Source organism: Vipera ursinii (assembly GCF_947247035.1).
Source record: "Vipera ursinii genome assembly, chromosome: 6".
NCBI lineage: Eukaryota > Metazoa > Chordata > Lepidosauria > Squamata > Viperidae > Vipera > Vipera ursinii.
In genome coordinates this window covers 7,164,578-7,236,666 of record NC_139515.1, presented here as the reverse complement: position 1 = coordinate 7,236,666, position 72,089 = coordinate 7,164,578, and the positions used below count along the sequence as shown (strand labels likewise).

The 72,089-nt window shown below is 43.3% G+C and overlaps 1 protein-coding gene across 1 annotated transcript; it reads left to right on the top strand.

Moving 5' to 3' along the window:
* Window positions 1–17,062: 17,062 nt before the first annotated feature.
* On the top strand, window positions 17,063–71,542 carry LOC310642735 (voltage-dependent calcium channel subunit alpha-2/delta-1-like; the record flags this gene model as incomplete). The annotated part of the gene is made up of 4 exons (XM_083366624.1): window positions 17,063–17,493; window positions 63,524–63,605; window positions 70,640–70,756; window positions 71,435–71,542. The coding sequence occupies exons 1-4, from the start codon at window positions 17,399–17,401 to the stop codon at window positions 71,540–71,542; spliced, it is 402 nt and encodes a 133-aa protein (XP_083222750.1). The 5' UTR covers window positions 17,063–17,398.
* Window positions 71,543–72,089: the final 547 nt, after the last annotated feature.

Genomic DNA, 72,089 nt, shown 5'->3' with positions numbered 1-72,089 from the left:
TTAAGAATTTCTTCAATTAAATTGTGTTTTGGGCGGTTGCAAAGATCCATAGCAACAATTTTGCCCACTTCCTTGCAATGAGATCCTAACAGCAAACAACAGTGAAAAATATACGATAGCTCTCAGCAGATAAAGCAAAGGCTTTAAGGCAGACATGTCAAACACAAGGCCCGGGGGCCAGATCTGGCCCGGGAAGTGGTTTCATGTGGCCCACGAAGCCATCCTGGAAACAGTGAGGGAACGGCCCCCACTGCCTTGCCCATAGACCCTCCTCCTGCCAGAGACCCTCAGATCTGTCCCACCCCTGCCCGGGCCCCCATAGGCACCCTTGATGCGAACAATGTAGAGTTGGCCATGCCCACCCAGTAGGCCATACACACTCTAGCCACGCCCACCCAGTAGGCCATGCCCACCCTGGCCACACCCACCCGGCCCCCTGAGGGCAACTGCAATGCTGATGCGGCCCTCAATGAAATTGAGTTTGACACCCCTGCTTTAAGGTCTCTGCTTCTTCTTCTCCTCTCACTTTGCAAGGGTCAGCCAAGGCTGAGGTGGCGTCTGTAAACCAGAAACAATCAATAATTGCAAAAGCAATATTAGGGTTATGAGGCAACCACCTGAAGCCAATAATTACGTGCTCTGCCTTTTTGTTTTCTTTAATTATTGAGGTGTGCGTTATCTATAGAGCCTCGCTTAAGTTTTATGGGTTTCATTTTCTCTCTTGGTAAATAATAACCCTCTGCAAATTTCAGAGATTTACAGTGGTTGGCAAAAATAGTTCCCTGACAGATGCCCGAGCTATATTTGAAGTGAAATATTCCCCGCCCAACTCCCTCAAGCCATTCTGCCCTCTATTGTTGCTTTCGACTCTCTCCCACACATTTTGTAGTCTATGACTGATCTATTTTTTATGAAGTTATATTTTCCCCAGCTCACCTTTTGCTGCCCTAGCAGCCTAAGTTAGAGACTGTATAAATGGAGGGGTCCTTGGTGCTCTCCGAGCTCGCTTTTTTTCCTGCAGACGTTTCATTACCCAAACTAGGTAGCGTCATCAGTGCTAGGAAGGAGTGAGCTTTGCGGTCAGTTTATATTCTGGTGGCCTGTCCTGTCAGTATTGATGGGGGTGGACTTAGAGATCCTTTGGCTAATTCTCTCTCTCTCTTTTTCTCTCTCTCTCTACCTCTATCTCTCTGTCATCTATCACCTATAATTTCTCTATTATCACCTATCTATCATCTTTATCTATCATCCATCATCCATCATCTATCTATCTATCTATCTATCTATCTATCTATCTATCTATCTATCTATCATCTATCTATCATCTATCTATCTCTACCTCTAACATTATCCTTGTCTGTCTGTCTGTGTATGTATGTATGTATCTATCTATCTATCTATCTATCTATCTATCTATCTATCTATCTATCTATCATCTATCTCTACTTCTACCATTATCCTTGTCTGTCTGTCTGTGTATCTATCTATCTATCTATCTATCTATCTATCTATCTATCTATCTATCTATCTATCTATCTATCTATCTATCTATCTCTACCTCTAACATTATCCATATCTCTGTCTGTCTGTCTGTCTTTCTGTCTCTCTCTCTCTCTCTCTGTGTATGTATGTATGTATGTACTGTATCTATCTATCTATCTATCTATCTATCTATCTATCTATCTATCTATCTATCTATCTCTACCTGTAACATTATCCATATATGTCTGTCTGTCTGTCTGTGTATTATTATTATTATTATTATTATTATTATTATTATTGTTATTGTTATTGTTATTGTTATTGTTGTTGTTGTTGTTGTTGTTGTTGTTATTATTATTATTATTATTATTATTATTATTATTATTATTATTATTATTATTATTATTATTATTATTACCATAAGAGGAGTTGTTTTTATGGCTTTGGGGAACCACCAGTTACCTAGGCTCCATCCTTTCCTGGCTGCAGAAGTGATTGGCAGGTGTTCATGGACCACCAATTCAGATCATGACTTATTCAGAGGCATTGATTTAAAGTGCTGGAACTCAGCCAGTGACATTTCCTTAAAATGGGCCGGCAGGGGACTTTGATTACAGGGACATATGTCACCTGCGCGATGGGCTGGCTGCAGGTAAATGAGCCGGGAAGGAAACGTGGAAGAGGCTGAAGAAGTGACAGGTGGCACTCAAAATGGGTTGTGCACAGCGGTGGGGATTCAGCCGGTTCGCACCACTTCGGGCAGAAGCGGTAGGTTATGTTTTGTTGCCCAGGCCCAGAATTGGCATCCGGAAGTGGCATCCACACAGAGAACCGGTTGTTCACCTATTTGAATCCCACCCTTGGTTGTGTGGTGTGCTTCGTCATGGGCCTGCGATTCAAAATTAGACGTGCAACAGAGATTGGGGGGGAGGGGGTTGAGGTATTTGAAGGAGGTATTTGAAGGAGGAGGAGGAGGACGACGACGACGACGACTGTGGGGTCCTTGGAGCTCTCTGAGCTTGGTTGCTTTTTTGCAAATGTTTCATTACCCAACTAGGTAACATCATCAGTGCTAGATGGGAGAGGGATGTGTGGTGGTGGTGATGATGATGATGATGAGGAGGAGGAGGAGGATGACAACGATGACGACTGTGGGGTCCTTGGAGCTCTCTGAGCTTGGTTGCTTTTTTGCAGATGTTTCATTACCCAACTAGGTAACATCATCAGTGCTAGAAGGGAGTAGGGTTTGTGGAGAGGAGGAGGAGGAAGGTGGAAGAGAAAGTGGAGGAGGAAGGAGAAGAAGAAGAGAAGGAGGAAGAGGAGGAGGAGCACTGAGGAATCTTCTGTGCTCGTTGAGCTTTGTTGCATTTTTCATACATTACTTAGATCTATGTCATTGGAAGGGAGATCTATCCATCTGTTTTGTACTCATCAAGAAGCGCCAGGCTAAACTCTTGAACTCTCCCAAGAACAGAAACAGACTTTGGATATTCCCAACCAGTGGCTGGCCTGCAAAGAATTTGGAAAATCCAGCTCTCTGAAAAGGATATCGCTGGTGTGCGGTTTGCAGCTATCAAAAGCATCCGAGGCACGAAACAGCTCACTCAGTCCTCAGAAATAGCCTTGCTAGCTAGTTCATGCCTCCACGTGATATCCCATGTACAATTAATCTTCACAAGGAGACTACGTATTGTTTACTCAACACACATACATTGGCTGCATGTAGGCCAGGAATTAAGGAGAAACATCCTGACAGGGAGGACAATTAACCGGCGGAATGGCTTGCCACCAGAAATCCTGGGCGCTCCCTCACTGGAGGTTTTTAAGAAGAGACTGGACAGTCACTTGCCTGAGATGGTATATAGGTTCTCCTGCTCAAGCGGGGGCGGGGAGTGTGGGGGTGTGGGGGCTGGACTAGAAGACCTCCAAGGTCCCTTCCAGATTCTATTCTATTCTGTTCTGTTCTGTTCTATTTTCCAATATCTATTCTATTCCTAATCTCTATTCCATTCCATTCCATTCCATTCCATTCCATTCCATTCCATTCCATTCCATTCCATTCCATTCCATTCCATTCTATTCTATTCTATTCTATTCTATTCTATTCTATTCTATTCTATTCTATTCTATTCTATTCTATTCTATTCTATTCTATTCCATTCCATTCCATTCCATTCCATTCCATTCCATTCCATTCCATTCCATTCCATTCCATTCCTGCACTCTGGGCCCAGTGGGGTGGCTTTTCCTATTATCATATTTTTTTTTAAAGTTCAGCTGAGGAAGCTTTGCGTCGATTGCAAATGCTGAGCTGCCAATACTTTTTTTTTCTTTTCTTCCCAAACAGATATACATTTTTCTACGATTTTTCAGTTCTTTGATCAAGGGCACTGCTATTTACTTATTGATATACAGAAAATGTTTAATGTAGTCTGTTTGTTCTGCTTTATTTGAGAATTATCCAATATTATTAAGAAAAAACAATAGCAACGGAATTACAAAGCTGCACCAAATGCATAATAAACGGGGCATTCAGGATGGTTTGATGGAGGAAAATAAATCATACTTGAGCAAATAACAGCCGTAACCTCCATTAAACAATGAAAGTCTTTTTTAAGGCTTCCTCTTGCTAAACATTACTCTCATATTCATTGTTTCCACATTTTTCATTTTTCCCTCCTCTCTTCTCACAGAGGCCTTGAGCATTTGTTTAAGTAAAAGAAAGAAAGAAAGAAAGAAATAATAAAACAGAATTTCCTCCAACATTTTAATCCCCCACAATTCAATTTTGTATTATCACCACTAAATGTTGGATTGACTGAAGCTATTACCTCTCATGGTTTTATGAGTGGACCGTCTGACGGTTAAAATGTACTTGAGCGGTCCTTCGCGTTACTTTTTAAAATTTAAATGGTTAGGGTTCTTACTTTTGGCCAGTTACTCTTTCTTTTACTTTCTCCTTTATTTTCTTTCTTAATGTCGTTTCCTGTCTGCTTCATGCTCCTTCCTCTTTTTTTTCCTGCCAGTTTGTTCCTTTGTAATAATAATAATAATGTTGGAAGGGACCTTGGAGGTCATCTAGTCCAACCCCCTGCTCAGGCAGGAAACCCTATACCATTTCAGACAAATGGCTGTCCAGGCTCTTCTTGAAAACTTCCAGTGTTGGAGCATCCACCGCTTCTGGAGGCAGGTTGTTCCACTGGTTAATTGTTCTAACTGTCAGGAAGTTTCTCCTTAGTTCTAGGTTGCTTCTCTCCTTGACTAGTTTCCATCCGTTGTGTTGTGATTCAGGGTCAGCCTGTGGGTTCGGCAGTTGGGTCGGATGACTCAGAGGAGGAGGGGGGTGTTGAAGAGCTTGCTGAGGGGGTTGAAGATCTTGCTGATGAGAGCCCTCAGCCAGGCCCCTCCCACTTGGTCACGACGCAGACCCAGCTGTGTGAGCCTGACAGCATGGATGAAGATGACCCACAGCTGGCCCTGTTCAAGGACGCCCGACGAAGGAGGCAGTCAATCAGGAGTAAACAGAGGAAGGCAATGGGGCACCTCGGAAGGAGGCAGAGAGAAGCCACGTCCTGAACAGTATAAAAGGGGAATGCGTGGGAGGGCTGGTTTGCTGAAGGCAACCGCTTGATTAGTTCCTGTTTCATAGCTCCTGTTTCATGGTTGGTGTCTTGTTTTGCTCTGTTTTATCTTAATAAATTTGGCAGGCTTAATTCCAGCCTCTTGCTGTTTGTAAAGGGGTTGTCCCTGCCTTTTCTGCAGGGCTGGTAGCAGGCTGGTACAGAACACGCTGCTCTTGTCCTGCCTTCAGGGTCTTTGGAGAATAGCTTGACTCCCTCTTCTTTGTTCACGTGACCCTGGGGTCGTGTGTTAATGAGTGGACATGGAAGCGTTTTAAAACTGAATCACAGAAAAAAGGCCAGAAGGCCAGAAGAAGGCAGAGAAGACACAAATGGGAAGGACGGGAAAACAAACCGCTGGAAAATTATGGCCGTGCCCTCGGACACAATTTATTGACGCCACCCCAGAAGCTAATTTGCACCACAGGGACAGAACAGCAGAGCATTGTAAAGGGTGACGTGTCCCCTGCCCCTCCGATCAGACCTGATGAAAAGAGGGGAGAAATGAACAGAGACAACACTGTCCTTAAAAGGAAGAATCCAACTTGAAAACTTCTGCTCGACGGCAGCCTGTTAGAAAACAGAGATAAAGCCAAGAAAAGGATCACCAGTATTATATGTCCGTCAACAACTGAAGTGGTCAAAGAGAAAGGAAGGAAGGAAGGAAGGAAGGAAGGAAGGAAGGAAGGAAGGAAGGAAAGAAGAAGAAGAAGAAGAAGAAGAAGAAGAAGAAGAAGAGGAGGAGGAGGAGGAGGAGGAGGAGGAGGAGGGGAGGAGGAGGAGGAGAAGAAGAAGAAGAAAAAGAAGAAGAAGAAGAAGAAGAAGAAGAAGAAGAAGAAGAAGAAGAGGAGGAGGAGGAGGAGGAGGAGGGAGGAGGAGGAGGAGAAGAAGAAGAAGAAAAAGAAGAAGAAGAAGAAGAAGAAGAAGAAGAAGAAGAAGAAGAAGAAGAAGAAGAGGAGGAGGAGGAGGAGAAAGAAGAAGAAGAAGAAGAAGAAGAAGAAGAAGAAGAAGAAGAAGAAGAAGAAGAAGAAGAAGAAGAAGAGGAAGAAGAAGAAGAAGAAGAAGGAAGAAGAAGAAGAGGAGGAGGAGGAAGAGGAGGAGGAGGAGGAGGAGGGGAGGAGGAGGAGAAGAAGAAGAAGAAGAAGAAAAAGAAGAAGAAGAAGAAGAGGAGGAGGAGGAGGAGAAAGAAGAAGAAGAAGAAGAAGAAGAAGAAGAGGAGGAGGAGGAGGAGGAGGAGAAGGAGGAGGAGAAAGAAGAAGAAGAAGGAGGAGGAGGAGGAGGAGGAGGAGGAGGAGAGGAGGAGGAGGAGGAGGAGAAAGAGGAGGACAAGAAGAAGAAGAAGGAGGAGAAGGAGAAAAGAGGAAGAGGAGAAGAAGAATAAGAAGAGGAAGAGGAGGAAGAGAAGAAGAAGAGGAAGAGAGGAGGAGAAGGAGAAGGAAATAAGATGTCCAGATGACCAATTGTGCTTATTGAATTTGAAAAAAAATGGTGAGTTTTAGAGAGAAAGTTTTCAGAGGGAGAAAATTACTCTTAGACAAAAGAATATTGCAGGAAAGAGGGTAACCTCGCTTTACAACAGTTCATTTAGTGACTGTTTGAAGTTACAACGGCACTGAAAAAAACTGACACGACCATTTTTCACACTTACAACCGTTGCAGCCTCCCCGCAGTCACATGATCAAAATTTGGATGCTTTGCAACCGACTCAGTTTTATGACGGTCAGGGTGTCGGAGGGTCACGTGATCCCCCTTTGCAACCTTCTTCGGGCAAGCAAAATCAATGGGGAAGCCAGGTTCACTTAACGACCAGCTTACTAACTTATCCACTGCAGGGATTCACTTAGCACCCGTGGCAAGGAAAAACGTAAAATGGAGCCAAAGTCACTTCCCAACCGTCTCGCTTAGCAACGGAAATTTTGCAGCTCAATTGCGGTCGTACGTCGAGGACAACCTGCAAGGCCATAAAACACTTCTGAAACATAACGGTCGTAGACAGAGAGGAATATTATTATTATTTTTCTCACATAGTTTATTTTTGAGAATTGGAATGCAGCTCAACATGCTTTGCAATGAGAAACTGATTTCTTTTATTTATTTTTTCCTAAAAAATTAATGCCTTATGGCTTTTTCTAGATGAGGGAAAACAAAAGCTATTTTATTAGTAGCCGAACAAAACACGACGACGCTGTCTTGTAGTGGGGCCTAATAAAATAAGGAAAAATAAGAGCCTCTGGATGCAACCATGTTAACCAGAAGAGGATTATATTTGAGACAAACACAGTAGGAATCTGACATTTTCTACAACATGATAGCATTGCCTGTGATATTTACAATCTGCGCGCAGAAGGGAAATGCTTCCCTATAACCCTGGGAATAGGCTAGTGAACTAGCTATCTGTAATAAACAATGCAACAAAATTTGTTCATAAATTCCTGCCTCAACAAGGGAGTTGTTTGATTTGACTTTTACATTAGTTGAGATACTTATTGTCCAAATGATCAGAATTTCAGGTCATTATTTTCTAGGAATCTCTAGCAAAAGCCCATTAAAATTATGCCTGACATTAAAGGCATTGTTTTCTAACGTAATTGCAACCCTTTTAAATCTATTGATCTTGTAATTTGAGGAAGATGCGTTATGGATGTTAGGGAGCCTAGCCTTTAATTACACGGCCCGGATTAGGTGAGCTATGTTGATTTTGACAAAACCTTGCTTACCATGATCATCTAATCCAGTTTGTAACCGATACATAACTTAGCTAAATTTGGATTGTGGAGCCACCTTTAGAGTTTGCTATGTCTCCTAAAAACCTTTGTTTCTGCTCCAATTCAAAGTTCAGAGGAACAAAGGTCGTATAGTTTTTGGAAAGGGCTCTCTGGAATGATTGACACTTGTCTGGTTGAATGAATGAATGTATGAACGAACAAACGAACGAACGAATGAATGAATGAATGAATGAATGCCTCATTGGGAACACATGAATATGAGAAGTCTAGTCTAGTGAAAAGAAGGACTAGGGGCGACATGATAGCAGTCTTCCAGTATCTCAGGGGCTGCCCCAAAGAAGAGGGAGTCAAGCTATTCTCCAAAGCACCAGAAGCCAGGATAAGAAGCAACGGATGGAAACTAACCAAGGAGAGAAGCAACCTGGAACTAAGGAGAAACTTCCTGACAGTTAGAACAACTAACCAGTGGAACAACCTGCCTCCAGAAGCTGTGAATGCTCCAACACTGGAGGCTTTTAAGAAGGGACTGTACAGCCATTTGTCTGGAATGGTATAGGGTTTCCTGCCTGAGCAGGGGGTTGGACTAGAAGACCTCCAAGGTCCCTTCCAAGTCTGTTATTCTGTAATCTATAACATAAATATAAGGGACGCGGTGGCTCAGTGGGTTAGGACACTGAGCTTGTCGATCAGAAGGTCGGCAGTTTTGCGGGTCGAATCCCGAGTGCCGCATAACAGAGTGAGCGCCTGTTACTCGTCCCAGCTTCTGCCAACCTAGCAGTTCGAAAGCACGTAAAAATGCAAGTAGAAAAATAGGGACCACTACGGTGGGAAGGTAACAGCGTTCCGTGCGCCTTTGGCGTCTAGTCATGACAGCCACATGACCACGGAGACGTCCTCGGACAAGCGTTGGCTCTTCGGCTTTGAAACGGAGATGAGCACCGGCCCCTAGAGTCGGAAACGACTAGCACGCACGTGCGGGGAAACCTTTACTATAACATAAATGGGTACTGTATTTATACTGTGTGTGCAAATCTGAATTTTTGCTAGAGACCCATTTAGCTGATTTTTATGAAGATTTGCAAGACCCTGGATAGGCCCTTATTGTTTTTAAAATGGATATAATAATCTTGCCCAGAGCAAAGGAATAGTATAGTGTTGTCAGTGCTTTTTTTGTAAAAGAAAAAGGTGCCGGAACTCACACATGTCATACAACCCGCCTTGCCTACCCTACAAGGTTCCATCCAAAAAAGGTGCCGGAACTCCGTTCTGAGAGTTGTATGAGAAAAAAAGCTCTGAGTGTTGTTATGGGCCATCTAGTGTAAACTTTATCTGTTTAGTGTGTCTTCCGGGTCTGAAACATTTAACTTGCTTATTGCTGCCAAATGCTTAGGTGGAGTTGTAAGAAATTGATTCTAGCACCCGCTGTAGATGAGATACAAAGTCAACCACAGGACTGCAGCTACGATGTGATGCCGTCAACGCACTTAAGAACGGGAATTTTATGGGTCAGAGAAAGAGGAATCCTGTTTACAGGCCTGAGCTGGCCCGAAGGAAGCTTCTTTATTTCTTCCATAATGCATTAAGGATGCTGCAGGCCGAAGCTCCTTCGTTATCTTTGTCTTTTGTTTTATTAAGTTTATAATATAAAATACAAAAATGCAAAAAGAAAATAGTAGGAAAATAAAAGAGGGAAAAGGGAAGGGAAAAGTGTGGGGCAAAGGGAAAGAAAGAAAGAAAGAAAGAAAGAAAGAAAGAAAGAAAGAAAGAAAGAGAAAGAAAGAAAAAAAGATAGATAAATAAATAAATAAATAAATAAATAAATAAATAAATAAATAAATAAATAATAAATAAATAAATAAATAAATAAATAAATAAATTTATTTATTTGAACAAGCCGGCCTGGCCTGATGGGTTTAGGGGTATTTTAATGTTACTGTATTAATTGTATTGAATTGGGCTGTAATATTTAATATTTTTTAATTTTTGTACGTCATATTTTATTGTATTGCCCTGTACACCACCCTGAGTCCTTCGGGAGAAGGGCGGTATAGAAATTAAATTATTATTATTATTATTATTATTATTATTATTATTATTATTATTATTATTATTATTATTATTATTATTATTATTATTATTATTATGAAAGAAAGAAAGAAAAGGCATTGACTTCCGATTCCCTTGGCTGCAATAGAATAAGATAATAGCATCAAACCTCAAATTTTTATTTTTACATAATAACATAAACCAGCTATTTCTATAACAACAAACTTATCTCAAACTTATTCAGATTATTCCACCTCTAACTATGGGGGGTGAGCTATTACCCCCCGTAGATAGGGCTCGCAACTTGGGTGTCCTCCTAGATTCACAGCTCTCTTTGGAAGATCATATAGGAGCTGTGACTAGGGGGGCCTTTGCCCGGGTTCGCCTGGTGCGCCAGTTGCGGCCCTATCTGGACCGGGATGCCTTGCGTACAGTCACTCATGCGCTCGTGACCTCTTGTTTAGACTACTGCAATGCTCTCTACATGGGGCTGCCCTTGAGGACCACACGGAGACTTCAGCTGGTGCAGAATGCAGCCGCGCGAGTGGTGTTGGGGGTTTCCCGATATTCCCATGTAACACCTCTACTCCGCAAGCTGCATTGGGCGCGCCAGACCTGTGGAACCGCTTGCCGGTTGAGCTCCGGATGGCCCCCGACCTTCGCTCCTTCCGGCGGGATCTAAAAACCTATTTATTTGAGCAAGACGGCCTGGTCTGATGGGTTTGGGGTTGGGTTTTAATATGGTTTTAACTATTGTATATATCGGGCATAAATCATTTAATTGTTTTTAACTTTTGTACTTTGTTTTTTAATGTTTATTGCCCTGTACACCGCCCTGAGTCCTTCGGGAGAAGGGCAGTATAAAAATTTAATAAATAAATATAAATATAAATATAAATATAAATATAAATATAAATATAAATATAATATAAATATAAATATAAATATAAATATAAATATAAATATAAATATAAATATAAATATAAATATAAATATAAATATAAATATAAATATAAATAATATAAATATTGGCTTCCAGTTGCCCTCCGGGTGAGATTCAAGGTGCTGGTGATGACCTATAAAGCCCTAAATGGCTTGGGTCCGGGATATCTGAGGGAACACCTGCTGCCGGCATCAAGTTCCCTTCGTCCAGTGCGCTCCCACAGAGAGGGCCTCCTTAGGGTGCCGTCGGTCAAAGAGTGTTGACTGGTGACCCCCAGGGGGAGGGCATTCTCTGTGGGCACCCCAGATTTATGGAACCGTTTACTGGTTGAGCTCCGGATGGCTCCTGACCTTCGCTCTTTCCGCCGCGACCTAAAAACTTATTTATTTGAACAAGCCGGCCTGGTCTGATGGGTTCGGGGAATTTTAATATTAATTTTAATTAATTTTACTGTAATTGGGCTTTAATATTTAATTCTATCTTAACTTTTGTACACTGTATTTTTATTGTATTGATTGCCCTGTACACCGCCCTGAGTCCTTCGGGAGAAGGGAGGTATAGAAATTAAATTATTATTAAATTATTATTATCATCTAACCGGCAAAACCCAAAATCAAAGTTTCATTTTTTTCCCTCCACCTCAAACACGGTTTCCAAGTAGAAAAAAAAGTAATTGTATTTCTTTTTCTGTCTAAAATGGTTCAGGGTCTCCTGGTTGAGCAGGGGGTTGGACTAGAAGACCTCCAAGGTCCCTTCCAGCTATATTCCGACTGATTAACCAAAGAGCACTATAATTATTTGTTTTGTATCAAACTATGTGAAGGCAGCAGAGATCCTGAAGGAGATGATGATTTTGGTCTTCTTCTGTTGTTATCTATTTTATTTTGTCATTGCACTGTGGTGGCGAACTTATGGATTGAGATTCACATCCCAGAAAAGCTCAGTTGGGGCCTATATTATATAGTTCTTTTCACCCCATGGGATTTCTTATCCTTTCTTATCCTTACAGCATTTTCAAAAAATCACCGCAAAGCTTTACATGGCACACCACTTTATCCCCACACTTCTGGATATTGTGTTTCTCCCCACAATCCAGCCTACCTTGATGATTGCATCATTTTTCCATGTTGCTTTTACAATATTAAATAACAACAACAACAACAACAATAAAAGTAACAACAAAACAATAATAATAATAATAATAATAATAATAATAATAATAATAATAATAATAATAATAATAATAATAAAGTTGGGACCTTGGTGGTTGTCTAGTCCAGGGCTTTTCAACCTTTTCACCCATTGTACCACTTTTAGGATATGGCAACATCCGAGGACCACCAGTCACCTAGCAAGGTGTCAAAAATTTGATGATCAAAAAAAAAAAAGGAAAAAAGTGATGAAGTACAGCTAGTCCTCAACTTACAACAGTTCAGTTAGTGACTGTTTGAAGTTACAATGGCACTGAAAAAAGTGCCCCCCAAGCCACAGCCGAGCAACACACCTGCCTGCCTGCCCAGCGGCACTCTTCCTCCTGTCCGAGGTTTTCATTGTTGTGAGCATTTCTGTTGAGGATTGGCAGCGGGGGTGGGGGGAGGGTGTTTGGTTTTTATTCCCCCCCCATCTGCTGGGTGGTTGCAGCAAATTTTGGTCACTTCACATGACCCTGGGACACTGTGACCGTCATAAATATGAATCAGTTGCCAAGCATCTGAATGTAAATCACAAGACCCTGGAGATGCTGCAACATTCCAACTGATCGGCGCTTCTTCTGAGCTCAGAAGCACCAGGATCAGCGCTGAGCTCCAGCTGGAGCCTGGCGCTGATCCTGGTGCTTCCACTGAGCCCTGACAGCCCTGCAGCTCCGGCCGTCTCTTGCTCAGGCTTGCGCGGTGCTGCCACCGGTTCAGCTCATTCCCCTCCCCTGCTACTACTTTTCTCGGATGGTCGCGTACCACCTGCCAGGTGCCAATGTACCACAGGTGGTACCCGTGCCAGTGGTTGAAAAGCCCTGGTCTAGTCCAACCCCCTGCTGAGGCAGGAAACCCTGTACCATTTCAGACAAATGGTTGTCCAGTCTCTTCTTAAAAACTTCCAGTGTTGGAGCATTCACAGCTTCTGGAGGCAGGTTGTTCCACTGGTCAATTGTTCTAACTGTCAGGAAATTTCTCCTTAGCTCTACGTTGCTTTTCTCCTTGATTAGTTTCCATCCGTTGCTTCTTGTCCTGCCTTCAGGTGCTTTGGAGAATAGCTTGATTCCCTCTTCTTTGTGGCAACTCCTGAGATATTGGAAGGCTGCTGTCAAGTCACCCCTCGTCCTTCTCTTCATTAGACTAGACATACCCAATTCCAGCAACTGTTCTTTATATGTTTTAGCCTCCGGTCCTCTATTTGCCATCCGTCTTTTATCAAATTTATTAAAACCACGAGGAATCCAGAGACAATGGCATTCTGCATATCGCCCAATATTCCATCTGCATTTAAAACCGAGTGGTACATTTCTTGAGTTATGTAGAAAGCATCTTTAGGTCATCTTCTTTTGCCCTCTTGAACCCTTTCCCTTCACCTAATAATGGCAGGGCCAGGAGAATAATAGTTGATTGGGGAGCTATGGTAGCTGACACAGATGCATTTGAACTCCAGCAGATGTTCTTCTATTATAGCAGCTTATCCGAACGGGCCGAGAAGACTGTGAGACACACTCCAAAGGTTTCAAATCACGTGGGACATTTAACTCGGGTTCTTCCGATTTTATCAACAAACGTCCAAGCAAATGAACGTAAGCCATAAATGAAAGTATATAAATGAAGCTAGGAGTTACCAAGATTGCCTGAAGAATAATGAGCAATAATTAGCCTGGTGTCTTATTTCCAATCCTCAGCTGGTTTTCTGCAGAGATATGAGATGAAGCTGAATCTTCCACGCAGATCTTCAAAAAAATTACAGGAAACCTGTTTTTACTCCTGAGGCATCCTTATCAAGCGTACCAGGTAAAGGATTTGTGTCAAATATTTTCAATTAGCAAAGGGCAGAGTCATTTTTTACCGGTCACTTTCTATATGGACATGGTGTTCTCCTTCAGGAGAAGACAATGTTCTGTGGAAGGCAGAGGAGTAAGAAATAGTAAACCAAGATGTGAAAATTTAGCTAAGCCTGTGCACAAAAGGAGAAATATAAATCTTAACAAGCCAACACATCTAGTTTGAAACGGAATGGGACACCTCTCCGTGGCCAACTCACCAGAGTCAACTCGCCACGGGACAGTTTAACAATTCAATTCAATTATTGAAAGTAAATTTAAAAAATATTTTATTTTTTTGCCTTTCACATCTCCTCTTGTTCTTCCTTTTGCCTCCGTTCTTGGATTATTCTATCCCACTGTTTCTTTGATATTGGTGTCACTCTTATCCCACAGGGATCCAACCTCACTTCCTAAGCAGTGGGTGGAAGCTTGCTCGGAGGGCGGTCCAATCTGGAAATAAGGAGGAACTTCCTGACAGTAAGAATATTTCATCAGTGGAACAGCTTGCTTCCTGAGGTTCTGGGAACTTCCACCACTGGAGGTTTTCAAGAAAAATAAAAAAGGACAATCGTTTGTCCAGGATGGTTTAAGGCAGGGGTCTTCAAGCTTGGCCCTATTATGACTGGTGGACTTCAACTCCCAGAATTCCTCAGACGGCCATTTTGATGAAACTGCAGGCTTGGATCCAGACCAGGGGTCTTCAAGCTTGGCCCTATTATGACTGGTGGACTTCAACTCCCAGAATTCCTCAGACGGCCATTTTGATGAAACTGCAGGCTTGGATCCAGACCAGGGGTCTTCAAGCTTGGCCCTATTATGACTGGTGGACTTCAACTCCCAGAATTCCTCAGACGGCCATTTTGATGAAACTGCAGGCTTGGATCCAGACCAGGGGTCTTCAAGCTTGGCCCTATTATGACTGGTGGACTTCAACTCCCAGAATTCCTCAGACGGCCATTTTGATGAAACTGCAGGCTTGGATCCAGACCAGGGGTCTTCAAGCTTGACCCTATTATGACTGGTGGACTTCAACTCCCAGAATTCCTCAGACGGCCATTTTGATGAAACTGCAGGCTTGGATCCAGACCAGGGGTCTTCAAGCTTGGCCCTATTATGACTGGTGGACTTCAACTCCCAGAATTCCTCAGCCAGGCACGCCTGGCTGAGGAATTCTGGGAGTTGAAGTCCACGAGCCATAAAAGGACCACTTTCGAAGACCCCCTGGTTTAAGGATTTCCTGCCTTGGGTAGGGGGTTGGACTAGAAGACCTCCAAGGTCCCCTTGAGCCCCAGGAGTCTATGAATCTGGCTAAGGAAACTTGGCAAGAATCTCACTTTCTGGCAGCATTATGTAGTCTTCTTGCTCATGTACCCCATGCAACAAGTGAAGTTTGTCCCATCCTGGCTTATGTCCTGGGGTGCCAGTTGCCAGGAGGCCAAATTGCAGGATTTTCTGACAACCCCCCCCCCCCCCCCCCGCCGCCCGGGAGTCATCCGCAAGAAGGGAGGAATAACATTTTTCTATTCGGAAGGAAATTCTCCTTTCCCATGGAAAGCTAGCCTTCCTGGCCCTCGACTCTTGCGGGCCAGGATCTAGAACGTCAGGAGGCCCGTGTAGAAGAGATACACGTGTGAAGGAGCCCTCGGATGTAATATGCCAGCAACGTTGCCGGGACTGGATACCCCCGATCCCGGCAAAACTGTATAGGGGAAACAGGGGGGGGGAGACTCCCTCCCGCGTTTCCCAGGTCCGGGAAGTCCCCTTCCCGTGCACGTGTGAACCGCCAGCCCGCTCAAGACGAGGGCAGGGCCGGCGAGGAACAGGAGAGGGCGAACCGTTCTCCTCGTCTCCGAGGATTCCCCCAGCACGGGGTCCTTCGGCGGCCAAAGAGCCCCCAGCAAGGCGAGGGGAGGCTCTCAGCAGCCGGAGCGCGGCTGTTCGGGGGAAGGGTCGCAGCGGGGCGAGGCCGGCCAGCTCCGTCCGGCGCGGTCGCCTTGCAAGAGCCCCATAGGGAACCGATTGACGCGGGAGCTGCGGAGGTGGGGGGGAGGAGGCGGAGGGGAGGGGTGAAGAAGAAGAAGAAGAGGAAGAAGAGGAAGAAGAAGAAGAAGAAGAAGAAGAAGAAGAAGAAGAAGAAGAGGAGGAGGAGGAGGAGGAGGAGGAGGAGGAAGAAGAAGAAGAAGAAGAAGAAGAAGAAGAAGAAGAAGAAGAAGAAGAAGAAGAAGAAGAAGAAGAAGAAGAAGAAGAAGAAGAAAAAGAGGAGGAGGAGGAGGAGGAGGAGGAAGAAGAAGAGGAGGAGGAGGGGGGAAGGAAAGAGGAGGAGTGGGAGGGAGGAGAAGGGGGAAGAAGAGAAGGAAGCAGAGGAAGCAGAGGAATGGGAGGAGAAGTGGAGGAGGGGAAGAGGAGGAAGAGGGGAAGGAGAGGAGGAGGAGGGGAGGAGGAGGAGGAGGAGGAAGAAGAGCAGGAGGAAGGAAAAAAAGAGAGGGAAGAGGGGGAGGAGGAGGAGGAGGAGAGGGGAGGTGAAAGAAGAGCAGGAGGGGGAGAAGTGGGGAAGGAGAAGAGGAAGAAGAGGAGGCGGGGAGAAGAGGAGGAGGAGGAGGAGGAAGAAGAAGAAGAGGAAAAAAGAAGGGGAGGAGAGGGAAGAAGAGAAGGAGGAGGGGCGGGGGGGGGGAAGAAGAAGAGAAACGGGAGGAGGCTGGCCGGGAGTTTCCACGGCTTCCCTTGTATGGCGAAGCGGGTCCCCGCGGGAGGAGGAGGAGGAGGAGGCGGGGGCGGCGGAGGGGCGGCCGGGCTCCAGCAGCCCCGGGCAGAGTCGCCTTTCCTCGCCGGGCTCCTCGGCGCTCTTCCAATCCGCGGGAAGCCCCGACCGACCCCGGCCTCCCCCTCTTCTCCCTCCTCTCCCCCCCTCCAACACGCCGCCGCCTCGCTCCACCTCCCCCCCCTCCTCCTCCTCCTCCTCCTCCTCCTCCTGGCTCCCAAGCGGGGAATAAAGGCGGACAAGCTCGGCGCGGCCCCCGCTGCCCCCCGAAGCCGCCGGCTCCGCTTCCCCGAGCCGGCTCGGATGGCGGCGGCGGCGGCGGCGCTGCTGGCGGAGCGCAGGCAGAGCCTGGAGAGCCCCGCGCGGAGCAGCCGCTGATTTGCTCGGCTGCCTTCCTCCTCTCTCTCTCTCTCTCTCTCTCTCTCTCTCTCTCTCTCTCTCTCTCTCTCTCTCTCTCTCTCTCTCTCTCTCTCTCTCTCTCTCTCCACCCCGCGCTTGCCCTCCGTCCGCCCACAGCCTCCTCGCCGCCGCCAGCTGCCGGGAAGCTCGGCCCAGGGCGAAGCAAGCAGCCCGGCTGGCCGCGGCTGTCCCCGGCCGCCCCCTCCGCTCGCCAACTTTCTCCGGCCTCCCTCGCGGGCTCCATCACTTGTTGGCGGGGGGGGGGGCTGTCCCTTTCATCCACCCCCCACCCCACCACCCCCGGGCGTGGTTTTTCTTTCCCACCCACCCCCACCCCCGTTTCTTTCCTTTTCCTCTTTTTTTTCCCGGGAGGGGGGGAGCCCTCGATCCTCGCTGGGGAAGATGGCTGCGAGCTGGTGGTTCTTCTTCAGCCTGACCCTTTGCCAATCTTTGGTGATCAACCTCTCCGCCGAAGGGCCCTTCCCGTCGCCCACCACGTAAGTGCAGCCTCAGCCCGGCTGGGAGTGGGAAGGGGCTTCGGGGAGGGGGGGGGAGTGTGTGTTTGTGTGCGTGGGGGGGAGACGGTGGGTCTCGGGAAGGAAGGAAGGAAGGAGAGAGAATGAGGGGAAGGAGAGAGGAAGAAAGAAAGGAAGAGATAGGAAGGAAGGAAAGAGAGACAGAGAATGAGGGGAAGGAAGGAGAGAGGAAAGAAGGAAGAGAGAGGAAGGAAGGAAGAGAGAGAGAGAGAATGAGGGGAAGGAAGGAGAGAGGAAGGAAGGAGAGAGAGAGAATGAGGGGAAGGAAGGAGAGAGGAAGGAAGGAAGGGAGAGATGAGGAAGGGAGGAAGGAGAGAGAGAATGAAGGGAAGGAAGGAGAGAGGAAGGAAGGAAGAGATAGGAAGGAAGGAGAGAAAGAATGAGGGGAAGGAAGGAGAGAGGAAGGAAGGAAGGGAGAGATGAGGAAGGGAGGAAGGAGAGAGAGAATGAGGGGAAGGAAGGAGAGAGGAAGGAAGGAAGAGATAGGAAGGAAGGAGAGAGAGAGAGAGGATGAGGGGAAGGAAGGAGAGAGGAAGGAAGGGAGAGATGAGGAAGGGAGGAAGGAGAGAGAGTGAGGGGAAGGAAGGAGAGAGGAAGGAAGGACGGAAGAGATGAGAAGGAAGGAAGGAAGGAAGGAAGGAGAGAGAGAGAATGAGGGGAAGGAAGGAGATAGGGAGGGAGGAAGGAAGGAAGCTTGGAGAGGTAGGCTGGAAAAACGCCGGAGGAGAGCAGACAGCAAACCAGAGGTAGAGGCAGATTTGGTCGGGGAAGGACCCTGGTCCATGCTTGGGGGGACCAGGAGCGGCCAGGAGCCTCGGGAGGAAGCTGGGAAAGAAAAGGGTGCTCGTGGGCACCCCGTTCCCCACGCTTGGCCATCTCCAGAGCATCCTTAAATAGCCCCTCTAGGCTTCCCGGCCGTTTCAGCTGAGCGCAGGGGAAAGTTTCAAGTTACATTCCCGGCCCTCTGACTTCCAGGGCTATTTTAGCCCAGCCGGGGCGGCCTTAGTGACCGTACATTTTTGCAAAAAGCAAAAGGGGTTTTTTTTTGGGTGGGGGGGCGTCTGAACGTTTCATCTCCCGCTCCTGAAAAGACGCTGTCCCGGAATCCCCGGCTCTAACTGAAGTTTGCAAAGCTCGCCTCTTCTTGCCCTTTGCAACCTGGAAGAATTTCTCCAGCCTAGAGGCAAAAGATGTTTTCTTGACAGCTTCTGGGCTTGGTTGGAGTCCGCTCTGCTTTTTACTGCATCTACGCATGTGCAAAATCACAGCTGTTTTTTTTTTCCTCCTCTCTCTCTCTCTCCCTCTCCCACCCCCCCCTTTAAAAAATAGCTATATAAGGGAACTTAAATGTTGCATCTACAACGCAACAGTTCCTTATTTCGTTAGGCAGGGCCCTCTTTGGTGTGTAGAATTTCAGCATGTTCACCTCTTTGAAAACAACACACCTGATCTTAGTGGCAAACTTATCCAGAACAGGTGCAAAATTCACAGCCAAGAAAAGAAACCAAAAAAAAAAAAAAGAAGAAGAAAGATTTAAATCTGGTCAGGGACTGAGACAGGAGGGGACTGAAAGGATCAAATTGAATCGGTTTGTTAGTGTAGAAACCTTTCAGTTTCTTTATATATGTATATATACACACACACACAATTGTTATTAAGCATCCTTCATAGTTGTTATGGCTTTAACTCGTTTTCTGGGGGCTGTATCACCCTCAGAGCTTCTTTAGCAAAATCCCAAATGTTTAAAGTTTATAGTTCAGGTTTGACTGTTCATTAACTAACTTGCCCTTATAACTAGATCCAATTTTCTCTGTGGGCTCCAGTGGGTTACTTTGAAATCTAGAAAGAGAAAGTTAAAACAGAATTGTACGATTGCAATTCCGCAACTGCCTGCAGATTTTTCTGCCTTTTTCAAGTGGTTCAAGGAAAACCTTTAACCCCAACTGATTTTTTAGCATCATCTCATTGTCTTAAAGATGAGATTCCTCAAAGTAGATGTGAAAGAAAGCAATATTTTCCTCCAGTTACCACAAATTTAAAGCCCAAGGTTTGTTTAGCAAAGGGAGAGAGGGTTGCTGCTTCATCTGAAGCACTCTGTCAGTCACTAAAATAAACCTGGCACTAATACACGCATCTTGTGAAGAATAAGTAAAGGTCTAAAGTGAGCTGAAGAATAGAATTTATTTGGCCACAAATTTTGAAGACTAGAAATATCAGCAATGGAAATAAGAACCAAAGTTTAATTTAGGAGAAGATAGGAACAAGGAAGGAGATGTGTGCCAAATAAATAGGGTTTCTGCACAACATGTTTTTTTTCTGTTGATAACTGATCAGCAGGTATTCTTCTATAAGGCTGCTCTGAATTAAAACTGCTTTGTTTTACAACACAAACACATAACAATTTGGTTTGGAAACAAGCCATCAGAATAGCCGAAGGATATGGGTCTATGTAGATATATGCTTGCTTAGATGATAATAACCAGTTTTAATTTTAAAGCCATTTCTTTACAAAATGGAAATGTAAACAGTCAAATTCAGGATGCTTACCCAATAAATAATTAAATGGCCTTGACATATGAAAAATTAGCAGCTAATATGTTTGTCTGTTTGAAATTGGAGATGTGACTGTGGTATGGTCAGTTTCAAACAATGTTTATTAAAACTGAATAGCCACAGATATACATAAGCCCACCAACAAATGGATCTTTTTTTTAAATGAAAAAGGCATTTAATGGATTTGCAATAATATACAACGTGTAATATTTAAGAACAAAAATCCACCCTAAATAACCAGGTCTAAACAATTAATAACAGACTGTCTAGGACTGATGTTAATCTCCACCTTATTTCTTCAGTTAGTCATTTTAAAAAGGTTGCTGTTTGATTTCAGTGGCTCCTTCAGACACATTTTTAAGCCCAGAATGTTTTGTCAATTCCCATTTAATTTAAATTATTTGCAGGAATGTATTTGCTTTGGTAGTCATTTGTCAACTGTTGCGATTTGTCATTTTTTAAAAATATGAATTAGTGGCTTTTTTTTAGCAGCATGCCATTTTAATGTTTGTGGTATATTTGCATATTGTATAGCCAACTTCATATAGTGTGTGATTGTTTGGGTGACATGCCGGCTAAACTTTGAAACACCACATTTAGAATTGTATCAAAATGTTCCAACCTTAATTGCCTGCAGAAAACACTCGTGATTTATACAATGTTTAAAAGGATTTGAAATGAGAAGGAATATATTATACTAGTTTCAGAAGGATATTTTGCTCTTTTTATGCTCGTATCTTTCTAAAACAACAGCTTCTTATTTCAGATTTTTAAATGGAATACTTTCTGTAGGGGAGGAATTTTTATATCTTTGTGTTCCACGGATTTAGGTCTAAAACACTTGTGTTTCACTGATAACCCGTAAACGTATGCTTCTTTGTTAAATCTAATGCCTAGATTCATTGTAATTTTTCATAGCTTACATTCTCTATAAAAAGAACTGATTTGGAGACGAGCATGTAGCGGTAGTGAAAATAAATACAATTTAAAATGCCCATTTTTCAAAAAAAAAAATCATTCCTTCACCATTAGCAAATAAATAGTGAACAGAATCACAGCCCTGAAGTCATTTTTTTTATTTTACAAGATTTTTGCTTTTTTAAAATTGATTCATTTACAAGAATTTGCTTTCTTCATAAGGCGAATAAAGACTCTCATTTTTAGGATGCTTTTAATGTCAAATAGGGTAATATCTGATCCAGTTTGATGTTTGGGCTACCCTCTTCAAATAAAACGCAAGTGATTGGTATAAATAGGTTCAGAATGCATTGCTGTTAAAGCCTATTCCTTAATGGCAGAGCAGATCTTACCGAGTTAAGATCCTCCTTAGCGTAGAGAAGATTGAGTAGCTAATTTTATGCCCTAAGTATAACTTTCAGATCCTGTTGCTATGCAATGCTGAATAGCAGTATCTTTGCAGCCAGGATATTTCAGTGACTTTAAAGTGGTCTTTTCTGGGCCATTCAATGTGCATTTAAAAGCACATTACTTGGGCTGTCTAGAGGCAAAAACTCTTACCCGGGACTATTTACGTAAATCAAAGAGAAACAGAGGATTCACATAAGGATATTTGTTTTCAGCCAGATGATGCTTAAGAGTTTTTGTACCAATTTCCTCTTTCACTTTAAACTGGGCTCCATGCTGCTTGTTAGCTGTCACGTCAAGAAGGATAAAGTGCTTTTGAAATTATTTTGTAGGGAGGTAGAACATCTTGTTGTTACTGTGATTGTCATTATTGTGTTGGTTTTGCATGTACACTGAGAGCTTCTGCACCTTCCGTGTCTAATCACACTGGGCCAGATAAAATATTCTATTCTATTGATGTATAGTCTCCTCTTCTGCTACTGCTTTGGAAAAATATTTAGATCTGCTGATAGATTAAGTGGGGGCCAAATACGTTGAAGGAGTATTCAATTTATTTTTAGGAACAAAGGGAGACTTTGGAACGGCTGGATTTTCCTTTAAATTCTTGGCTCTGCCTCGGCGCTTTCTTTTTTTCTTTTTTAAAAAAATCTGATAATATTGTAGCTGCTTGAGTGTTGGAAGGCGTTGCTTTTTTTTGTCACTGAGACAATTTCTCTTTGCAAGGCTTGAACCCTGAAAGGAAAACCCTTGTCATTTTTCTGCGTGAAATCTTTAGATGTCAAAGCAAGGGAGCTAATTAATCTTCCTATTATTTTTTTTAACATATACTGCTGTGGGTAAATTCCATTTCTCCATGCTACATTCTCCCTTTGTCAAACTTGTCTAGTGGAAGGCTTGCTTATTGTAATTAAAACTGGTGACTGGTTTTGGCAGGTTTTATTAAAAAGTGATCTGAACCATCTTTTTTGCAAGAAATGCCAGATAAATTGGGAGCCATCACAGCTGGCCTGAATAATTCTTTAGTCAGGGATATTAGAGATCCCCAAGACCTTAATTATTACATTTTATATAATTGTGCCAATGAGGGAACCCTGGGGGTGAGGTAGAAAAGAATTAAGCCAGGCTCTCTCTTCATTTTCAAGTAATCATCTTAAAAAGTTGCTCGATGAAAAGAGAATGTTTATTTCCTGAGGTGTTATCCCTTCTCCTCCCCCACCCCCAGTTTAAATCCGTGAAATTATATAAGCATTAAGGAAAAATTAAGTTTTGATGTTGACAGTTTTTTTTTAACAAGTCTGATCAGATAAAAGGACTGCAATCACAAGCTCTTTAAGAAACAAGCTCCCATTTTTTCTTGGAGTAAGCCCTTTTGATTTATTGGAGATTACTCTGGTGTAAATCTGCACAGAGTTTGGGTATTCCTTTTATTGGGTGTACCGGACTATATCGCTTGCAAAGGCTTTAAACCAGCGGAGGAGCTTGCCTTCAGAAACCGTGGTGCTCCATCACTGGAGGTTCTTTTTAAAAAGACTCAGTCATTTGTCTGAGATGGTATAGGTTCTCCTTCTTGAGCGGTGGAGCTGGACTAGAAGACCTCCAAGGTCCCTCCCAGATTCTATTCTATTCTATTCTATTCTATTCTATTCTATTCTATTCTATTCTATTCTATTCTATTCTATTCTATTCTATTCTATTCTATTCTATTCTATTCTATTCTATTCTATTCTATTCTATTCTTTCTGCCTTATGAACATTATCTACTAATTTCCTTTTCTGTGCTTTTCCGTGTCTTTCATTTCTCTTTAAAATGTTACAGTAAGGGTTTTCCCCTCTCTTTTGTATGATACACACAGACACTTAGACAAACGTCTAAGTTCAGGAGAAAAATTTCTGCTAGATTCGGGACATCCACGACTATTCTTGTAATTCAGCTTTATATTTAATGGTTGAGGGTTGCATGTATTCAGACTGGGTAGGAAGGATATAGAAAGAAGATATAGAAAGAAACATGAGAAGTTAGTGGCTAATTTGGACCGATTTTTTTAAAAAAAACACGGCCTCTCCTCCTTCTGATGAGGGTGCAACAGAGATAAGGACTGTCTGGCTTTTTCCAACACTAATGTCTGCAAAAGATTAGATTGCAAAAAATTATCTGGAATCCTTCTTGTAATACTCCTGGAGAAGAATAACTCCAGGGCTTTTTTCCTCATAGAACGCTCAGAACGGAGTTCTGGCACCTTTTTTGGATGGAACCTTGTAGGGTAGGCAAGGCGGGTTGTATGACATGTGTGAGTTCCGGCACCTTTTTCTTTTACAAAAAAAGCACTGAATAACTCTTAACAGGGAAGGAAGGCTGTCCAGTGGCGTAGCGTGGGTTGTCAGCACCCGGGGCAAGGCAAGGAATTTGCGCCCCCTAACCCGTGGATTTTAGCACTCGAGTCTCTTCCACTAGATTAGTTAAAGAAACCCTTACCCCCCCTAAGCACATGTATTGTTTGTTATGAAAATACTGATGTAATTAAAGTAAAATGCATCTAATGCGCCCCCCCTAGATGTTGCGCCCGGTGCGGCCGGCCCCCCCTGCACCTCCCACGCTACGCCACTGAGGCTGTCCATTCATACCTAGGTACTTTTGAAAGTTATCTGGCCAGTAGATTCAGGACTGAAAACTACAGTATCATATTCCTAACTCTCGGTATCAAAATGATGAAAGAGAATCGCCCAAACTTGTGAAAATCCAGAGGCAGGCATCCAGAGGTCCAGGATTAACACGATACAGGTAACCCACAATGGTTTAGTGACCATTCAAAGTTACAATGGCACTGAAAAAGGTGACTTAATGACCATTTTACACACTACAGAGCATCCTGGTGGCCACATGATAAAAATTCAGATGGTGAAGATAACATTGCCCCCCCTTTTTAAATATATATATATATATATTATTTTCTAGTTTTACAATCATAAATACTTAATCAACAAAGTGTTGTCTGGGTCCATTAGTAATTCAGAGGTACATACTACCTCCTCAATCTAGGTCCAATACTACACCATCCAATGTTTCCTCTCTTCTTCCGGTGGTATAGATTTTCCACACTAGGCAAATACAATTCTTATTGCTGTTAATATATATACAATTGAATAAAACATCTTTAATCACATTTTTCTAATAATACATAATATCAATAATATCAATTTAAAATGTCTTTTCTAACCAAGACATATCTCAATTGCACTTGCACTTAAAATCCATTTGTTCAATCAATATCCTGTTTTTTTAAAAAAATATTTTGATTTCAAAACATCTCTTATCGCTTATAATTTTCTCCTAATAAACTGTATTTGGGTAACCAAAAGCTTCCCTTATTCAGACCCTCTTAGCATTTTCATATTACCCTTCCCATGCCAAAATATAATATTCTTTGACATTCTTTCAAGAGGCCCTGAAGACATAGTTTTGCCAAGGGGCTACACAAGGATCAATCATAAGTTGCATTTTGGAGTGTAGTTGCAATGTTGAATGGTTGCTAATGAATGGTTGTAAGTCAAGGGCTACCCGTATGATATGTTTTGCTCAGAGAGACAATCCCACATTTCTGGAATTCTAATAGTAGGGTCTTCAAACAAATGAGCCATATTTTGGTCCCAGGGAGTTCCGTTGTCCTTTTTCCAAGATGCTGTTTGTCAGCGGTAGCCAATGAAGTCCTTTATTCAAGGGAAAAGATAAGTTAAGAAGAGCTGGATTTTGCTTTCTTCTTGCGTAATTTTCACTATTTATTTACCAAGATTCTAATGAGTTTATGAAAGAGATTGACATTATATGCCACCAACAAATCAGCCAGCTTTTGCAGTTAATTATAGTAATCCTGTTGCCTCGAACAACAGGATGAATGGAACAAGATGAATGGAACGAGGGCTTACGAAGATGGTTGCAATGAATTTGTTTCCCCAACGGCTCTTCTCTGCTTCCATTAGAAAAAACAATCCAACAATCCCAAATGATAACATAAGTCCCTATGTTGAGTAGACAGGATTGGTTTTGAAGCTTGAATATTGGCTCTAGGAAGGCTTAGCTTTTCAAAATTTGGCTTGTAAGTCTCTTCCTCCTGAGAAAAAAACACGAATTATCTGAGGACTAAGGTTTCAAGGGGCAATAATAGGACCATTGAAGTAGGATCATTGATGGGAAGAAGTTGCCATATTCTGTCATCAAGATTAGTACTCCAGTCTTAATTAGATTAAATTAGATAACCTTGATTGTCATTTTTACTGTGGGCACAATGGCACGCATTAAAAATTAAATTTAGTTGCTTGCCCTCAAAGTGTACACATACACAACACACATTTAAAACATACTATATACAACATATGTATAGACCTACACCCTTACATATAAGTAAGATATAAATATTAATCACTGTCCATCTTGAATACGTAATGGAAGGAGGAAGCAATACTGTATGGAACAAAGCTGTGGCTGAATCTGGAGGTTTTGCTTCGGATACCACGGAGCCACCCTCCTCCCAGAAGGTAACAAGGAAAACAGGTTGCGAAGAGGATATGTGTGTGATGTGTATGACCCTGCTCAAGCAATGCTTGTGTGCCGTGTCCTGGATCTTTTCTGCCATCCTCACCACTCTCTGCACCGCCTTCCTGTCCGAAGCAGGGATGCTTCCAAACCAAACTGTGATGCTGTATGACAGGATGCTCTCGATCGTCCCTCTGTAGAAAGTGGTCAGGATGGGGGAAGGAAGATGTGCTTTTCTCATGCGATGCAGAAAACGTAGGCGCTGCTGTGCCTCCTTCACCAGTGTCTCGCTGTTGAGCGACCAAGCCAGCCTACTTGTTAACTGCACACCCAGGAATTTGATGCTGGTAACCATCTCCACAGGTGAATCACTAATGCACAGAGGAGTGTGGCTGTGCCTGCCTTTTCTGAAATTGACAGTGATGAGGGCAAATATATCATACTTGTGGTGATAACATTGTTGTTGAAGAGCAACCCTCCCAGTAGGGAGGGAGGATCAAGAAGGGAATTAGTCTGGATTCATTGCATAAACCACAAGAGGACTAGGTTTGACACACACACACTTTGAATGCCTTACCCGCTGCTCACGAAAATGGAGCACGCATACGCCCGCTTGCCCACTGCTCGTGCAAGCAAGGATGTGTGCACGCATACTCGCAGACCGTTTCCGTGGCCCAGTTGCAAACCCCTCGCGGCCCACTTCTGGGCAGTGGCCGCACAGGTTGGGGACTCCTGCCTTAGAGCCTTATCTGGTTGTTTCCAGGCGAAACTTGCCAGTCTGGGGAAATTCTTGTCATCTTTGCAGAGAACAATAAAGTAGCTACTCTGAACGCTACACATGTGGGTCTGGTTGTTCATGCCTGACAATTGTGCAGATACTGTTAATTCTAGGCAAGTCATGTCATGCGGTGGAATCTGTAGCTGAAGTGAGGGGTGGATTTAAAAGACTGGTTAGCCTGGATCCGCCGTAAGGAAGGCAGAACGCCAAAGAATTCATGCTTTCAAATTGAGATGCTAGAGAAGATTCTTGTAAGTCCCTTGGACTGCGAGGAGACCCAGTTGGTGAGTCCTAAAGGAAATCAACCTTGTCTGTCCTTTGGAAGGAGAGATATTGAAGCTGGAGCTGAAAGACTTTGGCCACCTAATGAGAAGTGAGGAAGAACTCCTTGGAGAAGACCCCGATGTTGGGAAAGATGGAAGGCCAAAGGAGAAGGGGATGGCAGAGGAGGAGATGGTTAGATAAGGTCATCAACACAATAAATGTGGGTCTGGGCAAACTCTGGGAGACAGTGGAGGACAGGGAGGCCTGGTGTGCTGTGGCCCAGGCTGTGGTCCATGGGGTTGCGAAAAGTTGGACGTGACTTTTAGTGACTGAACAATAACAAAAGCTGGGAACCGCTGGGAAGGAAGAAGCACAAGAGACAACAGACTCTCCCTAAACCTAGGAGTACTTATCTAATTGTTCCGCAGGACAGGGGTTCCCAACCCCCGGGTCATGGACCAGTAGTGATCTGTGTCCTGTTAGGAACTGGGCCACACAGCTGGAGGTGCTGTCTATCTCTCCCTCCCACCCCCAGGGTGTGGAACAATTGTCTTCCACAAAACTGGTCCCTGGTGCCAAAAAGGTTGAGAACCGCTGTTGTAGTGAGTGCAGTTACTCTGAGGAGATTCTTGTAAATAGACGGGTAGCAATAAATGTACTTCTTTGATCGATTCTCATCATTCCGGTTCTTTGCACCTGACAAGCACGGATTCCCACAAACACCTATGAGCCCATTTGTACGATGGAGTTTTCAGTCATGCCGTTCTGTTGTGCTTCTTCTTTGTTTAACTTTCACCTGGGAAAGAGTGTGACTATTCCGGGCTGTCTTTTCCATGGATGGTGCCGTTGGTTTGAGTCTTGTTGTACTCAGCCGAATAGATTTGAGGGTTTGCTTTTGTTCCTGGCCTGAGCACGTTGATGTATGATAGGGACACGGTGGCCCAGTGGGTTAGGACGCTGAGTTTGTCGATCAGAAGGTCAGCAGTTTGGCGGGTCGAATCCCAAGTGCCGCGTAAAGCGCCTGTTAACTCGTCCCAGCTTCTGTCAACCTAGCAGTTCTAAAGCACGTAAAAATGCAAGTAGAAAAATAGGGACCACTACGGTGGGGAGGTAACAGCGTTCTGTGCGCCTTTGGCGTCTAGTCATGCTGGCCACATGACCACGGAGACGTCCTCGGACAAGCGCTGGCTCTTTGGCTTTGAAACGGAGATGAGCACCGGCCCCTAGAGTTGGAAACGACTAGCATGCATGTGCGGGGGAACCTTTACCTTTACCTTTATTGATGTATGGGAAAGCCGATTCCTCTGCCTTGTCTGTGCGGCCAAAGTCTTTTTTAATAGGATGAGAGAGACAGAATTGTCCTTCCTCTCTGCTGGAGATGAAGAGCATTAAGGCAGGTTAATCCTAGCCTTCCGGCTGTAAGCTAATTATAAAATTAAGCCTAAGTGCATTAGAGTGACGTGGGAGATTGCAAACAGTAATAGCACAGAAATTAAGTTAAATAGTGGGAGAAACTGGCAGTGGGGGTACGCGAAGCAGATGACATCACCCGTGTCATCTTGACTTCTCATATAATTTATGACATCTGCGCTCTGACACATGGTGCACTGATAGCCCTGTGGCTTCCACCTTGATATCGGGCCCAGCAGTATAACCAGAAAAATGAACTAGCTGGGCTGTCATTTAGTTATATCTGGTCTTGTGTCTCTGAAATAGAGCTGTGTTGGGCTTCCAGCAAGAGTATTGTCTATGAATGAGACAAAACACTAACCCAGAGCAATTACTAAAGGCCTGAAGGACAGGGAGAAAGGAAACATTGGAACAACTGTCTGAGCTCAGATAAATGTGCATCAGATTAACTCTTTCTTCAGCTTTGTGCTTGACTCATGTCTCTCTCTCTGTGGGTGCAGGCATTAAGGTTATTTGACGATGATGGACCACTTACTGTAATCAGCTCTCCTGACAAGTGATGAGTGAGTGACTGCTTCTCTAATATGTAAAAAGACCATACTCACATTCTCCAAGAGATAGGAGATTCTGCACATAGGTTGCCCGAGGAGAGAAACTCAACCCTCCCTTTAATATTTTCCTTCTGACCGTAGGAATTTGCAGGATTTGGTTGCAGGATTTGGGTTTGGCCAGTCTAGAGAAAAGAAGGACTAGGGGGAGACATGATACTAACATTCCAGCATCTGAGAGGTTGCCACAAAGAGGAGTATAAAGGTAAAGGTTCCCCCGCACATGCGTGCTAGTCGTTTCCAACTCTAGGGGCGGTGCTCATGTCCGTTTCAAAGCCGAAGAGCCAGCGCTTGTCCGAGGATGTCTCCGTGGTCATGTGGCCAGCATGACTAGATGCCAAAGGCACACGGAACGCTGTTACCTTCCCACCGTAGCGGTCCCTATTTTTCTACTTGCATTTTTATGTGCTTTCGAACGGCTAGGTTGGCAGAAGCTGGGACGAGTAACAGGCGCTCGCTCTGTTACGCGGCACTTGGGATTCGACCTGCCAAACTGCCGACCTCGGCAAGCTCAGCGTCCTAACCCACTGAGCCACCGCGTCCCTTATAAAAAGACCTCAGTTCACTTGAAGACTTCACGTTTTAAGAAGCAAGAGTTCCAGAGTGAAGAATGAACATAAGGGTAGTGAAAAACAGATAGTCTGCATCACTATAGCAAGGAAGATGAAACTCGACACATCAATCAATCAATCAATCAATCAATCAATTAATCTTTCCCCACTTCCAGCAAAAATGGACAGCACAAGTACATCCTTTTCTCTGCTGGGTCCTCCAGAAACAGTTGTTGTTGATGGTGAGGTTATCTTGGTGTTATCTTCTAAAACTTGGTGTTTTAGAACTTGATTCCAACTGTTTTAATATGGGCAATTATTTAATCTTGTTTTAACGTTTGTATTTTGTATTTTATTCTGCCCTGTGAACCGCCCTGAGTCCTCAGGGAGAAGGGCGGTATATAAATATTATTAAATTAAATTAAATTAAATCTATTTAGTAGCGTCTGACTCTTGATGATTCAATGGGCCATGTCTCTCCACGTTTTCTGATCTTGCAGTACTTCTTTGAGTTTTTCTGTGTTCCGGTTAGTGTCGGCTTTGATGGTGTGTTCTTGGCCAACCTGGTTTCTTTTTACCATTAACTCTTCCAGACATGATTGCTTACTCCACTGACTTCCCCTGCAAGACATAGCCAAAGTAAGTGAGATGTAGTTTTCTGATTTTTGCCCTTCCAGTGACATTTCCGGTTTTACCTGGTCTACGCTCCAGGTCTTTCTTGTTAGTCTCCTTCGCTAACCAAGGAATACGCAGGAATCTTCTTTAACATCATGGCTCAAATTTTTTTTTAATCCCATTTATATCCCGCCCTTCTCCGAAGACTCAGGGCGGCTTACAATTTAAGCACAAACCAATGTGCTTAGCAGTAGCCTTCATTCTATGTATATGCCTGCTTATTAGGGCTTTCACCCCCCCCCCAATCAGCATTATTACAAAGTCAGCTTAATTGCCCCCAACAATCTGGGTCCTCATTTTACCTACCTGGGAAGGATGGAAGGCTGAGTCAACCTTGAGCCTGGTGGGACTCGAACCTGCACTAATTGCAGGCAGCTGGTGTTACTTAAGGAGGCATTAGCCCACTGCTCCACCAAGGCTCAATTTCCTTCCTGTCTTGCTTTGCTAAGATCCAACCTTCATCACCACAGGTAGGAGGACTAAGTGAAGCCATCCTTAGCTGTAAAATATTACACTTTCCCACTTATTTCAATAGTATTTAAGGGGCAGCCTTGGGATTGTATAAACTCTTGTTAGTCTTCATTCCCCCTTTGGACAGCACTACAATAACTGGCAGGGTCAGCGAACAGAGACGCTAGGATAAGACTGTGAATGGTGGCATCCAATTTCACGCTGGTGGAGTTTCCTGCAAACTCAAAGATGGCTAGAGAGCCCTTGGACCAGGTCCTTAATCTCACGGTAAATGAGACATATCTCTGGAGGGCGAAAAGATGGTGCAAAACAAATTGTATCACATTTATTGTATCAGATGGCACCCTGGGGAAGGGTGATGTATCACAAAGGTAGCCGTGCATTACGCTGGATGTGGCCATTTGTCTTCTCTTTAAATAATGAGTTCTTTCGCTTATCTTCGGGTTTCTGTGTATTACTACTAGCAGTGCTTTTTTTGTAAAAGAAAAAGGTGCCGGAAATCACACATGTCATACAACCCGCCTTGCCTACCCTACAAGGTTCCATCCAAAAAAGGTGCCGGAACTCTGTTCTGAGTGTTCTATGAGAAAAAAAGCCCTGACTACTAGGTTTCCCGAGGGGAAGAAAAGGGGAATTGTTGTACCAAATGGGAAATTAGGCTTGATTTTTTTAAAAAAAAAATTATAAAAAGGAAGCATTGTCGTATGGCTTTGGGCCCAAATTGTAACATTTCCCCAAGCTGACAGGCCAGCAAAGCTCCATGCTGAAAGAGGAATTGAAAAGATGAAGAAACATCTGGAGCGGTTGTCGTTTCTATTCCGTTGCCAAACAATCCTGCGGAGGTTGTGTTCGTGTAGTATGCAGGGGCTGGATTGGATGTGCAGCTTGTTTCCCCCCCTTCTCCATAAATTAACCCAGTTAATTGGGTTTTGCAGAAACATTGAATTAGCTTGTCTACCACGTTTTAGCCCTGCAAATTGCACTACCTTTGCCATCTGTCTATATTACTGGTTGGAGTGCAACCATCGTAATCGGGAGGGGGGTTCAGAGGGGAATTCGCTTGGACTCGCTACAGAAACACAAGAGAATGAGGTCTGACCACCCCCACCCCAATGCTTTGAGCCTTGTCCGCTCATTCCCAGGCAATAGCTCTGCGTGCTAACCCTGAGAAATAAGCATAAGATGTTTGCTAAGTAGCATGCATGAGGTCTACAACAACTCAGCATGGCCAACTCACCACAGCCAACTCGCTAAGGTCAACATGCCATGGACAATTCACTTTTTTTGAGCAACTTATGCGAAGACCTAGCTCTTTTAAGAGGTCCATAATGGTGGGAAAGGCAGAAGGAAGGAGGAGAGGATGACCAGACGCAAGATGGGTGGACTTGATCACAGTGACAATGGCTGCACTGTTGGAAGGCAGAAGTTGACAGCAGAACATCCCAGAGAAGAACTTTCTAGGAATAATTGATGACTTCATGACATATAAATAAATAAATCAGAACTCCGAGACTTGAGATTTCCTCAAAGAACATGTTTATTGGTTACATACTATCAGCACAGTCAACAGTGAAACCAAGTCTGAAGTTCCCTTCAGAAAGCAACAATATTACAAAGTTGAACTTCCCACCCCAGTGCTATGCAGTTAGCTATGTTCCCCAATAGAAGAGTTTGGTGGGCTTTCTAACTAAATGCTTCAGCCCCTTTCTAACTGACAAAAATGACCTTGGTTCCCACGGGACAGTAGAATGTTTAGACCAGGGGTCTTCAAACTTGCCCCTTTTATGACTTGTGGACTTCAACTCCCAGAATTCCTCAGCCAGGCACACCTGGCCGAGGAATTCTGGGAGATGAAGTCCACAAGCCATAAAAGGGCCAAGTTTTGAAGACCCCTGGTTTAGACTAGTAGAAATCCTCCATCCTCCTCCCAATCCTGTGGCAACTTAGAACAAATGGCTGAAGCCAGGTTTGTTGTACACTAGAATTGACACAATCAATGCATGGTAAAGGGCAACAGGGAAGGGTGATCAGTTACATGGCTTGCATCCGGATGATTAAGCCCTGCCTTTTGACATGTATACAAGGCAGGCCACACCCATGAAAGGAAGGTGGAGCCTTGATTGACCAGTTGAAAGCCAATGACAATGGATCTGCTTCTTCTCATTGCTCCATAACTCTTGATGCAAATTCCTGCTTTTTGAATAACAAACTGACAGAGTTGGAAGGGTCCTTGGAGGTCTTCTAGTCCAACCATATGCTCAAGCAGGAGACCTATACATTCCAGGCAAGTGGCTATTTAAAGGTAAAGGTAAAGGTTCCCCCGCACATGCGTGCTAGTTGTTTCCAACTCTAGGGGCCGGTGCTCATCTCCGTTTCAAAGCCGAAGAGCCAGCGCTTGTCCGAGGACATCTCCGTGGTCATGTGGCCAGCATGACTAGACGCCAAAGGCGCATGGAATGCTGTTACCTTCCTACCATAGTGGTCCCTATTTTTCTACTTGCATTTTTACGTGCTTTCGAACTGCTAGGTTGGCAGAAGCTGGGACGAGTAACAGGCGCTCACTCTGCTACACGGCACTCAGGATTCGACCCGCCAAACTGCCGATCTTCTGATCGACAAGCTCAGTGTCCTAACCCACTAAGCCACCGCATCCCTACAGTGGCTATTTAGTTTCTTCTTAAAAGCCTCCAGTGATGGAGCACACCCACAACTCCTGGTGGGAAGCCGTTCCACTGGTTAATTGTTCTTCCTGTTAGGCAGTTTCTCCGCAATTCTTGGTTGCTTCTCTCATTGATTAGTTTCCATCCATGGTTTCCTGTCTTGCCTTCTTGGACAAAACATTCTCTAGGGCTTCCCTATAAACAGTCAGGATTCTGTGTTTGGTGACAGCTGACCGCCTTGGCTCAACCTTGTGGTTCAGAGCAGTTTGTAAGGGTTCCTGAGAGTGGCATCCATCTGTTGGTTAACTGTGCGAACTTTTCTTGATGCCTGTAAGCAAAATGGACTTTTTCTCTGGGGCTACCCCATTGGCACCAAGAAAGGGGTCAGCTGCTCCTGCTTGTCTTGGGGGTTTAAGCTGTTCCCTTGTGTTCATTTTGCCCACAGCTGCCGGACTCTTTGCTTTGAAATGGGACATGCTCTACCTTAAGTCAAAGCTATGCTAGGATTGTTGAGTGTTTGCCCACATATTTTGGGGGAAAGGCTGTAGATTCCTCTTGAGCTGGAACCCTGGTTTTGGGATGCCTGGCCAGCCCTGGGGTGCAGCTGTTCAGTGTAGAAGATGCATCTGCTAAGAATGGGAGCTGAATTTGCTTTGAAAAGAAAAAAAAAAAAAAACAGGGCAAACATCGTGGAAGAGGTCGCACCCCTGGCTGAGAAGGACAGCTTGAGAGAAGGACCAGAGTGGAGAAAAGGGATTTGAGATCTTTTCTTAGGCTCTGGAATGCTGAAGGGTGCCAAGCTCAGTCCACTGGCTTCTGCTCAAGCACCTGTCCATAACCTCTTGTCTGCTTTTTGGAGACAAGTAGGAGAAATCAAAATGTAAGTGGAATGCAGCAGTTGTTAAAAAATACTATGAGTTGGCCAAGGTTGGCTGAAGGACACCAACCAGTTGGGGCATCATGTCTGTTGCTTGTTGAATGAAGCCTGGTCTGGTGTTCGGGCAGCTGTGAGTTTGAAACAATCCTTCGGGGGGGGGGGGCTGTCATCTCTGTAAGCTTGTTCAGATAGCAGCCCACAAACCATCTTGTCTATGGAGAGTCTGGGTCATCCAGATCATGGTTATCCCAAAGGTGCTTTTTCAGGAGACAACTGGACCTTCTTGTTTTTCTTTGAAGATGTTTCTCTTCTTATCCAAGAAGCTTCTTCAGCTCTCACTGGATGGTGTGGGAATGGAATAAATCCTTCCATTCTCCGCCATCTAGTCCAGGGGCAGGCAACCTTGGCTCTTTTATGACTCGTGGACTTCAGCTCCCAGAATTCCTGAGCCAGCATGGCTCAGCTTGGAAACCTCTCCCTTTTCCCTCAGCATGGCTGGCTCAGGAATTCTGGGAGTTGAAGTCCACGAGTCATAAAGCGGCCTAGGCCTAGGCCAGGGGTAGGCAACCTTGGCTGTTTTATGACTCGTGGACTTCAACTCCCAGAATTCCTGAGCCAGCATGGCTCAGCTTGCAAACCTCTCCCTTTTCCCCTCAGCATGGCTGGCTCTGGAATTCTGGAAGTTGAAGTCCACAAGTCATAAAATGGCATAGGCATAGGCCAGGGGTAGGCAACCTTGGCTGTTTTATGACTCGTGGACTTCAACTCCCAGAATTCCTGAGCCAGCATGGCTCAGCTTGGAAACCTCTCCCTTTCCCCTCAGCGTGGCTGCCTCAGGAATTCTGGGAGTTGAAGTCCACAAGTCATAAAGCGGCCTAGGCCAGGAGCAGGCAACCTTGGCTCTTTTATGACACGTGGACTTCAACTCCCAGAATTCCTGAGCCGACCTGGCTCAGCTTGGAAACCTCTCCCTTTCCCCTCAGCATGGCTGGCTCAGGAATTCTGGGAGTTGAAGTCCACGAGTCATAAAAGAGCCAAGGTTGCCTACCCCTGATCTAGTCACTTAATAACCATGTTACTAATTTACAACCGGAGTGATTCACCTAACAAGTGTGGCAAGCAAGGTCATAAAATGAGGCAAAACTTACAGGTGTCTTGCTTAGCAACAGAAATTTTGGGCTTAATTGTGATTGTAAGTCAAGGACTACTGTACTGTATGAAGAGATGTTTATTGAAAACTATAGAAGATTCTCAAATATTTTACTTCCATGTTGAATTCCTTCCCAAATTCTTGCTCAACTATCACATTCCTAAAATGGTGAAAACATGCTGTGGACTTTATCATTAGAATTTTGGTCTGTGGTGGTTTCAGAAGCCTAGGGGAAAAATTGGGAAAAAAGTAGTCGTTTCTCCATTTTCCCTCCTAGAACTTTACGTTTTTAACCAAAACCTTGTTGAAAAATGCTCCCTCTGACTAGGTTTTCCTGTAATACGATCCATGGTTCGGCCACCTTTATTTTAACCACTCTCCACCGTTGCATAATATGATCTGGATAAATGGTAAACTTCATTTCAGGGAAAGAATTGAGGGCTGAATAGAACGGCAATCTCCCTTCTCCGCAACTTAAGAGCATATTGATGGATACATTGTGTAATCACCATTAACGATGTTCTTTCTCCATTAGTGCTTCAAAGTCAAAATTAAATTCCCAGACAAGGCGCCACTATGTGTGTGCTCAGACATCCAGTGTTTAGAGGTGGATGAAAAGCTGCAGCTAGGAAAATGAACACAGAATACAGAATAACAGAGTTGGAAAGAACCTTGGAGGTCTTCTAGTCCAACCCACTGCTCAAGCAGAAGACCCTATCCCAGGGGTAGGCAACCTTGGCTCTTTTATGACTCATGGACTTCAACTCCCAGAATTTCTGAGCCAGCATGGCTCAGCTTAAAAACCTCTCCCTTTTCCCTCAGTGTGGCCGGCTTAGGAATTCTGGGAGTTGAAGTCCAGAAGTCATAAAGCAGCCTAGGCCTAGGCCAGGGGTAGGCAACCTTGGCTCTTTTATGACTCGTGGACTTCAACTCCCAGAATTCCTGAGCCAGTATGGCTCAGCTTGGAAACCCCTCTCTTTCCCCTCAGCATGGCTGGCTCAGGAATTCTGGGAGTTGAAGTCCATGAGTCATAAAAGAGCCAAGGTTGCCTACCTCTGCCCTATCCCATTTCGAACAAATGGATGTCCAATCTCTTCTTAAAAACCTCCAGTCTTGGAGCACCCACAACTTCTGGAGGTAAGTCATTCCTCTGATTAAATTGTTCTCACTGTCAGGAAAGAGCCTTGGTGGAGCAGTGGGCTAATGCCTCCTTAAGTAACACCAGCTGCCTGCAATTAGTGCAGGTTCGAGTCCCACCAGGCTCAAGGTTGACTCAGCCTTCCATCCTTCCGAGGTAGGTAAAATGAGGACCCAGATTGTTGGGGGCAATTAAGCTGACTTTGTAATAATGCCGCTTGGGGTGTGTGTGAAAGCCCTAATAAGCAGGCATATACATAGAATGAAGGCTACTGCTAAGCTTGTAGGTCGCCCTGAGTCTTCGGAGAAGGGCGGGATATAAATGGAATTAAAATAAATTTAAAAAAATAAATAAATGTCTCCTTAGTTCTAGGTTGCTTGATAAGTTTCCATCCGTTGCTTTTTGTTTTGCCTTTGGGTGCTTTCGAGAATAGCTTGACACCCCCCCTTCTTTGTGGTAGCCCCTCAAATATTGGAACACTGCTATCATGTCATCCCAGTCCTTCTTTTCACTAGATTAGACATACCCAATCCCTGAAAGTAATGGTTTATCATCAAAGAGCTATTTATTTATTTATTGAACTTATATACCGCCCTTCTCCCATGGGACTGAGGGCGGTTCACAAGGTAATTAAAATAACACTACAAATACAAAAAGTTAATAACAATTAAAATAATTAAATTATCCTTGAGTAAAATATAAAACCCCTATAGCTCCAATTAAAACCCAATTATAATAAGTTAAAATTATTATAAGTTAAATTATTGATTAGAAAAATATTTTTCTCCCCCCAAAATTATATACAGTATGTCCTGAATCCACTTTTGGAAAATACAGCTAAGAATGAATACAATGAGTCTTTGGACTAAGATGATTAGAGGCCTAGAGAGAAAAACAAACACACGAAGAACAGTTGCAGGAATTGGGTATGGCTAGAATAGAAAAACGAAGCACTTGGGGTGACATGATAGCAATATTCCAGTATTTGAGGGGCCGCTACAAAGAAGAGGAGGAGGGGGGGGTCAACTTATTTTCCAAAGCACCTGAAAGCAGGACAAGAAGCAACGGATGGAAACTAACCAAGGAGAGAAGCAACCTAGAACTAAGGAGAAACTTCCTGACAGTGAGAACAATTAACCAGTGGAACAACCTGCCTCCAGAAGCGGTGGATGCTCCAACACTGGAGGTTTTTAAGAAGAGACTGGACAGCCATTTGTCTGAAATGGTATACAGGGTTTCCTGCCTGAGCAGGGGGTTGGACTGGATGACCTCCAAGGCCCCTTGCAGCTCTTTTCTGATTCACTTGATTCAGTGATTAAAATAATTCTCTGACGGATTCTTGAATTGCATTTCACAAGTCCGGTTCACTTCACCCTCGCATGTGCCGTGCACATAGCAGACCCAGCAAATGAAATCGCAGAGATTCAAGGGCTAAATTTAGAAGGGATTGCATACATAGCCATCGCGTCTTGTTAATACCTGAGATACTTCCAATTCTTTGCCTTATACAACCCTGGTAAATATTTAGCCGGCCTCGACTGTAAATAGAAATGGTGGCAAATGGAGCAGCTCGTCCTACATTAATGGCTATCGACAAATCGGAGCCAATTATGTATTATCAGAGCTGCTAGAAATAAATTTTTTTTAAAAAAACCCGAAAACCAAAGAATCAAAGCAGGCGAGGGTTAAGGGTCAAGAAATTTCTGGAAAGGGAGGACTTTGCTGTAGCTGGGACCTTAAATACCAAACAGTGAAATGTATTGCTAAAAATATAATCCAGCAAAATGATGGCCAGGTATTTACATCTGACATACAGGATACAGAATTATAGTTGGAAGGGACCTAGGAGGTCTGCTAGTCCAACCCTTACTAGAGCAGGAGAGCCTATACCATTCCAGACCAATAGCTGTCCAGTTTCTTCTTAAAAGCCTCCAGTGATGGAGCACCCACAACTTCTGGAGGCAAGTTAGTTCTATCCTCAGAAGATGTTGAGACTCTAGAACAGACATGTCAAACACAAGGCCCGGGGACCGGATCTGGCCTGCGAAGTGGTTTCATGCGACCTGCGAAGCCATCCTGGAAACAGTGAGGGAACAGCCCCCACTGCCTTGGCCCTGGCCCAGAGACCCTCCTTCTGCCAGAGACCCTCAGATCTGTCCCACTCCTGCCCAGGCCCCCATAGGCACCCTTGATGCCAACGATGTAGAGCTGGCCACGCCCACCCAGTACGCCATACGCACTCTAGCCACGCCCACCCAGTAGGCCACGCCCACCCTGGCCACGTCCACCCGGCCCCCTGAGGGCAACTGCAATGCTGATGCGGCCCTCAATGAAATTGAGTTTGACACCCCTGCTCTAGAATGAGCGCAGAGAAGAGCAACAAAGATTCTCAGAGAACTGGAGGCTAAAACATATAAGGAACGGCCGCTGGATTTGGGGATGTCTAGTTTCATGAAAAGAAGGACGAGGGGAGACATGACAGCAGTCTTCCAAATATTGAGGGGCTGCCACAAAGGAGAGGGGGGTCAAGCTATTCTCCAAAGTGCCTGAAGGCAGGACAAGAAGCAACGGATGGAAATTAAGCAAGGAGAGAAGCAACCTAGAACTTAGGAGAAATTTCCTGACAGTGAGGACAATTAGCCAGTGGAACGGCTTGCCTCCAGAAGTTGTGGGTGCTCCAACACTGGATGTTTTTAAGAAGAGATTGGACAACCATTTGTCTGAAATGGTATAGGGTTTCCTATCTGAGCAGGGGGTTGGACTAAAACACCTCCAAATGTCCCTGGAAAACCTGTTATTAAATCTTCCCTATCTCTTGATTTAAATTCACACTATAGCAAGATATCACCAGACTGTTGCTTTTGCTGAAAGAGAGCAATCCTTTTACCCCTCTGGTAACTAACTTCTGATGGATAGTATTTCCTATTGGATTTTTAATCAGGCTCAATAACATTTAGTCTCCATGATTTGATCTGATTTCCCTCTTGGCAATTCTGTCATGTATCAAGTTCAGGTTCTTCCATTTCCCCCCCACCCTCCACACTGAGTGACCTTGAAGCAAATAATTTAAGCCGTTGGGATAATTGAGACTTACAAGTAGCTGGAAGAAAATACATTTGCTGTGAGGAAAGAATGGATTGCTGCGAGTTGTGCTTTGGTGGGAATGGCGCAGCTTGTAGTTCTGAAGCCACTAGACACACACTACTTAGTTTTTGAATTATTATTTTTTAAAAAAAAACAGGGTATACTGCAGACACTGCTGTTTCTTTTCAATGCATATACTGATTTGGCCTTGACAGTTTTGATAAGGTCAGGGCATCTAACAGAATGTGTAAGTCACAGGAAAGAGAATGAGTGATGGTGAGTCTGATTTACAAGCCAGACAGAAAGTAAACAGTGGGGTGAGATCAAGAAGTTTCTTCACTTCTGACTGACTGGTGGGGAACAGAAGGGTTTATATTCTTTGTGGTCATCAGCACTCAGAGAGTCTTTGAGGCCAGCATTCAGCCAGTGCACTGATGATGTTGCCTAGTTTGGTAATGAAATGTCTGCAAGAAAACAACCCAGCTCAGAGAGCACCAAGGACCCTTCTTTTCAACCCTGAGCTACAGATATTCTCCTTTTGGCACAATGTGTCCGAAATAGGACAATTTGAGCCTGGACATTCCTATCTTAAGGAGAATTCTAGGTTGATGGACAATGATCCATTAGTTTGTTTTCTTAGCTGTCCACATAATTCTGAGGAATCTTCTCCAACAACCACATTCAAAGTCCTCGTACCTTTTCTATTCTGCTTGTTCAAACAACTTTTGCTTCGATAGAGTATTACAAGGTCTGTCATGGCTAAACGAATACTTAAATATGATTGCTTTTCCTTAATGCAGGAGAAAGAACCCCAGTCAATATTTATACTAGGAAGGGATGTTGCTTACTATCTCAAGAAATGTTTGTTTTACGAATGTTGTTGATTTCTAATCGCTGATCCATTCCATTCCTCAGTTGAACGTGTCTCTTCAATTTATGCAGCGAATATGCCGGCCACATGCTTCATATAAAAACAATTAAACGTGCATTTACTTTTTTTTTTAAAAAAAGGTAAATTATATCTTGAGAAATAAAGCTAAGCTGTTTTTATAGGAGGATGAAGTTTCCTTGCTTTTTAACAAAGAGAAGGAATTGAGAAAACAGCGAGAGGACGTGCTAGACGTTACGTCACAGGACAGAGAAAAGATTTATAACCATATATCCATATCCCAACAAGAATTGACTTGAACTATATTTCTTACATGAAATTCTTCTTGATTTAAACCACATGAGATCTTTACTCATCGTGGCTAATGATCAATTTACTGTCCACACAAGTTGAATAGATCTAATCTAATCTAATCCATCCACTATCTATCTATCTATCTATCTATCTATCTATCTATCTATCTATCTATCTATCTATCTATCTATCTATCTATCATCAATCTATTATCTATCCATCCACCCATCAATCAACCTTTCAATCCACCCACCATGTCTGTCTGTCTGTCTGTCTGTCTGTCTGTCTGTCTGTCTGTCTGTCTGTCTATCTATCTATCTATCTATCTATCTATCTATCTATCTATCTATCTATCTATCTATCTATCATCTATCTATCTATGTATCTATCTATCTATCTATCTATCTATCTATCTATCTATCTATCTATCTATCCATCCTCTGTCTGTCTGTCTGTCTATCTATCTATCTATCTATCTATCTATCTATCTATCTATCTATCTATCTATCATCTATCTATCTATCTATGTATCTATCTATCTATCTATCTATCTATCTATCTATCTATCTATCTATCTATCTATCTATCCATCCTCTGTCTGTCTGTCTGTCTGTCTGTCTGTCTCTCTCTCTCTCTCTTCTTTGTGGCTGCCCCTCAAATATTGGAAGACTGCTGTCATCTATCCTCCTCTTCCTCCTCCTCCTCCTCCTCCTCCTCCTCCTCCTCCTTCTTCTTCCTCCTCCTCCTCCTCCTCCATGTGATTCCCTTTTGCGACCTTCTGACAAGCAAAGTCGATGGAGAAACCAGATTCCCTTAACAACTGGGTTACTAACTTAACAACTTGCAGTGATTCACTTAACAACTGTGGCAAGGAAGGTCGTAAAATGGAGCAAAGCTCCCTTAACAAACGTCTCGCTTAGGAGCAGAAATTTTGGGCTGAGTTGTGGCCGTAAGTCAAGGACTTCCTGTAATGGAAGAAATACATTAGATATACCCATTCAGTCACCCTGTTCACACAACAGACGTACAAATCATCCTAGGGGTTTATGGAAGAATTTTCCTGGTAGCAAAGACAGGCAGAGATTGAGTTGGCTCTTGTTCCATTACGGTGTTGGAATTTGCAGCCACGTCTCTTTGCTTGTCCTTCCTCTGTCATCCATTGTGTTGTTTTCTTGGCAAGGGGCTGGTAATTCATTCATCCTTTTCAGGCAGCATTGTTTCCAAGGCCTTTAACAGCCCCAGCAGTACAAAAAGAGCTTTGTTCCTGGGACGGCCCCTTTGACACTTGTTTAGATAGCCCGTAAGGAAAAGGTCAGTTCTGGATTGAGTAGGTCATCGGCTTCTTAGTCCCAGAAGTTAATCATGTTGTACTCAACCACTTGCTTCTCCTTCTCAAAAGCTCCTTTCAATGGGGCTTTGTGAGCGAATTATCCCGTCTTTGCTCTTTTTGATATACTGGGTGACAAAAGCATTGTTGTGCCTTTGTCCCACTGATTCCCCCTTTTTTTGTCCTTGCCTCATGTTGTCACAAACTGGGCTGGAAGCGTGTGGAGCTTGCGTTGCCAAGCCTTCTTCCACGTTTTAAGATTTTGAGGAGAAGCAATTTAACTGAATAAATGTGAAGGAAGGCAGTAATGACGAAACCTTAATTTAAGGGACCTCCACTTATTCAGACACCCAGCTCTGATTTTATAAATGGAGGATTTTAAAAGAGGGATCCAATTCAGGTCCGTATGTCGCAGATCTTTTTTTTTTCAATTTGCTGGGTTTGTTTTTATTTTATTTTGTTTCTGTTCACTTGGTTTTTTAATCCCATTTATTTTTTATTTTAATCCCATTTATATCCTGCCCTTCTCCGAAGACTCAGGGCGGCTTACACTCTAAGCACAAATCAATGTGCTTAGCAATAGCCTTCATTCTATGTATATGCCTGCTTATTAGGGCTTTCACACACACACCCAAGCGGCATTATTACAAAGTCAGCTTATTGCCCCCAACAATCTGGGTCCTCATTTTACCTACCTCGGAAGGATGGAAGGCTGAGTCAACCTTGAGCCTGGTGGGATGCGAACCTGCACTGATTGCAGGCAGCTGGTGTTACTTAAGGAGGCATTAGCCCACTGCTCCACCAAGGCCCTTTAATGTTGTATATAGGCTGATTAATTTGTATCTGCGTAGAAATGGCAGATTTGGCAGTGATGAAACCAGTTTAAGCTTGTTACAAAGATTTTCCTAACTTCCCTTTGTGTAGACTATTCGGCTAGAGTCACCTGTGCATAAGCTGGGTGGCAATATGCATTCGTATAATAAACAAACAAATAAATAAATTTGCAACCAAAATTCAAAACCACTTGTACTAGGTATGTGTGTTGTGTGTGCATTGCTTAAAATGACACTGTCTGGCTAAATGTGTGCATCTGTTTGTCATGGACCATCTAAACCAAATAATTGACATAGTTTTTTTTCGTTTTTTTTCAAACCCCTTTGCTTATTAATTAATACCAAACTTTTTTTTTAAAAGAAAACAATCTTACATTTTTATCTGTCATATCCAGTGTATACAAGGAAGGAATTTAGCATGTGAAAGACACATGAAAATGTGCTTGGCTCTGCCATCAAATAAAAGGGAAGATTCATTTTTAATAATGCTATCTGCACTTCGTATCTCTGTTAATCAGGGAATCCTGAAAATCTTTGCAAATATTTAACTGAGGATGATTTTTCCTTTTGAGATTTGTGAAGGGTTTTTTTTTAACTGCTGGGAAGATTGTATGGCAGATATTAAGGTTTTCTACTTGCTAGCGGGGGAATCCAGATTTGGACAAAAAATATATAGGCTGATTGATTTGTAATCAGCGTAGAAATGATAGATGTGGCGGTGATAAAACCAGTGCAAGCTTGTAACAAAGACTTCCCTTTGTGTAGGGAATTTGTTTAAAGGAAAGTACAGATAGTCCTTGACTTACAAGTGCTCATTTAGTGACCATTCAAAGTTACAACGGCACTGAAAAATGTGACTTACGACCGTTTTTCGCGGTTACGACTTTTGCAAGGCATGCCCATGAACATGTGATAAAAATTCAGATGCCTGGCAACATATTTATGACGGTTGCACTGTCCCGGGATCATGTGATCCTCTTTTACGACCTTCAGGCAAGCAAAGTCAATGGGGGAAGCCAGATTCAATTAACAACCGGGTTACTAATTTATCAACTGCAGTGATTCACTGAACGACTCTGATAAGGAAGGCTGTGAAATGGGGCAAAGCTCATTTAACAAGTGTCTCACTTAACAACAAATGTTGGGGTCAGTTGTGATCACAAGTTGAGGACTACCTGTATAGCATCTGCAAAATTCAGGAAAGATCAGTCTTCAACCTTTTGACTGTGGGATTTAATTTACAGTGGTGCCTTGGTGCTTGACTGCTTCAAAATGTGTTGAACTTCGATGCACAAATGTTGTCCCGGTACTCGGCATTTGTTTAGTACTTGATGTGCTGCGATAGGCAAGAGGGCGATGGCTGTGGAGAATGGACGGGAAGTCAGCCATGCTGGGAGGGTTGCTGCAAAAGGAGGGGGATGGCCACATAGGATAGACAGGAAGTCCACCATGTTGGGACAATTGCTGAGATAAGAAAAGGGATAGGCTGAAAATTATTTCTGACTGAAACAAAGAGTCACGTGGTAAGTCACGTGGTTTGTTTGGGACTTGCCCATTTTAGGTCTTGTCACACCTCCTGGAACCAATTAACAACATGTATCCAGGTACCACTGTACTGTTCTGGGGCAATTGGAGTCGCAAGATAAGAGAATAGGAGAACAGAATGACAGAGTTGGAAGGGACCTTGGAGGTCTTCTAGTCCAACCCCCTGACCAAGCAGGAAATGCTATAACAGCTTGAGAGTTCACAAGGTTAACACTGTATGGAACAAAGCGGTGACTGAATCTGGATGTTCTGCTTTGGATACCACGGAGCCCCCTCCTCCCAGACGATAACAAGGGAAACAAGTCGTGTAGAGGGTGTGTAGTGTCCCAGACAATCTTGCGGACCCTGCTCAAGCAACGCTTCTGTGCTGTGTCCTGGATGGGAGGGAGGGAACTGCCAATGATCTTTTTTCCTGTCCTCACCACTCTCCCCACCGCCTTCCTGTCCGAAGCAGGGATGCTGTAAGGCAATCAACCTTGACCAGCTGAAGCTCAAATTCTTTGGCCACCAAATGAGAAGGGAGGGCTCCTTGGAAAAGTCCCTGATGTTGGGAAAGATGGAAAGCAAAAGGAGAAGGGGACGGCAGAGGAGTAGATGGTTAGATAGGGTCATCGACACAATGAACATGAATGTGGGCGAACTCTGGGAGCTGGTGGAAGAGGACGGGGTGGTGGCGGCGGTCTGGCATGCTATTGTCTATGAGTGAAGAGTCCGATAGGAATTAGTGACCGAACAACCATGAAAATGTAAGGCCTTCTTAAACATCTCTGAAACCTTCATAACTAGAAAATAGGTCTGACACCATGGAACAAATCCAGTTGGAAAAAGCCAAGCTGTATGAGCCAGACAAACAAAATCATTTTTTGCTAATGATAGAATTGGCACTTGTCCTGAGCGCTCCATCCAAGCTTCCTTTGGCTGAAATGTGTACAACGGCTTCCTGTAATACTGGGTGACCTCAACAAATGCTTGTGTGGGGTGCTCAGTCACTAGCCCTTAATAGGCAGGCCTATGAGCCAAATGGAATAAGCCCCCATTTTCTTAGCGGCAGTGTGTGTTTGTGACCAAGTGATCGGGCGGTTTCTCTCTGAGAAAATGTTAAAGTGGGTCGTGAATTATTCATCTGCTTTCTGGAGTGGCTTCCCCTTTTATGCGCATGAGAACGCCTTTGTGGCTTGCATAGTTGCCTCACAATTTCCCACCACACCTGGCCTTTCAAAAGACTTGGTTCTGAAAAGTGCTATTGCCTAAGAATGTAGCCCGTACCACTTTGATACCACTGCTTGAGCAGGGGGTTGGGTTAGAAGACCTCAAAGATCTAAACCAGGGGTCTTCAAAACTTGGCCCTTTTATGACTTGTGGACTTCACCTCCCAGAATTCCTCAGCCAGGATGCTTTAAGACAGGGGTCTTCAAAACTTGGCCTTTTTATGACTTGTGGACTTCAACTCCCAGAATTCCTCAGCCAGGATGCTTTAAGACAGGGGTCTTCAAAACTTGGCCCTTTTATGACTTGCGGACTTCAACTTCCAGAATTCCTCAGCCAGGATGCATTAAGACAGGGGTCTTCAAAACTTGGCCCTTTTATAACTTGTGGACTTCAGCTCCCAGAAGTCAGCTCCCAGCCAGGTGTGCCTTGTTGAAGTCCACAAGTCATAAAAGGACCAAGTTTGAAGACCCCCTGATCTAAACTAATCATGGGGAGAAGCAACCTAGAACTAAGGGGAAATTTCCTGACAGTTAGAACAGTTAACCAGTGGAACCCCTTGCCTCCAGAAGTTGTGAGTTCTCCATCACTGGAGGGTTTTAAGAAGAGATAAGACAGCCGTTTGTCTGAAATGATACAGGGACTCCTGCCTGAGCAGGGGGTTGGACTAGAGGACCTCCAAGGTCCCTTCCAACTCTGTTGTTCTGTTAAGGAAAGCACCTCCATATTTCTTACCAGGGAACAAGAGTGAGCAAGCGTTGTAGCCAGATTGCTGGGTTCTGCAAGGAGGGATGGGAAATGGGGCCGACGTGAGAAGTTTTAAAAACTATCATTGGATCTCTCCTCCGTTGTTGGACTCCTGCACAGGACTACAAAATTCTTATTTTCTACGTTTCATGCAGGTAATGAAAGTTCTCCACTACGATTCCTTTCATTCACTATGTTTTATCGAGTAAAACCATAAACGAAAAGATTTATTTCATTGGCCCAACTGGGGAAACAAACAAACAAAAAAACGCAATTTTAGCAAGAGCGTTTTTCTGCCTCTTCCCTGTGAATGAGATACTGGACAGTAGCCGATTTTATCATTTTCCAAAAAAGGTGATCCTGGACGAGCTGACCAAAGCCAGTCATTTCTGCTCTGTTTTTTTTTTTTACTGGAAAGAGTTTGTCCTTTAAGGACTGGCTTCTAAAGAAATCTTGGAAAAGAGTCCCCTTAATTAAGATGTCACCCAGCCACTATTCTTCCACGCTTCATTGAAAAGGCATCCCTGTATCTATTTTAAGCCATCAAATTTACCAGCTAACCCTGGTAAGCTAAGATGAATGGGCGTGTGTCAGAGGTAAGATTGCTCACGCCTTGTTGATGTCTTGATACGCTTGAAACGCTTGTGGGGATTCATGGGTAATTAAATCCACACATTATAGACCTCTTCCAGGATAGAAGAATGGCTAAATCTTTGTAATGACTACTACAGCTGCTCTCTCTCTCTCTCTCTCTCTCTCTCTCTCTCTCTCTCTCTTCCCCCCCTCTCTCTCTTTCTCTCATCTATCTGTCTGTCTAGCTTTCTCTATCGTCTACTAGCTACGGTATCTCTTGTTTATATAATCTCTCTCTCTCTCTCTCTCTCTCTCTCTCTCTCTCTCTCTCTCTCTCTCTCTCTCTCTCTCTCTGTATGTGTATGTAAAATCAGTTTTTCTCTTTCTGTAATCCAGGGGTCTTCAAAGCTGGTCCTTTTATGACTTGTGGACTTCATGAATTCTGGGAGTTGAAGTTCACAAGTCATAAAAGGGCCATGTTTGAAGACCCCTGCTCTAATCTATCTGTCTATCTGTATCTTTCTTTATTGTCCGTACGTCCATCATCTATCTATCTATCTATCTATCTATCTATCTATCTATCTATCTATCTATCTATCTATCTATCTATCTGTCTGTCTGTCTGTCTGTCTGTCTGTCTGTCTATCTGTCTATCTGTCTATCTGTCTATCTGTCTATCTGTCTATCTGCCTATCTGTCTATCTGCCTATCTATCTATCTATCTATCTATCTATCTATCTATCTATCTATCTATCTATCTATCTATCTATCTATCTATCTATCTATCTATCTATCTATCTATCTATCTATCTATCTATCTATCTATCTCTCTGTCCGTCTATCTATCTATCTATCTATCTATCTATCTATCTATCTATCTATCTATCTATCTATCTATCTATCAATCTGTCTATCTCCGTCCGTCTGTCTGTCTGTCTGTCTGTCTGTCTGTCTACCTACCTACCTACCTACTTACCTCTCTCTCTCTCTCTCTCTCTCTCTCTCTCTCTCTCTCTCTCTCTCTCTCTCTCTCTCTCTCTCCCCCTATCTCTTCATTCCTACACTGCCTCCCTCCCTCCCTCCCTCCATCTATTCATCCATTTGATTTTGACTGATCAGGAGTTGAACCTAAGTTGAATTTTCCTATTTCTGCCCTTCGGATTTGCTGATGTCTTCCTTTTCCATTTGCTGTGTTTGGAATGTATGGCCGTCCTTTTTTTTTTTTTAAAATTGCATCGAATCTTTAGGGTCAAAGAAAAAGTCCTCCCCATTGACCGGCCAGTTAAGTAATTTCTTGATTGTGATTGATTGGCCTAGGAAACTAAAAAAGTCTTCAGATATCAGAACAGAAACTCATGGAACAGAGTCATTATATGCATGTTTTTGCATAATATTTTGCCACTGCCTTCACTGTATCTGAGCACTGTCCCCTTAATAAGAATTGCACAGGGAAATTATGCACCGTTCTGACAATTTAGAGCAGGGGTGTCAAACTCAATTTCATTGAGGGCCACATCAGCATTGCGGTTGCCCTCAGGGGGCCATGTGGGTGTGGCCTGGGTGGGCGTGGCCTACTGGGAGGGCATGGCCAGCTCTACATCGTTGGCATCAAGAGTGCCTATGGGGGCCTGGGCAGGAGTGGGACAGATCTGAGGGTCTCTGGCAGAAGGAGGGTCTCTGGGCCAGGGCCAAGGCAGTGGGGGCCATTCCCTCACTGTTTCCAGGATGGCTTCGCGGGCCACATGAAACCACTTTGCGGGCCGGATCCGGCCCCCTGGCCTTGTGTTTGACATGTCTGATTTAGAGGGACACTGTATTAACAAAACACTGAAAGATTTTTTTTTAAAAAAAGAGCAAGGAAGAACAAACGTGACTATGAACATAGATTTTGCTGATTTTCAGAACTTTGGCGGTCTGGACACAAGAAAATTTCAGCATCCATATTTATTTTTATTTATTTATTTTATTAGACTTATATACCGCCCTTCTCCCGTAGGACTCAGGGCGGTTCACGACAATATTCAGTATACTCTTTAATTGCCCTGTACACCGCCCCGAGTCCTTGGAGAGAGGCGGTATATAAATCTAATAAAATAAATAAATAAATAATATATGAATCCAAGTACAGGGAGTCCTCGACTTAACGACCACAACTGAGTCCAAAATTTCTGTTGCTAAGTGAAACATTTGTGAAGTGAATTTTGACGACCTTCCTTGCCAGAGTTGTTAAGTGAACCGCTGCAGTTGTTAAGTTAGAAACCCGGTTGTTAAGTGGAATCTGGCTCCCCCCACCCTTGACTTTGCTTGCCAGAAGGTCGCAAAAGGGGATCATGTGACCCCGAGACGTTGCAACCGTCATAAATACGAGTCAGTTGGCAATTGGCCGAATTTTGATCATGTGACCACGGGGGATGCTGCAATGGTCACTAAGTGTGAAAAATGGTCGTAAGTCTCTTTTTTTAGTGCCGCTATAACGGTTACTAAATGAACTGTTGTAAGTTGAGGACTGCATTTATGGTGTCCTCCTAATGTTTCTTATTGAGGATTATTGCTTTACAAAGCAGAATGACCGATAAAAGCCATTAGATTTTAAGTCCAGCATCGTAATGCATGTTATAAAATACTAATGCCCTGAATATCAAATACAAGTGCCTATATTGTCCTTTTCTCTCCCCCCCCCACCCCAAAACTCATGCAACCTAAGGCATTCCTCTTTTTGCTCTTATGCTTGTTTGTGGCAAGCTTTTGGACTCTCCAGCAAAATCTGGAACAATTAAAAACATGCCTTGTTTTACATCAGCGATATTCAAACATGCCGGGAATAATAAAGGCTGAAAAGTAAAGAGAAAGAGTTTTGAAGAATACCTTAGCCGTGCTTTATTTGACCCCATTTTTTAATGGGTCCTGGACTGAAAATGAAGTTGCTTTTGTTTACTTCTTGTGAGAGAAAATGGCAGATAGCCAAGAGAGGAGTCTTGAAATGGCTGGGGGGATGGGGGTGGGGGTGGGGTAATTGGATCCCAAGAATTTGAGCCATACATCAAGTTCCAGTTAAGAAGATTTATTGCTGAAGCTTAGGCACAACAATCTGGTCAAATAATGGTCAGCACTAAATTGGTGCTAGACAATGGAATTCAAGAAGGTTTGAACTTAGACCATTTGTGGGAACCTAACGATTCCAGGCTGCTTCCTCTCTTGACTCCGCCCCCAGGCTCTTCCTGCCCTTCTCCTACAGGGGAATTCTTGTGAATGGGGACCGTCCCTGGATGACTTCTAGAAACCAGTTTTAACATTCTGTACTAATAATGCCACCAAAAATTCCTGGCTCCTTCTCTCTTTGGGATAGCTTCCAAATCTACTGATCAACAATGATTAGGAAAAAATCAACAGATCAACTTTGACTCCCTGAGTCCTTCAGGAGAAGGGCGGTATATAAATAAAATTAAATAAAAAAAATAAAATAAAAAAAACCTACTCGGTTCTTCTTCATTGTTTCATTTGGATGGTTTCCCAATGCTGGGGTGGTCTCCAAACTTTCTTTACATCCGGATTTCAATCCTCTCGATTCTTTCAATTAATGTATTTTCATCTCCCTGTCTTTCTCTCTGTTCTCTTGCATCACAGCCCTGCCTGTTGGAGTATAGTCAAGTTTGTGATCAGCAGCCGGTCAAATATGGTGGCCTTCAGTGGCCTGCCAACTGCGGCTTCAAGCCACCTGAAGGACAGCAGGCTGGTGGAAGTTTTAATCTAGCAATGCATTAACAGAGCTAAAGCAGTAGGAACAGAGGTCCTTGAATATAGGAATTAGGGCTTAGGACTTCAAGTGACATCATGCACCACGTTTGCAAGAAGACACCGCACCGTGCATAATGGCACATGCCCACTAACCCAGATCTTCTCTTTCGTGAAAGGAAGTCTAGGAAAGCAATCAAAGTATTACAGTCAGGATGATAGGCACCTCTCTTTTGTATGCGCCTGTGTTTGCTGTTCCCATTCTCTGGGACCGTTTGGAGAAGCTGCATCAAATCTCAAGTGATGGCAAGCTCGAAGTCAAAAGATGTTTGCGTAACCATGACGACACGGGCGCAAGTTGCACAGCCGCGTGGCCCCGTTTTTTGATTGCAGATGTTTTATTTATGAACCCCAGAGATGATTTCCCTGTGATCAAAGCCTGGGCTGTGTAGCACATAGCTGGAAGGACTATATATTTGTTTTTTTTATTGGCATCCAGAGCCGTTCTGTAAAGAATTTTGGTGTTACCTTGACAACAGAATGCTGCACAAGAAACCAAAAATCCACCCTCAAAATACCGGGTTAACTTTTTGCCTGTCAGCTTTAGAAGCTAAGCCATTCCTCCCTAGGATGAATGGAATTAAGAGAAGCCCATTTCAAATTCTTCAGCTGTGTGCCAGCTGTGATAAAAGGCTCTTGCGCCAATCCTCCACCTATGGGGTGCTGACTCACACGAAGGTGAAGCCTGCCCTGCAGATGGAAAATGTAGAGCGACAATGTTCTTCTGAACGGTGCTTTGAATTGAATTGAATCCTACTGAATTCCCAATAGAAGATAATATTGGTGGCTCAATTGGTGATTCAAGTGTGGAGTTCTTGATGCTCTCTGAGCTTGGTGTTCTTCTAACGTCATCAGTGGAGAAACATCTGCAAGAGAACAACAGGAAAGAATCCTTTGCAGCATGGAAGGGCGTCATGGCCAAGAACCCCCATGGAGATCCCCAAACGTTCAAGATGGTGGCCACCATTTAATTGAAAAGGTATTTAGGTGACCAATTTAGGTATTTAGGTGACCAATTACTGCCTCTGCATAGCTTTTAGGATACACTGAAGAGGTTATTTGCAGTTGTACAATGGGGAAAAAAAATCCTGCTTGATTATTGGAGGAAGGAAGTTTCTTTAAATAAAGATGCTTATTTACACTTCTGGCCATCCATGGTGTAAACCGAGTTAGGTAAAGGTAAAGGTTCCCCCGCACATGTGTGCTAGTCGTTTCCAACTCTAGGGGCCGGTGCTCATCTCCGTTTCAAAGCCGAAGAGCCAGCGCTTGTCCAAGGACGTCTCCGTGGTCATGTGGCCGGCATGACTAGACGCCAAAGGCGCACGGAACGCTGTTACCTTCCCACTGGAGTGGTCCCTATTTTTCTACTTGCATTTTTATGTGCTTTCGAACTGCTAGGTTGGCAGAAGCTGGGACAAGTAACAGGCGCTCACTCTGTTACGCAGCACTCGGGATTCGACCCGCCAAACTGCCGACCTTCTGATCGACAAGCTCAGCGTCCTAACCCACTGAGCCACCGCGTCCCTTCAAACCGAGTTAAGAAAACTCTTTTTAAACTGAGAGAGAGAAAAAAAAAAGAGATCGTGTGATTTTTCTGATTCCAGCTAAGGCCCTACGGTTCAAATCTTCTTTGCAAAACAGGTTGGGCTGAATTGAATCCAAAGTGGGATTTGTAGATTGGATCTTTTCAACCTCCCCATTTCTTTGATCCGGAAATCCAGAAATCGATATTGCTTTCCTTGTTTATTTTCATGGCAAATTGTCACTGGCAAATCCAAAGAAGCGAGAACAAAGCCGGGAAATCTCTTTAATGCTAGGGTAGGATAAATGCAGAATCTTGAAAAGTGTAAGAATAAACAGCCAGGCTCAACTATAAGTGATTGTGTTCTTTCCAGAGATGTCATATCCAGTGCGTGGTATCACGAATGTGTTTTCTGCATTCCTATAATGTCATCACCCAACATTGTAACTAACCTGCATAGGAGACGCAAGAAGGATGTCTGGTGACCATGATACTCTGATCTCCCATTGCCGGAGGCTGATCTTGCCTCTTAATCTAAGTTCTAACAAGAGAGAAGACTTTAAGGAAATGGAAATAGGGCAATTGGGATGTAAGGTACTTGATGCTCTCTGAGCTTGGTAGGTTTCTTGCGTTACCAAACTAGGTAACATCATTCAGGGCTCCTTAACTGGGCAATGAAATGTCTGCAAGAAAACCACCAAGCTCAGAGAACATCAAGGGCCCCTGGTTTAACCCTGAGCTAAAATTTTTTGTTGTTAGTTGCAAAGTTGTGTCTGACCCATCGTGATCCCAAGGATGACATTCCTCCAGGCCTTCCTGTCCTCTACCATCTTCTGGAGTCCATTTAAGCTCACACCTCCTGCTTCAGTGACTCCATCCAGCCACCTTGTGCTCTGTCGTCCCCTACTTCTCTTGCCCTCAACCTTTCCCAGCATGAGGCTCTTCTCCAGTGAGTCCTTCCTTCTCATTAGGTGGCCAAAGTATTTGAGTTTTAGCTTCAGGATCTGGCCTTCTAAAGAGCAGTCAGGGTTGATCTCCTCTAGGACTGACCGGTTTGATCGCCTTGCAGTCCAAGGGACTCGCAGGAGTCTTCTCCAGCACCATAGTTCAAAGGCCTCAATTCTTTGGCGCTCAGCCTTTCTTATGGTCCAAATTTCACAGCCATACAAATACTCTCTTCTATTGGAATCAGGATGTGCATCAAAAGCCAGAAGAGAAGATTTGGCAAAACAAAAGAACAACCAAGTGAAAATGAATGAAGACTGGTTGGATAAATAAGAAATTTCAAAAGCACGTGAGATACGAAGGACTTCTCTCTCACTGGCTCCACCAAAACATTGAAAAGTTCTAATTTATTGATTGGTTTCAGATCCTGCCTGTATTTTATCTTGCTTCTGGAGGCTTTGCACTGATTTCTGCCTCAGCTTAATGCAGGCTGTGTCCAAAGTACAGAATTTCAGTCTTGCAATGGATTTGGTTAGATTTAAAGCACGATATAAATCATTTTTTAATATTGAGGCAGAAATTTGCACAGGGAAAAGGAAATACAGAATATTAGACAATCGCTAGGATGTGTGCAGCAAGCTGAGTCTATAAAAACTCTTTTTTTTGTAGTCAGGAATAACAGATGAGGATAAATGAATTAATTCTTTTCTGGAAGCGATTCTGTAATGCTAACCCTGATAAGTTCTTGACTTGATGAGCTTAAGGATGTTCTTCATTCTTGCATACACTACAATGTCTGTTCTCCAACACTTGGCAAGAAAAATTGTGCAATCAAAACTTTTTTCAGGCAAAGTCAGAATTGCCGTGAGAAATGTACTTTTTTTTTATATAAATCCTCATTTGTATAAATTCTCTTTAAAACTCTTTTTTAAACCTCCTTTTATTGCCTCCTATGTCAGGATCTCTCTGCTGAATTTTAACACACACACACACACACACACACACACACACACACACACACACACACCTTCATTCAGCATTCATTCATTCATTCATTCATTCATTCATTCATTCATTTCTTTCTCCCCCCACCCCCCCGTGGCTAAAATGAAATGCTTATTAGTTTTGAAGAAAATTCACTTAGATATAAATTAGCCAGGCTATGAATTTAAAGCTGATAATAACCTTCTGGGCATAACGTTCCTATGTAAAAGGGTAGTGTTATTTCATTAAATCCTATTAAACGAGATTTATTCTGCCATTTCTTTTCGGTTTCAGGATTTTGAGAAATTAGCAGGGTTTGGCTAATTTTCCAGACATTCAAATGTTGAGGGTAACTCCAACAGTGGTGCTGATTAGAGTGGATAGTGATATATTGCTTTGTGGTATAATCCATCTCTTCAGTCTAGCTTATAGCCCTGGGAGAATTCCAGGAAAATCCTAACTAACTCCAGTTCCACTTAGCTGTTTTGGACCATGATGCACTTCGTACCACATTTATCAACATCCATTGGTTGATTCATTTGATGATCTATTTGTTTGTTCCTCGGCTATCCTAGATATTCTCAGAGGCCTTCTCCAGATTTAGAATTCAAAAGTGTCCACGCTCTTTCTATCCTGCTTCTAAGACTCCTTAAGTGCTCAATGCGCCAAAGTGTGAAACAGTGTCGGTACCTTGATATTTCAAAACTGGGCTTGTGGTTGTAAGTCAAGGACTTCCTGAAAAGATAAATAAATAGAATAGAGCTGGAAGGGACCTTGGAGGTCTTCTAGTTCAGCCCCCTGCTCAAGCAGGAGGACCTATACCAACTCAGACAAGTGACTGTCTAGTCTCTTCTTAAGAATGTCCAGTGATGTCGACGATTTCTGGAGGCAAGCTGTTCCACTGGTTGATTGTCCTCACTGTCAGGAAGTTTCTCCTTAATTCCAGGTTGCTACTCTCTTTGATCAGTTTCCAACCGATGTTTCTCATCCTTCTCTCTGGTGCTCTGTTGAACAACCTGGCCCCCTCTGCCTTGTGGCAGCCCCTCAGATACTGGAATACTGCTATCATGTCTCCCCTATTTCTTCTTTTCTTTAGACTAGCCAAAGCCAAGTCCCTTTGTATGTTTTAGTCTCCAGTCCTTTGATCATCTTAGTTGCTCCTCTCTGAATTTTTTTTCCAAACTCTCAACATCTTTTTTGTGATATGGTGACGAAAATTGGCTGCAGTAATCCAGGTGTGGTCTTACTAGGGCTTTGTAAAGCGGTACTAATACTTTGCGTGATCTTGATTCTATGCCTCTGTTTATGCAACGCAGGAGTGTATTAGCTTTTTTGGCTGCTGCTGTATGCTGCTGGCTCATAGTCAAGTGATCGTCCACCAGGATTCCAAGGTCCCTCTCACAGTTACTGTTTTTAAGCCATGTCTCACCCAATCTGTACTTGTACCTTTGATTTTTCCTGCCTAAATGTAACACTTTGCTGGATGTGGTGGATCAGTGGGTTAGGATGCTGAGCTTGTCGATCAGAAGGTCGGCAGTTTGGCAGGTCGAGTCCTGAGTGCCGCGTAGCAGAGTGAGCGCCTGTTACTCGTCCCAGCTTCTGCCAACCTAGCAGTTTGAAAGCACGTAAAAATGCAAGTAGAAAAATAGGGAGCACTACGGTGGGAAGGTAACAGCGTTCCGTGCGCCTTTGGCATCTAGTCATGCCGGCCACATGACCACGGAGACGTCCTCGGACAAACGCTGGCTCTTCGGCTTTGAAACGGAGATGAGCACCAGCCCCTAGAGTCAGAAACGACTAGCACGCATGTGCGGGGGAACCTTTACCTTTACCTTAAAGAATAAGATAGGATAAGGACTTTGCAGGTAGTCCTCAACTTACGATCAGAATCAGGACCAAAATTGTACCTGCTAAGCAAGGCATTTGCTGAGTGAGTAGCACCCCAATTTTATGACCTTTTCTGTCACTTTGTTAAGCAAATCACGGCAGTTATGAAGTCAATCATGCATTCAATAAGCAGGTTCAGCTTCCCTACTTTGACTTTGCTTGTGAGAAGTTGGCTGGGAAAGCTGCAAATGGCGGTCACGTGACCTCAGGATGCCGCAACCTTCATAAAAACACGCTGGCTGCCAAACACCTGAATTTTCATCACGTGACTGTTGGGGATGCTGCAGTGGTCATAAGGATGAGGACCAAGTCCTAAGTCGCTTTTTCTCAGTGCTGGTTGTAACTTTGAACGGTCACTAACAAATGGTTATAAGTCAAGGACTACCTGTACTCTACTGCAGAGGTTTCCAACCTTGGCAACTTTTAAGACCGTGGAACAATTAGAGCATCATCAGAGTTGGAAGGGACCTTGGAGGTCTTCTAGTCCAACCCCTTGCTCTAGCAGGAGACCCTATACCATTTCCAGACAAGTCTCTTCTTAACAGCCTCCAGCGTTGCAGCGCTCACAACTTCTGAAGGCAAGTTGTACCACTGATTAATTGTTCTCACGGTTAGGAAGTTTCTCCTTAATTCCAGGTTGCTTCTCTCCTTGGTTAGTTTCCATCCATCGTTTCTTGTCCTGCCTTCTGGTGCTTTGGAGAATAGGTTGACCCCCTCTCCTTTGTGGCAGCCCTTCAAATATTGGAACACTGCTATCATGCTGGCTGGGGCATTCTGTGAGTTGAAGTCCACAAGTCTTAAAGTTGTCAAGGTTGAAGACCCCTGTTCTATTGGAAATGCTTGCTTGTATAATTCAAAGCCTACTTTTTATGCCCAAAGGCGGATAAGAGACCGTCATGCTCAGTTCAGTCAACAGAAACCCATCCTGTTAGCCCAGATCATGTTTTCGCATTGCCACATGCTAGCTTATTCTGCAAAGACCCGACTGAAATCTGAAATTGGATTCCATGTGGCCGTGTGGCTAAAAATACAAGAAGAATTTGTGGTGCTTTGGGTGCCAAGAACTGTTTTAAATAGAAACAACAGTAATACTTGCTCAAACGCCGCCGTCAGAATTATTGTAAATGAATTATTTCTAGAGGCTTAAATATGAGGAGCAATAAGTGGATTTCAGAGCATAGCAATAAGAACTAGATTAGTGGTTGATTAATTTTCCTCATATTAGCAGCACGTAGATAACTGGTTTTAAGAGCTTTTAATGAAACACCTCCAGGAACCAGTCACAAGCAGCAAAATTTGCCTCAATTAAGTCCTGGATTTTTTTTTTAATATGAGGTAATTTTCTTTTAACTGCTTTATCACGGTCCTCTTCTCAAATTGCTTAAATAGCACTTTTTTTTCCCTGACGATGCCTATCGCCTCCTATATTGATGACAGTACATGATGCAAATTATTTTGTACTTGGCATATGCACGTATTAATTTAATGAGGAAAAATAGAATGGAAGGATTAATATAATGGACATGGACTTTGACTAGGGGACTTAAAGCCCACTTAAAACAAAAGGGCTGAAAATGGAAATAACCTGTTATAAATGGAAATTGTTTTTAATACATTGGCTGACCTCAGAATACAAGAATTACAGAGTTGGAAGGAACCATGGAGGTCTTCTAGTCCAACCTGCTGCTCAAGCAGGAAACCCTATACCATTTCAGACAGATGGTTGTCCAGTCTCTTCTTAAAAGCCTCCAGTGATGGATCAACCACAACTTCTGGAGGCGGGTTGTTCCACTGGTTGATTGTTCTCACTGTCAGGAAGTTTCTAGGTTGTTTCTCTTCTTGATTAGTTTCCATCCACTACTTCTTTTCTTGCCTACTACAGTGGGGGAAGAACAGACAAACCATCACCTGCTTTACTGATAAGTCTCTAAAGGCTGGACCAATTTCTGCTGAGGATGTGCTTCCCTTACTCATTTTAAGTTCCTCTCCCATTCCTCTCTCCTTATCTAAAATGACATTTTGTGTGAGCTTGGAAGCTCCCTTTTCACCAAACCGTGGACAGTTTTGAAAAAGAACCATAGCTATTTCTGGAATTTCCTTCTCAATGTTCTTTAGAAGATAAAATGTGGTGGGCATCCATTTAGGTTAACCGTGGCAGTGCCCAATCAACAGCATACTGTCAAAGAGGATTATAAGATTCTTGCTGGAGACAAGTGCCAGAGAAATTTCACATGTAGCATAGCTAAAGGTGCTTGGGTATCTTACAACTGGATTCTCTTGGGTTTTTTCCCCCCTCTTTGAAAATGTTTCACGTCTCAGCCAAGAAGCTGCTTCAATTCTGAGAACTTCTTGAGCGAGAAGTGAAATGTTTTCAAAAGAGGAGGGGAGAAGAACGTCCGATTGCCTTTTGGAAAAAATACCTTTGGGACAACCATGACCTGGATGATTGAGAAACTCTATAATCACATGTAGGACACATTTTCTGGATTATGGTCTACAGCTCAGCCTCCTAACAAGCTGATAATCTGCAGGAGGCCACCTCTGAGGACTAAAGTGGGCAACGGGAAAAGATCAGATTGGTCCCTCACAGCAACAATGCATAAGGAGCCATGCTCTTCTGGTTGAAGGATTAACCCCTGTCAACCTATGACGAAGCATGCGTGGGAAAAAACAACTTTTAAATCTGAACCCTAGCTCTGTGGATGTTGTTCGCCATCAGCAACTTTTGTAGCAGCTGCAATTGTGATTTATTTAGTGTACGATAAGAACATGACAAAAGAGAAGCAAACCCACACATACAACCCACATAATTAGAAGACTTCCACAGGGGTACAGCAGTAGCCTCATCACTGGATGTCCAATTCAGCTATTCAGACGACGGCATCTGGTGTGGCTTTGTGCAGAGATCTTCTAGGGGACCAGAGAATGCACATCATGGACAATCATGGACAATATGTTTAATAGTTTCCATATCAGCACCACAATCACAACAAGGGGAATCTTTCCACCCTCACTGATACGGGACAGAGGCACATCTTCCAATATCACACTGAATTCTATACAATTCTGACAAGGCAAAGCGAGGCAGGTTAAAACCAGGTGGTTAGAGGGATCACTAATGGTCCACAAGGACGTCCTGGGCATTCTTGGGATTAAACAAAGTAGATGTTAAATGAATACAGGTAGTCCTCAACTTACAACTGTTCATTTAGTGACCAAAGTTACAACGACATTGAAAAAAGTGAATTATGACCGAGTGTCTATGGAGATTCTCAGTCCTCTAGGTCATGATTGTCCCAAAGGTGCTTTTTTTCAAGAAGCACCTGGACTTTCTTTGTTTTTCCTTGAAGACGTTTCTCTCCTCACCCAAGAAGCTTCTTCAGCTCTGACTGACGCCACCATCCAGCCAGAACCAAAAAAGCTTCTTGGACGAGAAGCGAAACGTCTTCAAAGAAAAACAAGAAATGATTTACGATTGTTTTTCAGCCTTAGTGCAGATTAAGGAAAGCAGGTGGACATTTTCCAGAATACAGGACAAAGGAAGCTTAAGTTAAAAATAAAAAAAAGGGGGACAAATATAGTCCTTGACAATGTTTCATTTAGTGACCGTTCAGTGACGGCACTGAAAACATCGAGTTATGACCGTTTTTCACACCTATGACTGTTGCAGCATCCTTGTAGGCATGGGATCAAAATTTGGTTGCTTAGCAACTGACTCCTATTTATGAAGGCTGCCATGTCCCCGGGTTACGTGATGGTCTTTTGTCACCTTCTGACCAGCAAAGTCCATGGGGAAGCCAGGTTCACTTAGTAACGGGATTCCTAACTTCACGACTGCAGTGATCCACTTAACAGCTGTCCCAAGAAAGGTCGTCAAATGGGGCAAAACTCACCTGACAAATGTCTCATTTGGCAACAGACGTTTGGGGCCCAATGGTGGTCGTAAGCCGAGAACAAACTAGCTTCTTTTCCGTAGCGGCCGACGGGATTTGAAACTTGTGACGGTCTGTGCATTGTCCTGGTGAATAGGAAAGGCCTTGCAGCAATAAAGCGACTTGATCAAAAGATCTGTTCCTGTCACCCTTCTACTTGCACGATTTGCTCGAGTGAAGCCTAGAACACCCCCAAAAAGGATTGATAGGCCCTGATTCCCCCTCCCCCCCAGTTTTTACGAAGAAGGCTTTGCCAGCGGTTGCTTGCACCCTACGGAGAAAAATGTACCGTCATTTCCACCTTGGTTTTAGCATCTTGATGCCTCCCAAAATTTCACTTTTGAAGTTTAACCATGAATGTCCATGGCCCCATATTAAGGGGCTTTGGGGGGGGGCTGATGGAGTCTGATAGGGACAGGCATCCACCCTTGTTGTAAAGTGATCCTTTCCCCCTCCATCTGCTTGTTTTTTACGTGCTGATTCGATCTTTTTTTTTCCTCCTACAACGCTTGTGTTACATAATACACAAGGGAAACCCTTGCTTCTAATCATTGCAGATATAATCCTGATGCCTGTAATATCTCTCTCCCTCTCTTTTTCTCTGAGAATCTATTTTTTTCCCCTCTTCAAGCTGTGCCCGTCCTTGGCTCGTGAATTATGCACACTTTTCATGGCAAAGCCAGAGGCCGAAGCAGTGAGCGTGCAAAAATCAATGCCGTCGGGATCTTATTCTGTTGTCTTCCTGTGGAAGACCTTACAACATGTTCTGGACGGACCGCTTCGTGTTTGCATCTAAGGCAGCTGTTTGGAGCTGGCCCCTCTCCTGCTGCTCCCAATTTCAAGTTGCTTCAATTATTCTCTAGCACAGGTAGTCCTCGAGTTAAGACCACAGCCGAGCCCAGAATTTATGTTGCAAAGTGAGACATTGGTGAAGCGAGCGTTGTTCCACTTTTACGACTTTTCTTGCCCCGGGCGCTAAGCGAATCGCTGCAGTTGTTAAGTTAGCGACACGGTTCTTAAGTGAATCCGGCTTATTCTGCTGGTCAGAAGGACGTGAAAGTGGGTCACCGTCATAAATGGGAACCAGTTGTTAAGCGTCTGAATGTAAATCACGTGACCCTGGGGATGCTGCAAGGGTCGCAAGTGCGAAAAACAGTCATAAGTCACTTTTAACCCTGCCGTTGTAATGTTGAATGGTCATTAAACGAACTGTTGTAAATTGAGGACTACCTGTAATCTTTGGCTCCCAGCTCTGTTCTAGAATGGGTGAAAAGAAAGTCAACATTTATGCTGTGGTTAACACAAAAATTGCTTGCTCTTCCCTTACCAGTGACTCAGGCCTCATTTATCTTCATTTCTGAAAATAACATCATTTTATTTTCTCTGCTGAATTAGGATGAGGTGGGGGCTTGGGCTTTCTCGATTAGTTTATTTATTAGACGGAATACATTAATCACTTTCTGGCCACGATTTACAGAGGCACTATTTTCTGATTTAAACCGATGTCAATATCTGGGCAATCTTGAAGTGAGGAATTGGTAAATGCAGAAATCACTTTATTGTTTGCAGTTTAAAAACTGGAATTCCTTTTTTTTTTTGGCCGATTACTGTAAAAGTAAATTGGTTTGATTTCGGTCTTTCTGCTTTTGACCTCCCCCTTGTGGGTACCGCTGAGCTTAGCTCGTTTTCACATGCACAGAAAAGAAACTGCTTGAATAATTTTTATTCATTGGATCGCTCAGATCAGATGAGGCTCTCAGAAGAGGTTCCAAGAGGCTATTAAGTAAAAAAGTAAAGAGAGTAAAAAAAAAAAAAGTAAAGAATTCAAAAGTTGCAGAAGGTCTTCTGCGTCTCTGATCTTAAAAGGTGAGAAAGGAGAGAGAGAGGAAGAAAGCAAAATAAAAGCAAGGGAGATGCTGAATACTTTCCATATGTCAAATAAAACACCTTCGGTCACCCACGCCCTTGTCACTTCTTGCCTGGATTACTGCAATGCTCTCTACATGGAGCTGCCCTTGAAGTGCACCCGGAGGCTTCAGCTGGTGTAAAATGCGGCCGCGCAGGTGCTTCTGGGAGGATCTCGATACTCCCATGTTACACCACTCCTGCACGAACTGCACTGGCTTCCAGTTGCCCTCCGGGTGTGATTCAAGGTGCTGGTAATTACCTTTAAAGCCCTACATGGCTTAGGCCCGGGGTACTTGCGAGACCACCTGCTGCCAATGTCAACCTCCCATCGCCCGGTTCGCTCCCACAGAGTCGGCCTCCTCAGGGTGCCCTCTGCCAGGCAATGCCGGATGGCAACCCCCAGGGGGAGAGCCTTCTCTGTGGGCACGCCGACCCTCTGGAATGAACTGCCCCCGGAGCTGTGGACAGCCCCTGACCTTCGGTCCTTCCGCCGTGACCTGAAGACTTGGTTGTTCCAACAAGCGGGCCTGGACTGACCATGGTTTTTAATTTGGTTTTTATTGTGTTAAATTGTCCCGTATATCTTATATTCATTGTTTAATTCTTTTTTAATTTTTGTATTTTATGTCTCTTTATTTTTATTGTTGTGAGCCGTCCTGCGTCCTTGGGAGAAGGGCGGCATATAAATTTAATAAATCCTAATCCTTCTACTTGGGCATGAATTTGAAATAGGAAAACAAGGTAACTTAATTATGGCCTTAGGCCAGTATATATATATATATATATATATATATATATATATATATATATATATATATATATATATATATAAAACCCTCTTGTAATGTATTAATTTAAGTGATAAGGGAAAGGAAGGAAAGAAGGAAAGGAAAGAAGGAAGGAAGGAAGGAAGGAATGGAAGGAGATGGAGGGAGGGAGGAAAGGAAGGAGAAAAGAGAAGGAAGGAAAATGGGAAAGGAAAAAAAGCAGGAAAGAAGGCTGTGAAGGAAGGAAGGAGAAGTGGGAAGAAAAGGAATGAGGGGAAAAGAAAGGAAAAAGAAGGAAGAAAAATGAGAAAGGGAAAAAAGAAAGGAAAGGAAAGGAAAGCTGTGAGAAGGAAGGAAGGAAGGACATTTTTTAATAAATTTGTTTTGAGGATTCACTGCCCTTTTCTTCCAGCAGACAGACAATATTTTGCTGCCCTTGGTCTACTAGGAAAAGAGATTTGCCTGAATCTAAAAAATGCAGGTTTTGCTCACATCCAAACAGGCCAAGTTTTTACAGGAGATACCGAGCAAGCAGAAGAAGAAATGGGATAGAAAAATGGGACCAGAGCATCTTCCCGGCACTCTCAAAGGAACCTCTGAGTCAGCCTCCCCACCCCCACCGCATGGAAAATAATCTTCTCAGGCCTCCTGCATCCCTCTGATCTTCCTAGCTGTGCGCCACTGATCTGATGAGACCTCTTTCTTCTCTTTCTCTTCCATTTCCGTAGGATAAAACGGTGGGTGGACATGATGCAGGAAGACCTCGTGCGGCTTGTCAGAACAGCCAGCGGGGTGGATGAACTTGTTCAAGTAAGTGGGCTTTTCTTTAGCAACGAGGGGTACTCATTGGCATAATAGATAAAAAGGTAAAAGGTAAAGGTTCCCCCGCACATGCGTGCTAGTCGTTTCCGACTCTAGGGGCCGGTGCTCATCTCCGTTTCAAAGCCGAAGAGCCAGCGCTTGTCCGAGGACGTCTCCGTGGTCATGTGGCCGGCATGACTAGATGCCAAAGGCGCATGGAATGCTGTTACCTTCCCACCGTAGTGGTCCCTATTTTTCTACTTGCATTTTTACGTGCTTTCGAACTGCTAGGTTGGCAGAAACTGCCAAACTGCCGACCTTCTGATCGACAAGCTCAGCGTCCTAACCCACTGAGCCACCGCGTCCCTAATAGATGGGTTTTACTAAAGTCCTTCTCTTAAATGAAACAGAGGATTTTTTTACAGGTAGTTCTCAACTTAGAATTCACTTAGCAACTGTTCAAAATTGTGGCCGTAAGTCAAGGACTGCCTGTGCATTCCTCCTTTGATCATGTGAAGCTTCTTTGGTTCAGACTGAATGGTGGAGGATGGAAGGATTTATATCCCTTCCAGTCATCTGGTCATTAGTACTCTTTCTGTGAGTTGTTGAGGCCACTTGGAGGCTTATCTGTGCCCGCAGCGTCGCCTGACTAGGACGAAAATGGGCATGTAACCCTCTTAGAGTTGCTTAAAGGACTGTGTTGTGGAACACAGGTATGGCCTCAACAACCCTCAGAAGGAGTGCTAATAACCAGATGACTGCAAGGAATATAAATCCTTCCGTCCTCCACCATTCGGCCAGAACTGAAGAAGCTTGTTGGATGGGAAATGAAACGTCTTCAAGGAAAAACAAAGAAAGTTCAGTAGCTTCTTTAAAAAGCACCTTTGGGACAACCATGACCTGATGACTGGGAACCTCCATAGATACCTTCTTTAAATATAAAAACTTGTATTTTGCCATTTTTTGTAGCTTCAACTAAGTTTCTTTATCTTTCTCCTGCCAAAGTGGGTCTAACGTCTATGTGCATTTGACATGTTTCTCTGTATGTACATATTACTCATTGCTCCGAGTGGCTCATTAACTGACCATTAAGTGTGCCTTGTCAACTGCAGTGTTTTTCTGATCTAATTAGCAAACGTGCGCTGTCTACAATGCGCAAATAATTAAACCTTCATGCTCAATAAAGGCCCTTGGTTAGACAAGCGTTATTCAAAGGGGGTTTCATTTTAACATCTCTGTATAAATTTATGGTGGAGCGTTTATGCGTAGGACTTCGCTATCAATTAATTTTCTGCAGGGTACTTTGTCACATTTTATTAAGTCTTTTAGGGTAACTGAGTCACTAAAAATAGGAGCAGGGAATCCTATTTGTCAAGGAATTGCACAGCCGGAGTCCCAATTAAGTCAAGCGCTGCTAATATACCACGTGGTAAATCATCAGGTAAATCATAGAACAGCATACAGAGCACAGAGAAGAAAAAGGTGGGAAAAAAGGGAAACTCCTCCTTTACACCCAGCAACCAATCATAGCGTAGATTGCCTCATGCATGAGCAGATAAGATAGTCATGAGTTAAATCAAAAAGTATACAGAGCACAGAGAAGAGAAAAGGCGGGGAAAAAGGGAAACTCCCCCTTTATACCCAGCAACCAATCATAACATAGATTGCCTCATGCATGAGCAGATAAGATAGTCATGAGTTAAATCAAAAAGTATACAGAGCACAGAGAAGAGAAAAGGCGGGAAAAAAGGGAAACTCCCCCTTTACACCCAGCAACCAATCATAACATAGATTGCCTCATGCATGAGCAGATAAGATAGTCATGAGTTAAATCAAAAAGTATACAGAACACAGAGAAGAGAAAAGGTGGGAAAAAAAAGGGAAACTCCCCCTTTATACCCAGCAACCAATCATAACATAGATTGCCTCATGCATGAGCAGATAAGATAGTCATGAGTTAAATCAAAAAGTATACAGAGCACAGAGAAGAGAAAAGGTGGGAAAAAAGGGAAACTCCCCCTTTATACCCAGCAACCAATCATAACATAGATTGCCTCATGCATGAGCAGATAAGATAGTCATGAGTTAAATCAAAAAGTATACAGAGCACAGAGAAGAGAAAAGGCGGGAAAAAAGGGAAACTCCCCCTTTACACCCACAGCAACCAATCACAGCATAGATTGCTTCATGCATGAGCAGACAAGATAGTCAGGAACACAGGAACATCGTGAGGTAAATAAAAAAAAATGTACAGAGCACACAGAAGAAAAAAAAAGGCAGGAAAAAAAGGGCAACTCCCCCTTTACACCCAGCAACCAATCATAATGTAGATTGCCTCAAGCAGGAGCCCACCTTCTCCACTCAATCAACTACAGCTGTGTGTTGTGGCTCATTATACACTTTACTCTTTCAGCCATTAAATTAAATATCTTAACACTATTGCTATTTTTTTTTATGAAATTCCATTACAAAATAGATGCCATTCAGATGGTTCCTTCTGTGATTCTTTGCCTGTGTCATAATAAATCAGTGCACGGTTTCAAATGTTTTCAGAGACTCATTTCATGAACCTTACCAAGCGGTGACTTTCTTTATGTACAGGATGTTGTACGTACAATGCTTGATACCACACGATCCTTCATTAATTCAGCCAGCCGAGAAAGCACATGAATAATAATTCAGACAGAAGATTTATTCTTAGCAATTCCAGGAGCCTGGCTTCTTTTCCTGCAACCAGTGTGCAATTTTTAAGTCAAGGTGCAAATCCATGTGAACAAAAAGCCAACAGGCCTGGATTTCTGTGAATGCTTAGTTAAAACTTAAACCGCATAAGCTCGTTTTTGACTCTGCCTCTAGCACTGAATCAACCGATTTGTTACATGGCACAAATCAAATGTATTGCTACCACTTTGAGATTGAGATGGGTGGCAAATACCTTTAATAAATAAATAAAAACAAATAAAATATAGACAACATTGTGCAGGTAGTCCTCCACTTATGACCACAATTGAGCCCCAGATTTCTGTTGCTAAGTGAGACAATTGTTGAAAGAGTTTTGCCCCATTTTATAATTTTTTTTGCCTTCCTTGTTAAGTAACTCATTGCAATTGTTCAATGAGTAACAAGGTTGTTAAGTGAATCTGGCTTCTGCACTGACTTGGAATGTCAGAAGGTCACAAAAGGGGATCACGTGACCCTGGGACACTGACCGTCAGAACCATGAGTCAGTTGCCTGGTGTCTGAATTTTGATTACATGGAAATACTGCAACAGTTGTAAGTGTAAAAATGGTCATAAATCACTTTTTTCAGTGCTGTTGTAACTTCAAACGGTCACTAAATGAGCTAAATATAAGTTGAGAATTATATATCACATATAAGATGTTTTATATATATATATATATTATAGGCAACATAAACAAATCATATATATAGACCATAGACAAAATATGTGACATATCTTTTTGATACAGTATTATATGAGTATTACAGTAAGTATGCCCAGTACTAAGGCACATTATTTTTTTTTTAAAAAAATCACGAAATGATAGGCTTTATTTGATTTTAAGATTTATTTATTGTTCTTTCCATAAATGAAAGACCAGGTATTTTGAACAACCCTAACATTACCAACATTCCTAATATTCTCTGTAATTATATGTATACGATACAAAAACTCTCATTGTGGCGATCTGTTTGTCTGTTTGTCCCCTTGAGTTAGCTCAAATGATGCCTTATACTGCAACAGTTTTTGAATTGCGGTATTCAGTTTTTGAATTGCGGAATTGCATAAAAGCTACAGGACCCACCGCTCTGTTGGAACTGAAATTTCCACAATTTTCAGACCACTTTTATTTACAAAGTTGTGGCCATCGACAGTGAGAACAATTAACCAGTGGAACGGCTTGCCCCCAGAAGTTGTGGGTGCTCCATCAATGAAGGCTTTTAACAAGAGATTGGATAGCCACTTGGGTCAAATGGTATAGGATTTCCTACTTGAGCAGGAGGTTGGTCTAGAAGACCTCCAAGGTCCCTTCCAACTTATTACTGTTATTCTGTTATAGCATTTTATAAATAAATTTACTACTCATGCTGATTCCACCTTTATGGCTTAGGCCCGGGATATTTGCAGGACCATCTGCTACCGGGAACGAATTCCCATTGCCCAGTACGCTCACACAGAGAAGGCCTCCTCAAGGTACCGTCGGCTAGACAATGTCAGCTGGCGAACCCCAGGGGAAGAGCCTTCTCTGTGGAGCGCCAGTCCTATGGAATCAGCTCCCCCCTGAGCTTCAGATGGCCCAAGATCTCCGGTCCTTTCGCCACGGCCTCAAAACACTCCTTTTTTCACCTGGCTGACCTGGACTGACAGGCATTTTATGTTTACAATTTTTAATTTATTTTTAATTTTTAATTTTAATTTATTGCACAGATGACTTTAATTTTAATCTTATCTTAATTTCTGTTATATGTTATTGTTGTTAGCCACCCTGAGTCCTTCGGGAGATAGGGCGGGATATAAGTCCCATTAATAAATAAATAAATAAATAAATAAATTATCAAAGAACTGATGAACAGAACCATTTATATCCCCAAAATACAAAGCCATAATAAAAGAATTAAGATGCGCTGGCGTTGGGATATATTAATAGTTGCCAAATTAAGTCATTTTTTTTCTTTGTGAAATGTGTAATGCCAGAAGCATTGGAAGTTGTCCAATAAATTAGTGTTGGACCTTTCTCTGGGCTGCCTTGGCTGGCTTCTCTTAAGACAATGTGACACCCACTTAGCAGAAGCATAATGTCTGTAGAAAATCATGCCATCTGTTGACTTCATCAATACATTTTTCTTGCTTGTTCACTTCGCCTTAAGATATTGTTATAGATCTGGGTGACATCGGTAATAAAACTCCGATTCATTATAATTGATTTGGCTGTTTCCTTTTTCTTTAGACCTTGCCCATAGATTTCTCAAGGAGGCAATGCATTTTAATCTTAATTAATTCATTGCTTCGATGTGTCCCACCCATGTTGTTCCTTCATGTTGTCTTAATGGCGTTGCTCAACAAAGGATCACAAAGGATCTCTATCAAAGAGATTCCTGTTCATGGTACGACAATAATGGTAAAGGTTTCCCTGTCCAGTTGTGTCTGAGTCTAGGGCACAGTGATCACCTCCAGGGAGCCAGTGTTGTCTGAAGACATTATCTCGGTTCATGTGGCCAGCATGACTATATGCCAAAGGTGCATGGAATGCTGTTACCTTCCCACCGTATTGGTACCTATTTATCTACTCGCATTTGCATGCTTTCGAACTGCTTAGGTGGGCAGGAGCTCACCCATCACGCTGTGCTCGGGTCTCGAATTTTCCAGCTGACAAGCTCAGCATCTTTAACCACTGAGCCATCGCACCCCCTGATATAACAATAAAGGTAAAGGTAAAGGTTCCCCCGCACATGCGTGCTAGTCATTTCCGACTCTAGGGGCCGGTGCTCATCTCCGTTTCAAAGCCGAAGAGCCAGCGCTTGTCCGACGACGTCTCCGTGGTCATGTGGCCAGCATGACTGGACGCCAAAGGTGCACGGAACGCTGTTACCTTCCCAACGTAGTGGTGCCTATTTTTCTACTTGCATATTTTACGTGCTTTCGAACTGCTAGGTTGGCAGAAGCTGGGATGAGTAACAGGCGCTCACTCTGTTACGTGGCACTCGGGATTCGACCCGCCAAACTGCCGACCTTCTGATCGACAAGCTCAGCGTCCTAAACCACTGAGCCACCGCGTCCCTTGATATAACAATACTATGGCTTAAATCCTTCATGTCATCTCATACAACCTCAACATCGTTTCCATAGAGTCTGTTTGTAGACTAAGCCCCAAGCAAGAATTCTGCTTTAGAAAATGATGCACAAAGGGTACGATCCAGAGCTAAATCTAAGCCTATTTTTCTCCCAAACCTTTTCTAAAGGACCATTATTTTGGTTGCCATGAAGATGCAGGAATCCATCTCTGTACTTGGGTACATTCTGTGTTCTTTAAAATAGAAAGGGTTTGACCATGGCTAATTACAACATCAGATTTCTCAGCGGTAGGAATGCCACTTGGGAGTGCTGAAAGCTGTAATTTGGCAAGAGTTAGAGCCCCCTCTTTTTTGAGATTTAAAATTCTGATTTTCAAGGCTTTAAATTTGCAGAAGGAGCCTATAGGGAAATAAGAACTAACTCTAGTCTGTGACCATAATAATAATAAAAAATGGATGTATTGTTTGTAGTAAGACCTTCCCCAGACTTTTGAGTGTTGAGTGCCCTCAACACACAAGCAAAGATGACATAATAGATCCTGTTATGTCAGATGATAAGGTATGCTTACTCTTGCTTCATTCTATGAATACAGGTCTTCCTCAACTTACAGCTATTTGTTTAGAGGCAATTCGAAGTTACAACAGCACCGAAGACAATCACTTACGACTTTTTCACACTAATGACCATTGCAGCACACCCATGATCACATAACCCCAGACTGAGGGGTTTTAGTTATTTATTAATGGGGTTTTAGTTAAATTCAGGGACTTAATTTAATTTTAGTTTTAATCAATTTTAACTTTGTATGTATGTATTTTTAATTTTTCCCTGTAAACTGCCCTGAGTCCTACGGGAATAGGGCAGTATACAAGTTTAAATAATAAATAAATCAATAAAATAAATAATCAAAATTCAGAAGCTTGGCAACTGACGGTTGCAGTGTCCCGGACTCACGTGATCCCCTTTGGCGACCTTCTAACAAGCAGTCAATGGGGAAGGCAGATTCACTTAACAACCGTGTTATTAACTTAATAACTGCAGAGATTCACTTAACTGCTGTGTCAAGAAAGGTTGTATAATGGGGCAAAACTCACTTAACAGCTTAGCAGTTGCCAAGGCTGAGAAACTCTGCATTAATCTATCTTCTCTACAGAACATTATTATTATTATTATTATTATTATTATTATTATTATTATTATTATTATTATTATTATTATTCAGGTCTCCTGTTTTGTTTCCTTCTTCAGATCTATCAGCGTAACAAAAACTTATACACAGTGGAAGCCAACAATGCCCGGCAGTTAGTGGAAAGTGCTGCTCAAGACATTGAGAAACTCCTGAGTAACAGATCAACAGCTTTGGTGGTAAGTAAAGGCAAATGTTTTCTTGTCTTGATTCTGAAATGGATGCCGAATTGCACTTTGTTCTTCAACTTTCATCTTCACAGTCAGTTTAAATATTTTATATATTTAAATTTATTAAAGCTGTGCCAATTCTTCAAACGTGCGGAGGTAAAACACATGAAGAGTAGGTACAAAGCATTTATGAAAGTTCAAAGCAGCCGCATCTTTTGGTTTGTGCAGCTGCTCCAGAAGTCTAGCCAAACTGGGGGCGTGCACAGCCACATTGCAGAGAGTCCTCAATTTATAACTGTTCACTTAGTGACCATTCAAAGTTAACAACGGCACTGAAAAAAGTGGCTGATTTTTCACACTTGTGACCATTGCAGCATCCTCATGGTCACACGATCAAAATTCAGATGCTTAGCAACTGACTCATATTTGTGACAGTTACAGTGTTCCGGGGGGTCATGTGATCCCCTTTTGTGACCTTCTGACAAGCAAAGTCAATGGGGAAGGCAGATTCACTTAACAACTGGATTGCTAACTTAACAACTGTAGTGATTCCCTTAACAACTGTGGCAAGAAAGGTCGTAAAATGGGGAAAAATAAATTTCTCACTTAACAACATGAATTTTTTGTCTCAATTGTGGTTGTGAGTCGAGGGCTACCTGAACTCTTCCCTTCCTATGTCACCCCCAGAAAAGGGGTTTTGGTTACAGAGACAGCCAAGAGCATCTTCTGAAACAGCTGGACAAGGCTAGTGAAAGATACGGCTGCTTTAATGATCCCCCAAAAGGTGCTTTGTAAGGGCTCATTGAAAATCTGTCGGATGAAAAATATAGAACAGTGGAGCAGTGGCTATGTGATGGACAGCTGGCAACATGGTCTGTTTTCACACACATCATAAAATTGTGTGAGTACATGTTTTGTGAGCTAGGGGAAGCATGGATTATGGATACAAATCTCTCCCCACAACATTGGGTGGGCGATAAGTGGACAGAAATAAGTTGGAAACTTATTAGCCGATAGAATAATTTACAGTTGCTCAGCTGGGACATAAGTTTTTAAGAAAAAGATGGATTGGAGACCGTCTTACCTATTCCAGGACTCATCTTTCAAAGTATTTGCAAGGTTCAAATATCAGTATTTGTATTAAGTTTGCCTGAGAATTCATGAAAATCCTTTGATGTCTGCAATACAGAATGAGGTTGTATATTTCTGTGATGCAAAATCAGCTCATTTGTCTGCATAAAAGGGCAGATGCTTGGATTTTGATTGACAGGTCATGATTCCACCCACCCAGCTGCCAGATAGCTCATGGGATATTTGTATTGTCAAAGCACATGAATTTTCT